Source organism: Amaranthus tricolor, chromosome 14 (genome assembly GCF_026212465.1).
Source record: "Amaranthus tricolor cultivar Red isolate AtriRed21 chromosome 14, ASM2621246v1, whole genome shotgun sequence".
NCBI lineage: Eukaryota > Viridiplantae > Streptophyta > Magnoliopsida > Caryophyllales > Amaranthaceae > Amaranthus > Amaranthus tricolor.
Window position 1 is genome coordinate 20,844,808 of NC_080060.1, and position 72,089 is coordinate 20,916,896.

General features: G+C 34.6%; 1 protein-coding gene and 2 long non-coding RNA genes across 10 annotated transcripts; 1 reads left to right on the top strand and 2 right to left on the bottom strand.

The window, feature by feature from the left end:
• Nucleotides 1-3,452: 3,452 nt before the first annotated feature.
• Nucleotides 3,453-9,737, top strand: LOC130799133 (uncharacterized). Its single transcript, XR_009039214.1, has 3 exons — nucleotides 3,453-3,591; nucleotides 8,394-8,440; nucleotides 8,632-9,737. It is a non-coding gene; the product is annotated as an uncharacterized LOC130799133 (long non-coding RNA).
• A 10,113-nt stretch (nucleotides 9,738-19,850) lies between these two features.
• Nucleotides 19,851-22,398, bottom strand: LOC130799134 (uncharacterized). The gene is made up of 3 exons (XR_009039215.1): nucleotides 22,253-22,398; nucleotides 21,993-22,090; nucleotides 19,851-20,439 (listed from the first exon to the last, which is right to left on the bottom strand). It is a non-coding gene; the product is annotated as an uncharacterized LOC130799134 (long non-coding RNA).
• Nucleotides 22,399-24,003: 1,605 nt separating this feature from the next.
• On the bottom strand, nucleotides 24,004-37,315 carry LOC130799135 (serine/threonine-protein phosphatase 7 long form homolog). Of its 8 annotated transcripts, XM_057662219.1 has the most exons (8): nucleotides 37,072-37,315; nucleotides 36,489-36,942; nucleotides 29,428-29,477; nucleotides 26,469-26,560; nucleotides 25,739-26,392; nucleotides 25,463-25,657; nucleotides 24,956-25,390; nucleotides 24,004-24,876 (listed from the first exon to the last, which is right to left on the bottom strand). In XM_057662219.1, exons 4-7 carry the CDS (start codon nucleotides 26,553-26,555, stop codon nucleotides 25,046-25,048), a joined length of 1,281 nt encoding a protein of 426 aa, XP_057518202.1. In that variant the 5' UTR covers nucleotides 26,556-26,560; nucleotides 29,428-29,477; nucleotides 36,489-36,942; nucleotides 37,072-37,315; the 3' UTR covers nucleotides 24,004-24,876; nucleotides 24,956-25,045. The 8 variants fall into 8 exon arrangements, 7 of the variants coding, with proteins under 7 accessions (XP_057518202.1, XP_057518201.1, XP_057518203.1 ...); XM_057662218.1 differs by lacking the exons at nucleotides 36,489-36,942; nucleotides 37,072-37,315 and adding an exon at nucleotides 29,556-32,175; XM_057662220.1 differs by lacking the exons at nucleotides 29,428-29,477; nucleotides 36,489-36,942; nucleotides 37,072-37,315 and adding an exon at nucleotides 26,680-26,817.
• Between the last annotated feature and the right edge of the window lie 34,774 nt (nucleotides 37,316-72,089).

Sequence of the window (72,089 nt, forward strand, 5' to 3'; positions counted from 1 at the left end):
TACACTTACCTGAAGCATTATCATCATGATCAGTGTTATTTTCCTCAATAACACTTAATATCTCCTTCGCATTTTCCTCCGGTTCAAACCCAAATAGCCAATTTCGCGTTGTCACCAAAATTTCAACATTTTTTGGTAACAAAGAAGATCTCAATTTGTTAAGGATCCGACCACCAACACTAAAAGCAGATTCAGATGCAACAGAAGTAATTGGAATGGCTAGAATATCTCTAGCCATTAGTGCGAGTGTTGGATAAGAGGTAGACTGTCCCTTCCAATATTCAAGACCTTTATAACCTCGGGTTATTTTTTATGAACTCTTTATAACCTTTACAGCCCTCAGTATGACGTTTATAATTAGTTGTACCTGCACTACCTGGTGCTGGCGCCTCATAATCGCAGTATTTACACTTTACCGTCCGTACGTCATTGGGGTACGATACATGGTACTGATCCCAAACCGGTGACGTAATTTTTTTATGTTTAACAACTCTTCTTTGTTCGGGGACAGCCACAGCAGGGTCAGCCATACCTTTAAAAAAAAAAAAATTAGAGCGCAAAAAACGACTTTAAAAACATCAAGAAGATAAACAGTACATTTGAATTTATATTAGTCAGACCAAAATTTCCTATAAACATCAAGAAGATACTTTAATCAAAATCAGTCAATACGAACAAAATTTCAGAACCACCATTTTAGAGAGATAAATAGTAATGAGTTTGGTTCAAGAATACCGAAGTCAAGTCTACTATAGAAGAAGTTTCTAATCTAAATCTTTATTGGAGAAAAAGAATGAAAGATAAATGGGTAGTTGAAGGAGATTGCCATACAAATCTCCTTTATTCAAAGGTTAAGTAAAGACAAGTGAAGAGGTTGATTTAGTATTAAGATCTTATCAAACATTCATCATACGAACAAAATTTCAGAACCACCATTTTGTATGAATCTAGCAACTGATTTAGCAAATTAACCCAAACATTCATCATACGAACAAAAAAATAGAAAACAACCCAGAAAAAAAAAATTAACAAAAACCTAGAATTGAACATGAACAAAAAATGAACAACAAAGAAAAAAAAATACAAAATACTTGGATTAGAGACGAGACGAGAGTAGAGAGAGATATCAGTGAGTGAAAGAGACGAGCCCGATATCAGTGAGTAGTAGTACTGAGTAGAGACGAGAGTAGAGAGAGAGATATCAGTGAGTGAAAGAGAGAGAGAGCCGTTATGGACAGCCGTGTGAGGAGAGAGTGGAAAATGAGGAAAATCCATGTATTGAGGTTGTGCACCAATGGGATAATCTTATGTGTTTTTTTTTTTTTTTACAACTAAATTTTTTTTTAAAATATGAGTAATTCATTGATTTAATGGTTTCTAAATAAACTTCTTAATTTTAATAAATAAACCTCTTTCTTTCTTATTTCTAAAATATATATATATATACTTCTAATTATGCAACTATTATTTTATTTGCCAAAAAAAAACAATGTTATAATGTTATTGGTATTTATATAATTCTATATTGAAATTGAAAAGTCTATAAATTACACCCAAAAAGATAATCGTTAGAATAATTCACGAGTTGATTTATCAAATAGAAATAATTAACATGATATGATCAAATATATTAATTAATTATAATCGATTTATCAAGTTGAAATAACCAGACCTATGATCAAACATATCAACGTAGATGGATTTACATGTTAACTTGTCATGATTGACTTAGTTAGGACGAAATAGAATGAAAAACCAATCAATTAACTTAGATCGCTGGCAGCTAGATTGATTAGATAGATTGATCACATTAGCTTAAAATAACACACCCATGGGCTAACAAGGGTCAATTCAGATCAATGATGAAGATAGATTATTAAGACAATCTAACAAACTCACATTGTGACTGTAATAACATGTTATGATCTATTAATTAACTTAGCTTAGACGAAGTTGATTAGTTGAATATATATATTAAACTCATAAAAACTTGATGTGAGGTTTCACCTTCTATCATTCTCAACATTGATAACAACATGATTTATCAAATTGAAAATAATTAACCTGATATGATCAAATATATATCAATTATAATCAATTTATCAAGTTGAAATAACCAGACCTATGATCAAATATATTAATTAACTTAAATAGAGTTCGTTTAAAATCAAACTTATCAGCGTAGATGATCGATTATTTAACTTAAATAGAACGAACTATAATGAAAAACAAATCGAATAACTTGGATCGACTTTATAATACATTGTTGACTTCATCCACGCAGTAAAATAAGATCTTGTATAAACTTAAACGGTTTAGATATATGAGAACAAGTCATATCATTATGACCGATCACATTAGTTGAAAATAACACACCCCATGGACAAACGAAGGTCAATTCAATCAGTGATGAAGATATATTATTAAGACAATCTAACAAACTTACATTGTGACATTAATAACATATTATTGTTGTAAATTGTAATTGTCTAATTGATATTAGATGAAGTCGATCAATTAACATGTTATGATCTATTAATTAACTTAGACGGAGTTGATTAGTTGAATTTGATGTCATAAAACTCATAACCTAACGACATCTATAAAACTTGATGTGAGGTTCCACCTTCTATATATCATTCCCATCATGGATAAACGCATGATCAATGACATTATGAGGCAACACGATGCGATTTTTTACCAAATTGGAACAGAATAATTGGAACATAATTGAACTGAATTAAATCATGGTTTAAATGAATTGAACTGAACCGATATCAACCAAATTAATCGGAATATCGGTTTAACTGAATTGAACCGAACCGATACCAACCAAAACTGAACTGAACAGAACTGAATCCCGGTTCAACTAAATTGAACTGAACCGATACCGACCAAAACCGACCGATTGTGACCGACCGATTCTGACCCGCATACCGATTGTGACCGACCGATTACCGATTTTGACCGCCCGGTTATGATCTGTATACCGATTACGACCTGCAAAAAACCGTTTTTGACCGACCGAATGTGACCTGTTTCCGGTAATGACCGGACCGATAAATACCGGACCCATACCGACCGACACCCGCCAAGGAAAAAAACCGGATTCGACCGGATACCGAATAAACCGACCGATACCGACCGGTACCGAAAGACTTATACGACCTGTTTTTGACCGACCGTTTTTTACCGAACCTGTTTTTGACCGACCTGTTTCCGACCTTTTAACCCGTTTTTACAGCCCTACCAGTAAGTTTCAAAAGAGAGATCTTGAAATTTCTTCAGCCCATAGATTGTCATTTGATAAACATTTTCCCCCTTTTCCCCTTGTGTTCTTGGCGTTCAACCCTAAACCACCAAATTTTTTCCCCCTTGTGTTCTTCAATTTCTAAAGAAATCAAATAATTAGCTCTCGTTTCGTTGATAAATTAGAATCATCTGGTTAGAAACTGAGGAAGAATGGACGCAGCAAAGGCAGTTTGCGGAAAAGAAGCATTGGATCTTCTCAATTGCGTTGTGGATTCTAATTACGATCAGGAGAAATGCCTCCATCTTTTGCAATCTCTTCGTCAATGTGTTCTCTCCAAGGTTCGTCATTTTCTTGTATAATAATAATGTTCATGGCTCGGCTAATTCCAGTATTTTGATATTATAATTCTGTTGCCGATTATTATTCGGTAACAAAGTTCGAAATTTTCCAATTTTTGGTTGAATAAATTTCTGGGTTACGCAAAATTAGGATTAAATATTAATGATTATTGACTGAAGTTGAGATAAAGTGTCTATGGGGATGGGGTATATTAGAATAGTTAATTTTCGGTTTCAATCCGAAATTAACATAAAACTCGACAAATCTGCTTATTACCTGAAAAAACCGAAATAACTAGGTATTCTTCTCGAATATACATTGGTCTGTTTGATTGATGAATAGTTATACACGAATTGCTTCCATGGTTCTTGTGTTTTTTTCTAGTTTATATTGATGGACTTAACTTGCTAGCTGCAGCCCAATTTATATGAAATGTTGTTCCGCAATGCCAGACAAGGCACTATATAAAACCCAAAACTGGACTTTCTAAAGCTCCTTACTGTAAACCTTTAGTATTGTGTACCTATCAACCTTTGAAATTTTGAGCCTGTTCATGAACAAAAATCCTTTGGGATTCTGATGCAAAATATCCATGATCAAGTTTGTTAACTATTTGGTCGAAACACCTTTAGATTTTTGGTGACTTGTGGATGTGTATTCCACTTGGTTTGATGATAGTTCTTGGCAACAACAACAAACGACAATGCCATTGCCAGATACTTAATCCCGTATGTCAAGGGGATCACAGTTCTCGGTTATGAGTATTATCTTCATTATCATGCGTATATTTTACCAACTACACTTGAGTGAAATGTGAGGACTGCGGAGATTTGGTAGAAGGAAAACCTAAATTGATAGTAGTGAAAATGTGAGCAAATACGTTATAAGTGAGCAAAAGCTGAATTGAAGTGAACTATACTAATTAATACTTCCCCCGTTCTTTTTTACTCGCACCCAAGTATAATGGCACGGTATTTTTTAGGAAGTTGTTGGATGTTATAATTACTCCCTATATTCCCTAGCTTAAGGGTAGAAAACCAGAATCAATTAAAGGGAGAAGAGTGAGAAAATGCAACTAATTTAAAGTGACCTAACCAAAAAAGGAGGGTAAAAAGCACATGTGGTAGGTCCATTTTAAAGCAAAATGACATCCATAGTTTAGTAGATCCCTAAAAAAATTCAGCTAATATCAAAATTTTTTATAGCCCAATCAAAAATGGAGGGGAATGAAAACATAAATTTCCCTCCTATACTACAATTTTCTGAAGTTCATAGACAATAATAAAGCTCGATATAAGAATTCAAGGGGCCATTCATTTCTACCAACTTTATCCTTCATTCTTTTAAAAGGCATTTACTTATACCTCTATCAAACATATGTGCAAGCAAGTAGTAAATGCAATATCTGAAGCTTTTGTTGAACCAACTTCTAAAGTAGATGTTATAAAGTTGGATTTGGGTCTTTTTTTTCAGAGCTGCTCAAAGTATTCATTTTCAAGCATTCCATAGAAAATTACAAGGCCTAATTAGTGCTATAAATAAAGCTCATTTGATCTAAATTCTTTGAATTTCATACGGATTTCATACCAAGCATGTATGCTTGAGATGTTAAAAGTCAAAGGTAGAAACATTTGCAAGAATTCTCATGGGAAAAACAAGTTGAAAAGGGTGAGATATTTATCACATACACGAATGTTTCTTTGGAACTAATTCATTTAACTCAAGCATATTGAAATGATGGAATTGATATCACTATATGTAGGCAAAATTTTAGAATATTTAGAAGATGCCAATGTAACTTTTTGTAAGGTTTATATATAGGCAAAATGTTTACAAGCCACGACAACTTTTGGAAACAATTTGGCTTCCTATTCAAAACTTTTGTAATGCAAGTTTTTGAATGGGATACAAGTATGCATATTCAAATCAAAGTTCATTGAATATCCCCATAGTTGACACCTCCTAATCTGATCATTAAGGTGGTTAGCATTCAAGAAGAGATAAAAGCAATCACCATTCAATACAAGACCCTCAGACTAAGGATAAATTTTCATATGATACATAAAATGGCAAAATATGTAAGCCTCCCAAAACAAACCAATCAAAGTCTATGGTGGGATTCACACATTCTATCTAGTAATAACATCATCAGACGAAATCCCCTTCATCACTGGGCAACAACAAATATACCCCATATCTCTACATATAACAAATAGAAGTAGCAAAATGAATCTCCTTCATCATTAGTCAACAACAAATCAAATTAGTACAAACAACATTAAATAACACACAAAGAACATATGAGTAGTAAGATAGAACACAAACAAAACCAGGAACACCCAAAAACAAAGTGATAATATATGTTTTTTAACCATTTAGCAACTTTAAACTCATTCTCAAAAGCAACAAGATCAACTTGTAATTTATCTGAATCAGTCTAAAAAACAAAGTGATAGTATATGTTCTTATCGATATGTCTTGTTAATTTCACTACAAAAAAATAATCCAAATTAAAACAATCAGCTTGAAACCCAACACCCAAAACATGATTAAAGACTCAAACTTTAGACAAAAAAAGTAAAATAAAAAACAATATAACCATTTTTGCTTACCAAAATTCGAGGGTTCTAAGCAAAAACAAGAGCTCTTCAAAGGTTTTAAGCGAAATCACATCAGAAATATGGTTCCTATTGCTCACAAACTACTTTTATTCAATTCAAAACCAATTTTGCATACCAAATTTGAAACCAATTCTGCATACCCAAATTTAAAACCAATTCAAAACCAAAACCCCAAAAAACATACCCACTATTAACTTTTGCAGTGAGATCTGCAACCAAGCATAGATGAGAGAGATGATGGAGAATACAAGGTTTTTAAAATGAGGAGCTGTCATTTAGTCCAACGTTTTAATAGGTGAGAATAGCAAGAAGATTCCAAAAAGCCATACACGTGTGAGTAGACCTGGGAAAACGGTCGGTCGATTGGGTTTTGGGTCGGATCAATTTCGGTCGGGTCATTTTCGGGTCGGGTTAGTTTCGGATCAGGTCAGTTTCAGGTCGGATCACTCTGGGTTTCGGGTAGGTTCGGATTGACCCAACGGGTTACCATAAAACATTAGAATATCCAATCGACTAATTCAACATAAAAAAAAAATCATTAAAATGTCTTTAAAAAATCATTAGAGAAATTACATGTACGATTTTCAAAAAATAGTTGGTATGTCAGGTTCATTTAAGTGCAAGAAAAATTGGGGAATTAATACTTATTTTAAAAGACTGGTAAGATATGCGCTTTATAAAAGTTATTTTGTTTATTATAATTGTAACGTTAGATTAAAATGACGTTAAAATTATCTTCACAATTTTCATGTTGGAAAGATATACAACTAACTAAGTACTTTTTTCGTCTTATAAGATACGCGTTTTATAATTTAGGGTAGCGACATTCGTTTTTTGAAAAGCTCATTCAAACGTGCGAAACGTTCGTATAAATTATATTGATTTGCTTACTGAAATGTAGAAGAATTAAAAACTCATTTGACTGATTTAACAAGATACATGTATTCAATTAAGATGATTATAACGTCCTGTTTTTAAAGAAAAATAATTACGATGGCTAAAAAGACGTTAAATACGTGTTTTTTGAGATCTATTGATGAGTTTTAGGGTTCAAGTGATATATTCAATATGTTGAGATACTTTAAAAACTAAAATTTTATTTGAAATGAATTCTAACATTGAAATTACTCTAAAAATTGATATTAAATCTGTCAAAACGGGTCGGTTTCCGGTCGGGTCATTTTCGGTCGGGTAATTATCGGGTCGGTCATGTTTCGGATTAAGTCGCTTTTGGGTCGGTCGGGTTCGGATTTTGTCGGGTCGGGTCCCCGATTCATTTTCGGGTCGGATCAAATTTTCCCAGGTCTACGTGTGAGGTTAGATGATAGTAAGAGAGCATTCATTGATGGGGTGCATCGTGGGTTATATGGGGTAATTTAATGGGTTTTTTCAAAAAGGAATATTGAATATGAAAGATGAAGTGTTTGTATGTTATATGGAAATTGGTGTAAAATTTTGGAGGGAGTAGTCAGTATAAATATGGTTGGATCAAAGTGAATCAATAACAATTTGGGAGTAATAAAGGTGAGTTAGTGGCTAGGTGAAGTATTAGTGATTGTTTTTTTGCCGAAAAGGAAAAGAGTACAAGTAACGGAAATAAGGAAAGTGGTACAAATAAAAAAGGACATAGGAAATATAAATTAGTCATGCTTGTTCTACTTCGATCATTTCATATTCTTCACAAAGCTCATTTAAATACATGATCATTTTAGAGAGGTCGTATTAGATATCGTGAACAAAAAAAAAATTTATGATTGAAGTTCATCATTATGGGAATGAGAATGACAGTAAATTTTATGAAAATTTGTACTATAAATAGTTGCTATTACACTATTATTTAGTATCAACAATCAAACGGGTTATTAAAGTCTTTGGCTCCGTTGAGAATATCATGTAGTTAATTGTTATCAACTAGTTTGTTAGTTTATGTGGTTTGGGTTTGTGGTTGCAATGTGAAAGAAAATCATTGTATGGGATTTTCTTTTGGTGGTTGCATGAAATGACTAGGACAGTGGCACTTCTTATTCAACCAAAAGGCTTATTAAATCACGTGCACTTATTTATGTAAAGTTGTATATGATGTTTGCTACCAAGGTTTAATAGAAAATAACCTCTTTATTGGTTTTATCATTAATAAGCGTAAGGTTGTATACATCTGACTTTCCCAAATCTTACCCTAGGTGGGAGCCACTTAATGGCGTTGGAGTAATGCAGTGATGATGAAAGGGTATTGCTCCCTGCTATATCTTTCTTGTAATGTTGAAAATTTCCAGTGCTATTTTGATGGGCAGTCTTTACGAATCTGAATGATCTTTCTTAGTTTCGTTTCCTTAAGGCTGAGGTTTGATTCAAAGTATCAATGTACTGCTTATTTGCTGTTGCTTCTGATCATGACTTTGCTCCCTTTTTTCTTAATAGAAAGTGAAGAAATTCTCCCTTCCTGATGAAAAGCCATCAGAAGATGGAAGCAAGAAGCAAAACTGACTTGGAAATCTAAGCTTGGCAAGATTGTGTTGTAACGACGCAATGGTAGAAGTATATCGCATTGGTAGAATATTCTCAACAATTTAGTAGATAGACTTGGTACCCAAGCTAGGCTTCTAAATTTGATATCCTTTTTCGGTTTTCCAATTGGTCGGGTAGTCTGGTCTCTCTAGTCGACAGCAGGTCCTCTTTTACAAATGTTAGCAGGTTAAAATATAGCACTTCATGTCATTTGAACTGCAATTTCCAGTTTTGATGTGTGCAACTTACAATGCCATGTTTCACGATTCTTGATTATGAGGTATAAATTTTTATTTATTTTTCTTTCTCCTTTTACAATGTTGAATCTCAGTCCAAGAAATTAGCACTACAAGATTTGCCAAGACCCTTTATAAGATTCAATCCTTAAATTTCTTTATTATTGTTCGGCTCCGATTTCTCCAAAAGTATCGCGTAGGGGAGTGCCATGATGGCAAACATCTTGAAATGATTTTAGAAATGGCTTTATTGCTAATTTTTGTCCACTCAGCATCCTCAGCTACCATTTCCCCCACAATATCAACTGGAAAACCATCCAATACACGAACCCCCCTAACCAAAACCCCTATTGGTGAGTAACGCCATCAATATTGTTTGTAAAAATTAGCTTTATTTATCCACCCATCAAAATTATCTACGTTCTTCTTTGGTCGATTAATCGCTTTCTTCCCTTAATTTTAGAGGCAAACCTAACATATCTTAAACGTCGTTAGCAGTAATCAAGTATCCTGGTTTTGTTTGAGATACATTAGACTTTGTTGACAACATCAAAATGAGCTACCAAAAACCGAATACACGTGATGGAAACTTTCCAAAATTCATCTTTAAAACCCCTGGAAAAAACACGTGCGCTTTACAATCTATGTGAATAAGTTTATCAACGCTGCAAAAAGATAAACAAAATATAATAAATATAACAACTACAATGTATATGGTAAATACCTATGATAAACACATCAAAATGAACCATCCTAACTATCTACAATATATATGATAAATACCTACAATGTATATGATAAAAACCTACGTATTATATGATAAATACCTATAGTGTATATGATAAATACATACATTGTATATGATAAATACATATTGTTTACATGATAAGTACCTATAGCTTATACGGTAAATACCCACAGTATATATAATAAAAACCTACATTTTATATGATAAATACTTACAGTATATATGATAAATACAATACAATGTATATAATAAATACCTATAGTTTACATGATAAATACCTACACTTTATATGATTAATACCTACAATGTATACATACAATATATACATATAACATTATAAATACGTGCAAGTGTATATGATAAATACCTACAGTGTAAATGCTAAAAACTACATTTTACACAGTAAATACCTACAATTAAATATCTACAATTAAATTGATTCACCCATCAATATTGATAATAACTACATTTTATATGATAAATACCTACAATATATAAGATAGAAATTACATTTTACATGATAAATACCTAAAACTTAATACTTACAGTGTATAGGATAAAAAAATACATTTTACATAATAAATACCTAGAATTAATTATGCGCCATTAAATTGACAAATACTTATGAATAAATTGATAAATATCTACAAATAACATGATAAATAGCTAAAATACACATTTTGATAAATACCTACATTTTATATGATATAAACCTAGGATGCAACTAATGAACACATAAAATGAACCATCGTAAATACCTATGGTGTGTATGAAAAATGCCTACAGTTTACATGTTAAATACCTACATTATATGTGATAAGTACCTACAATGTATACTACAATATACACGTTTAACATGATAAATACCTACGTTATATGTGATAAATACCTACATATTACTTGAAAAGTACATACAATTAATTTGATAATTAATTACAAGATAAATAACTACATGACATTTACTACTTTTCAACTACTAAACACCAACAATTGATAATTAAATTACCTACATATGATAAATATGGTGCTTAAAACACAAACACAAATTTTACCTTCCGTCTTCAGTTTCCAGTTTAATAACATTCATTTTATTTATCTTGTGCTTTGGCTTAACGACAAAAATTTCAGTTGATCTTTACTTCCTCTTCAACAATATTTTTTGGATTTATAAGGCTAAAATTTGTTAATATTTTGTTGAAGAATTTAAATGAGAGGTACAACAACAATGGTGGATTTGTATATTAGGCCATGCTTACTCATGACCTAAAAAAAAGGTCATGTTACTATTTTCTAATTTTTCTCTCTTCAAAAATTTTATCTTTCAACCTAATTTTATTAACAATAACCTCTTTCAAAAGGTGATCATCCTCTCTTTCTTACTTTTTTTCTATCCCATCATAATTTCTCTCCCTTAATTTATCTAACATTTATCTTTATTTTTTTATAATAATATTTTCATGTACAAAGTTAATATAATTTTTTATTTGATTAAAATAGATCAAATATTTTATAATTTAAAAAAATTATTCTTTTAATAAAAATAATAATTTTTAATAAATATAAATATAAATATAATTTTTAATAAATATTTTTTAATATTAAAGATAAATTCGTTAACTTCAAATAATTATGTAAAAAAAATATGTAAAAAAAAATTATGTCAAAATATATCAATATGGGTCTCATTTTATAGATCTCGAAAAAATATGACCGTTGGTATAATTTTTTTTTTTAAATTATTTTAATGCGAAAATAGCCGTTAAAGGGAAAAAACGGCTATTTTTTCATAGCCAATCAAAACAGGACAAGTGGCGTGCAGCAGGATTGACTGGGAAAGCTGATGCATTTTTCTTTTCGCGGGCCAATCATGGACTGACACGTGGCAAATGATTTGAAAAAAAATTCAGATGACCGTTCTATTGAACGGGTCATCCAAAGACACAATCATCCAACCTTTTCAATGACCCATCTTAAATTAGATTACTATAATAAGGTTTTTCCTTTTTATTGGGTCATGTGACCCAATATTGGGTCACCATTACAAATGTTCTTAGACGCAGAAATTGAAGATGAAAAATGGCAAAAATTGATGGCGATTTTGATCATCATTCAATTTACATTCATTTCATCCAGTGAATCGCGATAAATGTCCGCCATTTTTCTTCTTCAAAATCTTCATTTTCATCTTCAATTTCCACCTTTAATATACAAATCCTCCATTTTTTTATACTTCTCATTCAAATTATTCAACAAAATATTAACAAGTTCTAGTCTTTTCTTTTATACTTATCTATTAGGGTTTATTTATACAATTCAAATATATCAGTGTTATTTAACTTCACTTTTCACACGAATGTACAAATTCTTCTAGTTCTAACCGATCTTCTAGTCTTGATGATAACGACACATTTGCAATGGTTCTTGTATTTTGTAGTTTGAATGTAGTTTGAATGAACAAAGATAAGTGGCCTTCCGAGGAGGATTTATGTGTTTAGTTTTGTATCTTGTAATTTGAATCATTATTAGTTTAATGAATTGAAATCTTATTGTTAATTGAGTTGTCTTATAATACTAATCCAAATTAAAAAAATTTCACATTGAAATCCTAACATTTTTAAATTTGATCTTATTTTTTTCCACTTAGAAATCATATGTTCTGATGTGATATAGTGCAATTTTATCAGGGGCGGAGCAAGGATTTTGGAGGCCCTATTTATTTTATGATAATTTTTTAAAATGGGCCCCTTCATAAATGATTCAAGACAATTATGAAAGATTGAAAATTTCGGTGAAAAGACCACTTTTTATTGTGTAGCTAAACTAAAACATAAAACTCAAATAATAAACATGATCTTGACTAAATGAACTTCTGACAGTAATTTACAAAACAAAAACACAAAAAACCAAATGTAAATTACCCTTAAAACTAGAAATAAAAATGAGCAATGACACAAAATAAAAATCAAATAATAAACTCTACTTTCCCATTAACCAATTGTAAATTAACCTGAAAACTCAAACATTCGATTTCCTACATTGCATTAATTAAGCCATTACCAAAGAACACAAACCAAATAAGAAAGATTATACAAAGAAAAAGGATCCGAAGGATCAAATCTAACAATGAACAAAAAATTAAAACTTAATTAAATAAATAAAATACCTAGAGACTAGAGTTGAAGATCTTAAGTAATTTTCTATTTGCTAAATCAACATTAGAGTACGAGAAATTGTAAATCTTCAAAAATGTTTCTAACGGTTTAAGAATTGATTTCATAATGAAAAAAATTTTCCATCATCTTAAATGAAAGTTGATTTAAAAAATAAACTACTATAATCTAGAAATTAATGGAGTCTAGAGAAGAGCAATGGTTGGAGGAAGAAAGAAGAAAGAGGCAGGCATGAGGAATCAATTACGGAAAAGAATCTAAATGACATTAAACAAGTGGGGCCCCACTTTGATTATTTCCAAAACGAAAATATTATCTTTGTTAAGATTCGAACCCTGGTCAGCGTATTTAACAAATAGGACTCTAACTAACTGCTCCAATAATATTTTCTTTTATTAATTGCACAATAAAATATTTAAGGCCCCATATTTCTGGGGGCTCTAGGCGGCCGGCTACTCGGAATGGGCTAAAAACCGAGCTGCTTGAATCTTATTCTTTGTAATCTTATATTCTGATGTTGTATATTTTTCTTATCCTCTGAAACATTATCTTACAATCTTATTTTTTCTTCTGAAACTTTATCTTACAATCTTGTCTTAACTTTTAAAGATTTATCTTACAAGCATATCTTATTTTCTGAACTTTATCTTACTACCTTATCTTAAAGCATCAATAATTTGAAACTTATTAAGAGCTAGTTTTGCACAACATCATTCATTTTACATCAATTACCACATATCTTAACCCTTGCATTAAAAAAAACCATAATAAATTTCAATTACACTTCTTCAAATTCTTCAAGTTCTTCTAGTTCTTCAGGTGATGATGATTAGTTTAATAAAGCATTATACAATATAATGCTTACAAACCAGAGTATAAAAGAACAAGCAAATCACATAATTTAACATTTTATCCATACGCGTGTTGAATCCATGTTTAGAGCACCATGTATACCCTATTCAAAGAAAATAAAGGCAATTCATTTATTGTAAACTTGGTAAAGCTGATAAGAGAATGATGATCGACTACTTTATTAATCGTCTTATATATATGGAAGCAATGTTTTGATGTAGATTTTGCATGAGTCGACCCTTGTTCCTTCGACCCGTAGAAGGCATTACAACCACATACGCATTCTTTCAATAATGTCCAAATGCTCTAGGAGAATTAGGTGCTTCTCCGATCCAAAAATGTATTACCACACTGAGGATGCTAGCATATGGAACATGTGTGGATGCAATGGACGAGTACATAAACATTGGAGAAAGCACAACAAAAACTTGTCTACTCCATTTCACCTAAGCAATCAGACAAACATACACAAAAGTGTATTTGAGGAGGCAAATTGTCACTGATTTACATCGACTACTTCACGATGGGCAATTAAGGGGGTTTCGTGGCGTATTGGGCAGTATAATTTGCATGCATTAGAAATGGAAGAATTGTATAAGAGGATGAAAAGGGCTATATCAAGGAAGAACTAAGCACGTAACAATTATCTTAGAAGTTGTGGCTTCGGGTGACTTGTGGTTTTGGCATGTAGTTTTTGGCCGCCTGGGACTTGCAATGACATCAACGTCTGAATAAAGTCTCTAGTTTTTGATGAAATCTATAAAGGAATAGCTCTAAGGTAACTTGTAGCGTTATTGGAAACACATATAATAAGGGTTATTAGTTATTATCTCACAGATGGAATATATCCTAAATTTGCATTTTTTTACCCCACAAATCGTTTACCACTAGACCAAAAAGACGCATTGTTCACGAGACGCCAAGAGTTGATAAGGAAAGATATTGAAGGTGTCTCTAGGGTTTTACAAGCACGATTTTCAATCATACAGACCCTCATGTGTGGGATTCAAAATTTGATGTCGGAGATAATATTTGGCATGTCTCATTCTTCACAATATAATTGTTGAAGACGAATGTGATACGTACCAAAATTATATGGACAGATTGAATACAAACATGAAAATACTCAATATGTTGCAAAATCATCTTCACCACCACGTAATACAACATATAAGTTCGAATGGGTTTAATAATCTACCATCGGAGCAATATATGCATAGAAGAGAAGAAACTTGGAATAGACATGTTCATAATGCATTACAAAGAGACTTAGTAGAGCATGTATTGGAAAATTGTCAAGAATGGTACGATGATGTATAATAAAATTATATGTAGTGGAAGTGTTAATTTTATTACATTACATTTAATTTACGATTTTTTTTAAAATTACGATTATTAATTATTCAAATGTTGGAATATAGTTAACTTTAATATAATGCTTAATTTTTTTTCACAAAACTTTTTCAATATGCTCAAATTAAGCCACTTAGTTACTAATTCATAAAGTAGTAGTTTACTTAATTTTAAAATAAATTTAATTTAACTATTAAATAAATTATCGTATTCTTAACTAACAAAATTTATGTTTATCATTCAAAATAAAGGTATATAATGAATATTGTGATTATGAAAGTGAAAATAAAGGTATGTCAGTATTTAGGGAGCATTTCAGTAACGGACTATTACATAGAAGTTACTAAAATATAAAAAAGGTAAATGAAAAAATTTAGTGAAAATATGATATAGCAAAAAGATGAGAGAAAAATTTATAGACGTATATTAGTATACCTATTATTTTTGTTGCTCTTATAGTTTTGGTTATAGTTAGGCATGGCCACGGTCCGGGTTGGGCCGGTTCCAATCCGGTTCCATTTGGAACCTGTCGCGAACGGTTTCGGTTCCGGGCGGTTCCAAACGGTTCCTTGGCGGTTCATGAGGCGGTTCCGGCGATTCCAACTCGCGGGACAGGGGTCAGACCATCGGTTCCATTTTTATTTTTCCTTTAAATATTTATATAATATAAAAATACTATAATGTTGCGGACGTACCTTTGATGATTACTTGATTATTAGCAAAATTCATTGCTTATCAAGTTGTCATCGTTATTAAAATATTTACTAAAAAGAGTGAAAAAAATAAATTAATAAGAAACGAATCAACGATAATATCGATAAAGATGATTAATAAAAAAAGAGGGAGAAAATGGACTTGAACCTAGTACCCAAAGGAATACTAAGCTGCCTACGTATCCCGAAGGAATCAAAGTCCAAGTAGTTATTTGTCATACCTTTTATTTGTAGTTGTTGAATGTTGATTTATCAATGTCCGATGGATCCTATTCCTCTTTGCCATCATCATCTGGTTGGTTAGATGCTTCCGTTGACTCTCCTCCTGACGATGATGCAGATGTATCCATCATCATCCATGGATCATCATCATCGTCTTGATCATCATCATTCCTTAGTCCTTGCGTTCGAATCTCCGCTTGATCCCAATCTTTCTTGCAAACACATATTTGAATACTATGTGGAGCAAGACGAGATCTCTTTTCGTCTAAAACTCTTCTACCTGCACTAAAAGCAGACTCCGACGCAATCGTAGAAGCAGGAATTGCAAGGATATCCTTTTCAATTCTCGATAATATAGGAAATTTTATAGATTTTTCTTTCCACCACTCTAAAATATTATAGCTACCTTGGTAAATTTCAAAGTGATGTTTAAGATAATTATCTAATTCTAATTATGCAGTGGAGGGTGAAGAAGAAAATGATCCTACAAAACTATCATCTTGGCTCATTATATTAGCTATTACGGAATTATAATAAGAGGGACGTGCCGAGACGCTAGCACGCCTAGACGTATCGCGTTTTGGGTTACATACACCAGCATAGTAATCATAAAGTTCTGCTAAAAGTTTTTTACAAGTTCCAACATAATTATGTACATCACTAGGTGGGCGATCTAATGATTGGTAGTAAAATCCAATTACTTTAGTAAGGACTTCTGTCTTAAACATGGGTCTAAAATGGTTGCAATTCCATAAATAAAAGGAAAATCGGTAAAATATGTCTTCCACTTATCCATCATATCTGCAAGAATCGGCTTTAGATATGAGTTAGTATCATCATGCGTATGTTTAAGAAGATGATAAAAAATAGTAATACACTCACTTATTACTAAGTGGACGTTTGGTTCGTAAACATATGAAAAAATCTTAGTTGCGTGGTCATACGCTTCTAATATTTTATGTACACCTATAGCTAGTTCCCATGTGTCATCAGTTATATAGCTATCTGTACACTCACTATAAAGTTTTGTTATAACTGGACGATAAGCAATCGCTTTTCTTAATAAATCGTTGGTTGAGCCCCAACGTGTAGGAGTATCTAATGACCAATACACTTTTTTTAGTTGATAATGGTCACATAATTGCTTATATCGTCTCTTTATCTGTCCAATTCTAAGCCACTTCACTATGTCTCTAATTGGATCTAATAAATCACTTAATTGTTTTATACCTGCTTGGCAAGATAAGTTTACTATATGAGCACAACAACGTATGTGTAATAATCTACCCCCAATGATAAAACTAAATGCAGGTTCGTTATACAAAAGTTCCATACATTTAATGTTAGCGGTTGCATTATCGGTAGAACAACAAAATATCTTATCTAATAAGTTCCATTCTCTACATATCTCTACTAATCTGTATTTTATGTTTTCACCCGTATGTCTTTCGAGCATTACCTCAAAAGCAATTATTCTTTTTTGAATAATCCAATTTTGATCTATCCAATGTGCTGTTACACACATATAAGATTCTAAATGTGGGGGAGCAGACCAAATATCAGTTGTTATGCTAACCCTACCATTAAAAGATTTAAACATTTCTACTAATTCATAGCGCATTGATTCATATAATTTAATTGTGCGTCGTTTAAGAGTGCTCCTAGGGATTGCTCTATATTGTGGTTGCAAAGTTTTTCTAGTGTAACGCTCGTATGCCCTACTTTCACCATGGTTAAATGGCAATTCATCACAAATTACATACTTAGAAAATTCATCAATCATATCATTACGATTATATTTAAAAGGCATACCTATGCTGGGAATGTCCCACTGTCAGCTTCCACTTGTGGTCCCGCTGCCGCTTGCTGCATGAGTTTCTTTTGTGATTCCATGCTTTTTTGCCAAATGTTTGTTAAAAGATCTCTTACCACCACCTAACACGTATTCACAAAACACAATAAATATTAACATCACCTAACACGTATTCACAAAACACAATAAATAAAATTTTATAAAATATGAATATATAATGTATGTATAAAAAACTGAAAAAGTATTTACCTCTGGCGAAATTGTATAAAAATAAGGGCTTTACTCCTTGACATTCAGAAATTTGACAAGTGCATAAGAAAACATCTGGATTGTCGGTTGGTTCTTTTGTAAAATATGACCACACACGTGAAACAACTCTACCATTAGGAGGTGGCATTGCCGGAAAAGGTTGTCTTACTGGTTCATCTTCATCTAAATTTAAATATAAAGACATATTCAAATACCACAATATATAAATAAATAATAATTTAAAATTTAATCATTTTGAAGAATAACCGATAGTTTGGAAATTGACTCATTTACCACGAGCTTGTCTTTGTTGTTGTTGTTGCAGTTGTTCTTCATGTGATCTTGTTGATGACTGTCGAGAATTATATATCCCAATAAGGGTCATTGGTTCCTCTTCTTGTTCTTCTTTTCCACTTCTTCTGCATAATTGTGTAATTCTTGGTCGTACCCTTCTGGATAATTTGGTTCATAATTATAATTACTAATCGAAGGTGTTGTTGATACCGACGGAGTTGAAGTGGCCTTCCTTTTGAAGCTAGAACCTCCCAATGATTTTCCCACTTTAGTAACCTTTTTAGAGGCTTTTTTTAAAAAAGAAGACCTGATTGATAATATTGAAATAATAATAGAATTAAGAAATAAATAAATAATTAATAGACTAATTATGTAATTAACTAAATTAAGAAATAATTAAAAGACTAATTATTTAATTAAGAGAATAATTGCGTAATTAAGTAATTAAGTAGAGAGAGTAAGTAGAGAGAGTAGGAGAAGAGATGAGTTGTGAATGAAAATGATTGAAAGTGATGGGTATTTATAGAAAAATCCCCAACGGCTAGTTCAACAGTTCCGGTTCCATGGAACCGCTGGGCCGGTTCACCCGGACCGGTCCCGGTTCCGGTTCCATGGAACCGTTGGGCCGGTTCACCCGGACCGGTCCCGGTTCCGGTTCCATGGAACCGTTGGGCCGGTTCACCCGGACCGGTCCCGGTTCCGGTTACATGGAACCGTTGGACCGGTTCACCCGGACCGGTTCCGGTTCCGACCTGCGGTTCTTAGGTCCGGTTCATGCAGTTTTTTTCCACGCGGTTTAACGGTTCCAGCAACTTTTTTCCGGCGGTTTCACGGTTCCGCGGTTCGGGCCGGTTCAGAACTTGTCGCGAACGGTTTCGGTTCCGGATCCAGTTCCAAGCGGTTCGGGACCGGTTCGGTTCCGGGTAACCCGCTCCGTGGCCATTCCTAGTTAAAGTTAATCTCAATAATTGAATTTTTTTCTCTAGCTGAAATTTTATGCTATGTTTAGGAATGAAATTTGTAACATGTGTTAGCTGGATAGGTGCCAACGACTCCCATTTCAAATCTAGACGTTCAAAAAGATTTTACAGATAATAATGTTGAGTCACAAGAGGTCCATGAAGTAAATGACTGTAGGGAAGGCCAATGATGACCTTGGAGAACCTCAAAGTATGTTTTGACAAACACAAATACAAGTTGTCTAAACAATCAAAGCCTTTTACATGGATTCATTGTAAATGATCAAAAGCAAAGTTCATAGTATTTTAGTGTGTACCAATCGAATAATAGCAAGTATTTTTCAATGAATGTACTTTTTTATACTTATCAATTTAAAAATACTTATCACGTCTAATATAATACCTTTAAAGATTGATGCTCACCAAATTATAATACGTCCTCCATTCTATATTACTTGTAGCAAAATTATTTTTGCACTATTTATCATTCTATGGTAATTTACATATTTCGCTATTATACGAGAAAAGAACATAGTCATGTGGGATCTTGTTTTATTCGTCTCGTCGCATATTTTCATAATATCAAATTTTTATAATTTTTAGTTATGTATAGCTCTAGATATAAACGATTCGACAAACACATTGGATTGCGCAAAAATGGATTTGGTGCAAGTATTTTGAAACGGAGGAAGTACTTTTTGAGATTGACACCAAAATCGTGTACACCAATGAAACAGCCCAAACCAGCGTAAACAATATAAGAATATTGTCTACAAAGCACAGCGGAAGACTTATAGAAGTCTGGGCTGAATCCGACCTGTGGCTTGATAGCCACAACAACCAATATCAGAGTATTTTAAAACTTTACATAACTGTAATACAATTACTTACAAACCAGTTATAAACTAAGTTAATACATTATAAAATATCTAAATTTTTTTAAATTTTTACAATACATGATTTGTCAAAATATCATTATAATTTAACTTTCCAAAAACGATGTCCTCGCTATCGCAACACATGGCACATAAAGGAGCAGCACATCCATCCGCACTAAAGTTGGCAACCTGAAAGTGGATCTATCCCTCCTAAGCGATAGGGCCCATCAAAAACTGTCAACAATGGAATTGTTGAGTAATCCAACAAACTATTACATTTATGTACAAGTCATTAACAAACATCTCCAATCAAATTCCTTGTTCACTTGGTAACCATTTATAAACATTATTTTATCCAAATCCAAACTCTTTTAAAAGACCGTTTGGTATCGACATAAATACGGCTATGAATCTTTAGTTCATAACGAATCAAAATACGGCTATAACTTTACAAGTTAATAGCGAAATAATACGGCAAATGAAACATATGCTTTCATTGCAAAACAAACAAAACTATATATACCAAACATATTTATTCAAAACTCATTAAAAACAATAATGTAATAACAATTTAAAACGTGGGAATATAATGGACCGTCAGGAAGTAGGCTTGATCTAAATCCTGAGAACACGGGTGATCGTCATCACCGAAAATACGGTTCTTGCAAGAACGAAACGGGATCGGGGGCTCGAGACCGATCTGAATAACCATTACCTATTATCAAGCTATAGGATTTCCCAATAACCCGGATATAAATATCCTTGCCAATTCCCAAAAACGAACATTTTTATAATGTCGATTTCAATAAACAATAATTCATTAAATTTTCTTTTGAAATCAACAATCATTACTTAAATATAAATTAATTCATCATGAACCATCAACATATAAGAACTTGAGTTATTATCAATGGAGTTAAACTAATTTTTCACCAATCTTAAATCCCAATATCCAACTTATGTCCTATCCAAATAATATCAACTAATCAAATACCCAATTGATACTTATATTCCCAAATTTGATACTTGTACCAACACCCATAATAATCAATTAAGGACTATAAATCAGCAATACCAATCAATAAAGAAAGAATAATAACCGTAAATTGATCCCAATTTGAACAATTAATCTCATGATTGGTTATTCATGATTTTTATGACAGTCTGTTAGTATTTTGGTCCTAACACTCTCATACGAACTCATTTGGGGACAATTCAAGTGGCTACGCTACCCTAACTCAGAGCTCTACAATTCTTATGCAGACACTAAAACCCAGAAACAATCAAAATGGCCCCGAAAATGTCAAAACAAAAAGCTTATTGTTGATTTTCATGACAGCCTGTTGGTATTTCACTGTTTTGAACATAACTCTCTCATACAAACTCATTTTGTGGCGATTTAAGTGCCCACATGACCGTGATTCGGAGCTCTACAAATCTTATGAAGACACCAAAACCCAAAAACAATCGGAACCGCCCCAAGATAGCCAAAACAGAAAGTTCAGTTTTGAAACTGACATTTCAAAATCCAAAATACCAAGTTTTATACTAGAAATCAAATAACTCAAATAACCAATACTAATCAACACTAGCAAGAATTCAATTACCAATTGAACTCATATACTCCAATTACACTCAAGTTGATGCTTAAATTTAAACTAAATATCCAAATTAAACCATGAATACTAAACTACTACCAAAATTCAACAATGATTGTTTATACTTAAGAACATAAAACTACTTTGAACAATTCAATTTATACTTTAATAAAATAGTTTGTGGATTACCTCAATCACCATTGAAGGACCTTTCAACTTTCAATCTTGAACTTCAATTTGAGTCACAAAATCCCCAATTTAAACCCAACAGTGATCAACATGCGTAACTTTAACATTCAAACAAGTAAAATAAATCAATCTTAAATCATACTATTAAATATAGCAAAGATTAAAAAATAAAATTTTAATTAGAATAGCCCCAAATCAATTTACAAAACCTTAACATTTAAATTTGAAAACAAAACAACAAAAGAAGGAAAAGTGGTTACCAACAATAAAGGGAGGAGGTGGTGGTACTATCGGCGCTGGTGGCTAGCGTGGTGGTGGTGGTGTTGTTGGCTGAGCAAAGAGAAAGAGAAGAGGAGGGTAGCCATTGTTAGGAGTTTGAAGGTAAAAAGATGATGAGGATGATGAAAGAAATGCGGAAGGGGTGTGTCGGTTAGATTGGGGTAAGAATGGGTTTATTTTTAGCTTTGACCCATTAAATTCTATTAAAGTCGTCTCATCGTAAGACAGTCTTATATAAGACATGCTGTAAGGGTATAATAGGCGACTTATGAATAACGATTGCATTTAGAAATTTATTTTTCAATACTTTTTTTAAATTTATTTTTATAAAGATAAGATAGTAATCAATTAATAAAATATAATCAAAATACACTTCTATCGAAGTATTCTTTATATAAATTTTATACATTAAATAAAATATACCTCTTTCTTGAAAATGTTAACAAATGAAATACTTGAGTCAATATTATCAAAATAATAATATTATTACTCGAATTAACTTACTTAATAACCCCAATCAGCTTAATAAACTTATAATTAAGCTTTATTAAATTGTGTTTATTTCAACCAAGTCCATAAAAGACTTTCTCTATCTATTATGGGTTTAAAATAAGTTACTTTTATCAATATAAACTATTTTGTCTCAATAGAAATGAGACATTTTTTGTAGTTTCTTAAAAGACAAAAAAGTGAAAATAAAAATATGTGCACGAGTCATGAGATAAAGAGAAATTTGTGGGTGTCATAAAAGAAAATTGTCTCGTTAAATTTCAATGACATTGCGTATGACTGTGTATGACTTGCACTTCGAACAAAACATTGAGCTGATGACTATGATCCTGTGTATGAATAAGGAATCAAATACAATAATTTGTGCTCTTATATGTTGTATGGTGAACTTTATTTTTATATTAAGCTTATTTTTTAAAGTATTTGTAAAAATAAGTGTTACCCCAAAGTATTTGTAAAAATAAGTAGCGTTTTCCTTTGTATATTTCTTTTTTTTAATTGTTTGGCGAAACTCTATATAAGAGAAAAACGCTACCTTTAGCAGCGTTTTTTTTCCTTTAGCGTTTTTTTTTCCTTTAGCGTTTTGCAAATGGGTACAAGTGCAAGGGTTCACAATAAGCATAAATGGATAGCTGTTACATTAGGGGTAATACTGCGAAAGATTGAAATAAATAAGATTATTTAGCATTTTAATTCCAAGTATAAGATTGGGATAAACTTATGTCCCAAAATAAGCTTTCGTACGTCCAAGCCTAGCCTCGGGTAAGTCGCTGTTAGTAACAGCGAATTAAGGGAAAAAAAAATAAAAAATAAAAAGTTGTAAATCGCTGTTAGTAACAGCGACTTTCAACCTTTTTTTTTTTTTAAATTTAAAAACTAAACTAGCCGTTGTTATTTAGAAAAATAGTCGTTAGAATGTGAAAATAGCCGTTGTAATGTTGTATAAATAGGTCCATCATTTCTTATACTTCATTTTATCCATTTTACATCATTCTTATTCTTTTCCATCAATTGTTAAAGTTAACATAAGGTATTTTGTTAGTTTTATTATTGTAAATGTAAACATTATTTTTGAAAGTTCACTAACGTTAATATATTATATGTATTATGTAGATGTCAAAGGATCATTGTATTGAAAAGCTTTGTGATTGTGGTTATGAAGTTGAGATTAATACTGATTGGAGCGACTTCGATCCAGGGCGTGAATTTGTTGCTTGCCCTTTCTACTTGGCTGACGGATTAGGATGCACATACTTTCGCTGGATTGCTCCGGAGGGTACAAAATGGCAGAGAGACTTAATAATACGGCTTGAGAAGGAAAAACAAGAGCTTAAAGATGAGGTATTTAATCTAAAGAGACAAATGGATGATATGGCACATAGGAAAGAAGAGACTGAAAGAATTATGAGAAAGTTAACTAAGCCTTCTTAGTTACGGACGCTAGTTTAACTTAATGCATGAAGTATGTAATTGGATTTGGATTTGTTGAACTTGCTTGAAATTGTGTTGAATGTTGAATAGCAACATCCTTATTTGAATATGATTGTATGTTTTTGATTAAATTTATGCTGCATTGTTCGCGGAATGATTCATCGCCTAAAAGTTTGAGTAGTTAACATCAATTCACTCATAATAAACGTGTGATACTACGGTAAAAATATATACATGTACATATATGTTACAATTTACACACAAAAGAGCAACAGTTACAAATGAGTATGTACAAATGTTCAATAATTACAAAACTATTGTAATGCTAATCCTCCTCCTGTACCCTGTCTAATTGTGACGGTTTACGACGCCTCCTACGATAGTAAGATGCAGTCGCATGACGCTCGGGTAGGGGAGGGGATTGATAGTTTGATGATGTGGCACCCTGTGAGGACCCGACACCGTAGTCCGGACACGTTAAGTCAACCTCCTCAAGATGAACGTCGGGTTGATGAGCAGATGACTCGTACGCGTACGTAGTGGTGTGGGGCGCAGTTACTTGCGGAATGAAGTGTTGAAACTGCGTGCCTTGGAGTATGCCTTGCGCAATCTCCCGTACGGGCTCCTCTTGGGAGGAGCCGATGACTGATGCAATGCCCTGTGCCTGCAGTAAGACTTAATTATTAATGAAATGTTTAAAATGTAAGTTGTAAGGATAATAATTAAAGTTGAAGAATACTTACAAAGTGTGTCATCGTCGGTGCTGCGGGATTGTACTGGGATGCCGCCAAGATACCTCGTGGTGTCATCCATCGGCGAGTAATGGAGAGGAATCACGGCATGTAATCCGCCGTAGTAGGTGCGCCTGCAGCCTCGATCGGCGCACCTTGGGCAAGCAGATCTAGCCTGTGCTCCCAACGAGCGACATGCCGCCAGTTGACCTCTAGCCAGTTCTTGGGATCCTGACCCTTGCGAGAGTGGTGGAGCTCCGCTTCTGTGTCGCATGGAGGCGGGACGCCCTGTACCATCCCAAATTGGCGCAGTACGCGCTCAGGGAGATGCACTTCGACCATGTCGAAGCAGATCAGAGGTACAGATGCTCTCCACGCCCCTGACAATATGCCCGAGTGCTGAGGCAATGCAGCGTATGCCTCAGCGGGGTAAGGGTCCCATAGAAACTAAACGTGAAAATTTGATTAATAAATTACTCAATTTGATACTTATAAAACAAGTTGTGGTGAAGTTGTTACCTGGTCAGCACGTAATAGATCGAGTTGATCGCGGTAGAACCCCACGCCCGATCCAGTGTGGGTCCTTGTTCGTCTTTCAAAGGACCACCGCGATCCATATGGCACATGCGGGGGTGGAAGCAGTGGTGGCGCAAATGCACCACGACCCACACTCCTAATCGGTTGACCAATGAGAACATACTCCCATGCCCAAAGCTAAGAATTACCATTATAAGTAAGTAAAAGAGGTACAACAATATTATTACCTGTAGAATAATCATTATAACTTATTATTACCTGTAGAATAATCAGGGGACCAGCGATCTCCTTCACGTTCTTCTGTGAAGCTTCACAAAGTCTCCTGTACAGATACGCTAGGGCTGCCGAACCCCAGCTGTACCCGGAGATGACCTCCCATGGCGCATCAAGCAACGTCAAGTACAATAGTTGTACTCGGTTGCCAGTCTTGTCGGAGAACAAGACAACACCAATCAGATAAAGGAGATACGCCCTAGCGTATCTCTCAACGGTGGCGTCATCAGCACCTTCAGGGAGTTGCGAGAAGTTTTGTGCAAGCCATGTTACACGCAGGCTACTCCCTTTGGTTACCTCAGCCGGAGGTCGCACTCCTAATACTCTATGGACTTTATCTTGCCAACTTTCGAACTGGCGTGCATCGATGCACACGGCATGTCCCTCGATGGGAAGCCGTGTAAGAACAGCTACGTCAAGTAACGTGACGGTAGCCTCACTTATAGGTAGGTGGAAGGTATGAGTCTCCTGGCGCCACCGCTCGACTAAAGCCGTGAGTAGCGCCCGATCGACTCTCCCGTACGCGATCAGGTGGAAGTCATGAAATCTCGCAAGCTGAAGGTACGGGACGATCCGTGCGTCAATCGCCCATGGAGCTGAATCGGGATGCCTGGTGTATATGGTTTCCGTATCGGACACCTAAATCAAAATATTACGTTAGCTTCAATTTAAAGTATTATGAAGTAATAATTTCAAAAGGGGTAAGCTCAATGACCTGTACATCCCATAGCACACTGCTCCTGTGACTCGCCTGCATCATAAGGACACTAGGGTCCAGAGGGCCTGGAGCTGCTGGATCCATCTCTCCTGCAATTAAATAATAAGTAAGCCTTATGTAATCTACAATTAATTAAGAAGTACTGAAAATGTGTATTTGTTTGTTATATAATCCTTACTTTATATACTCAAATATATATACTATTTACCTTGACGTGCAAGTTCTAGTATTATGACCGTCAATACCACACCGTCGACAAGCGTTGCGTCTCCGCAATCCTTCGTCCATCTCGTTCGCGATCCTCCTGGACTTAGGTCTTCCTAATCCACGAATGTGATCTGGATCGTGTAACACCTCAACACCGGTGTATTGAGGCCATGCCCTCTTATCAATTAACGGCAAGAATATGCATTCATACGTGTTAACATAGCTCTGGGTCTTGTAGCAGGAGTCCACAAATCGCTCATAGGATAAGTGTCGTTTAATGCATACGGCAAGAACATGAGAACAAGGTAAATGAAATATGGACGGTTTGTTACAAGTGCATTTCATATCGCTCATATCCACACTTTGTATTTTACCACCCTTGGCCGATCCTCTATTACCACGCCCAGTCTTAACTTGGAAAATGCCTCGTCTGTAGTCAAATGCGATGATCTCATGGTAGTTTGCCTTCTCGGTGTTACGGGTGATAATTCTAGTGGCGTGTGAAGTGTACTTGTTTCCCCCAATTAACCACGCGTTTGCATTCTCGCATCTTTTTACAAAATAATCATTAACACGATAGAAGGTAAACTCCACAAGAGTGGTTATAGGCAAGAAACGCACACCCTTCATCACGTTATTGAATACTTCGGCCAAGTTCGTATTAGTAACACCGTACCTATACCCTCCATCGTGACATATTGACCATTTAGACATATCACCAACTTCATCAATCCAAAATAGTGCTTCACGATTAACAACACCAATGGCCTTCAATCCCTCGACGACTTTATTGGGTTGTCTTTGCTCTGCAGTCCTACCAAACATTTTCTTCAACTTCACATTACCCATTTGACGATTGAAGTTGCTTAACAAATGCCGCAAGCAAAACCTATGATGGGCGTTTGGAGGTTGCCATTCCGGCTCCTCCATAGTTGCTAGAATGCCCGCATGCCTATCGGAAATAACGCATAACCCTGGACTATGCATCACATGCTTACGAACACAGCCCATAAACCAAGACCACGCGGCTATGCATTCTTTTTCGACCAAAGCAAAGGCAAGCGGGAATATTCCCTTGTTCCCATCTTGGGCAATCGCAGTCAACAACGTATGGCGATACTTACCATACAAATGTGTTCCGTCAATGGCAATAACGGGTTTGCAATACTTAAATCCCTCAATACTAGGTTGGAAAGCCCAAAACACGCGTTGGAAAGTTCTAATACTAGGACGGACATACACACCGACATCATTATCTTCCTTAAAGAACCACTCAACTACAGTACCGGGGTTTGAAATTTGCAGTGCCTTCAGGAAGCGTGGAAGAAGAGGATAAGAATTTTCCCACGTACCATAGATAGAGAGAAGGGCTTGCTGTTTAGCACACCAAGCGCGCTTATAGGTCACTTCCACACCGAATTGGTCTTTGACCATTTGCCGGACAACAGAAACCTTAATTGATGGGTCTTGAGCAACACAATTTCTAATACGATTGTTAATCACGGAAGATGTCAAATGAATGTGCCCAGCTGACACGTTTTCAGTACTTAAAATACAACCCCCGTGCTTCCCTTTATAAGTAATTATCTCCCATGACGGTGAATAGGAGGTCTTCCTAGCCCTAAGCCTCCAACCACACCCTCTTTTACACTTCAACGTGAGCACGGTTTGATTTGAAGTCTCAGTTCTGTACTCAACGTTCCTACGAATATGATACAATCTAACAGCGTCTAACAAGACATCCTTGTTGTCAAACATCATACCCTTTTGAAACTCTCCTTCGTCGGTGTAGGTTGTATCACAATCCCAAGACCTCCAAGAGTTGTCCTCAAAGTGTTCATCTAGAGGGGGAACCAGTGCATAGGGTGTAGGAGCGACGATTGTGGGAATGTTTCCTAAGGTCATGTCATTAGCTAGAGCCTCCTCGTCAACACCCACATCGTCCTCAGAAGGAGCCTCAAGGAATTCATTACTCTCACTATTAACATCATCCCAAGGCTCATTTGTATCTTGTAAGTTAAAAGTAACATCATTTGAGACTTGAAATTGAACTTGATTGGGTTCATTACAAGGATAAGAGGAAGATGGAATAAATAGATTTTCGGTTTCTTGGGTGGGGAAGGGCGTATGAGAAGGGGCAGAAGAAGTTATATTCATAAATGCATTTGTTTCCACTACGTTCACATCTTCGTTCCCTAGGGGTACCTCTTCTAGATATAACTCTAAAGAAGGACTAGGGGTAGACCTTGAATACTCCCACATTGCATCTATAGCCTCCTCATCCTCAACCGGAAAAGCTAACAAATCTCCACTCAGATTGTATTTAAAACTTAAATTAACAGTACTTCTTGTAGTGTCAATGCCAATCCTAGAGCATATAAAATGTTTAAATTCATTCAAATCCATGTATGAGTTGCATGCAAACAGTTTACGTTTTCCCCCAACATACTTAACATTATTACTAGTTGATCGAATTGAACCATTCCAAAAGCATACAACGGTGACACGAAATGAAGCCATTTCTATAACAACACATAAAAAATCAACATCACCATCAACTTCATAAATATATGACCACTATACATTTTACATTCAACTAATAATTCTGGAACAAACTTTTAAAAGTGAGGATCAATGTAAATAACAACTACATTTGACATAATCGTAGAGCTCAAGTGTAAATGCCCACTACACATGACATACATTTTAAATTCACCACCAAATGAAAAAATTTATAATAAAAACGAACCTCAATTAGCTGTAGATCAAGAAGAATTACGTAATTGGAAGCTTGTCAACCTACATAATGTGAAAATTGATTAAAACACAACAAACCCTAATTTTTCGAATATTGAAAAAAAAAACAAAAAAAATTACCTTACGTCGATCTAAGAAGACTACAGCACTAATTACTGGTACAAACTTGAAACTTGATGACCTTAGTTGAAGGAATGAAGATCCTTACAAGGTTGGAATGAAGAAGGAGAAAGTAGAGATTTGCGGGTGAAAAATAAAATCGCGAAATGAAGTGAGGAAGAAGAAGGTTTCTGGAAAATTATAAACCTAAAAGTCGCTGTTACTAACAGCGACTTACAACTTTTTATTTTTTTTTCCCTTAATTCGCTGTTACTAATAGCGACTTACCCGAGGCTAGGCTTGGACGTACGGAAGCTTATTTTGGGACATAAGTTTATCCTAATCTTATACTTGGAATTAAAATGCTAAATAATCTTATTCATTTCAATCTTTCTAATACTGCATTATCGGATGCTGACCCAGTTGCAATTGAATATGAAGAAAGCGTTTTCTCATTTACTGCCCAAAATTCACTTTACAGCCCATTAGGGTTCAAAAAGCTATCGTCGACAACGTCTTCCCTAGAAGCTTATTTTTACAAAATAGTTTGGATGACACTTATTTCTCCAAATACATAAAAAAAAATAAGCTTAAATAAAAAAATTTCCTATATGGGTGTATTCTCACTTTATCGGATAAAGCTTACTTACAATTTAGCAAGGAAAAATTGTTTTCTAAAAAAGAATTATAGTTGTATTCAGTTTTCTACAAGGATTAATAACATATTCACTTGGCCTTACAACTGGAAACAAAAATTTTCAACATCTTGTAGAATGTCAACATTATTTTATTATTTTAATGTCATTAAGGGTGTATTTGGGTGAAAAGATATGGAGGGAAAGGACAGGGAGGGATTTGCAGGGATAAGGGATTCCTTATTTGGATAACAAAATAGAAGAAAAGGGATTTGGAGAGAAGGAATTTGGAGGGATTGAATAGAGGATTTTTGTTAAGATATCAAGCTTTCCAAGTTGAAAAATTTTAAAGAGAAAACTCTATCTCTCTTTTTTTCCCTGCCCCCCTCCTAAACAAACAAGTGCTACTTTCCTTTTATTTCTCTTCCCTTCCTTTCTCTTCCCTCCCTTCCTTTTCCTTTCCTTTCTTTTCTCTCCAAAATCATTATCCAAACTTACCGCAAGTGGTTCTGCACCATGTTTGACATGACGCAGGTTTCTTAGGCATTCAAGACCATAAACTTGGGAGTAGTTTTCATCAATAGTGTGTGCAAGCAAACAAGTGGATGTGGCATGGTGTGTGTTTGAGTGTGAAGTAGATCAGCAGATAGGAAGAATACAGAAGAGGAAGAACTACAGAAGCTACAGAAGGCACATTCTGAAACAAGAACAGAAAACAGAAGCCAGCCCCTGAAAACTACTGACCAGCCTACCTTGCAAGGGTTATCCAGAGCTAACCCGTGTACCTTGGGAGACATAGAGGGTAAAAATGGAATTTCAATACATGGACCTTTCCATCAAGACCTTAAGCGCCTCACAACGAACACAGTAGGACACCAAGAAAGGGAGTTGAAGGTCACCTAGTCGCAAGTGTGTCCTGACAGCATTGTCTAGTTGTTAGGCTAATTGTTTTGCTTATTTTATTGTGCACATGTTTTGCACGTGTTTGTTTTTAGCCGTTATTTCTAGTTTTATAAATTCCTAAGAGCCCTAAGGCTTTTTCTCCTTATTCATAAGTCTATAAGTAGGAGTCTAAGCCATGTAAAGATTTCAGATTTCAGTTTTGATCATTAATATCATTGGATGCATTTCCTTTGTCTTCCTTGAATATGTATGAACATTTATCAATCTTGAGTAGTGCAAGATTATCACCTTTTATAACTGAGAGTAGTCCTTGGTTGTAATAAGGGAATTTGGTGGCCTTGGAGAGTCAAAACTCCTAGTCTTTCAATTCAAGAAACACCCCCACTGCTGTAGTTTTTAGAGGGTCAAATTTAATTCCGCAAACAAGCCAATTTGACCTCATCATCGGGTCCAAATTTGGTTCAATTGGTATCAGAGCCTCAAAGTCCTTGTGGGGTTCATAATGCATTTGGTTTTGATGAGAAACAACAGCCAAAAGTCGCAAAAACAAGAAGAAACAGAAGCTGTCAGAAACTGACTGCATTTGGGGTCGAAAACAGTAGCGTTTTGGGGATCGTATTGTGATTGTTTTTCAAAACTTTTTTTACAAGGTTTTTCTAATTGAGTTGGGAAACGTTTGGCTTTGGAATCATTGGATTTGGTTTTGTGGTTAAGGAGATATGAATTTTTCTTTACAGACTGCCCAAAACTGATCAAATCAGGGTGCCTTGGTAAGTTGTCTTCGAAAACCTATCAAGATTCCTTTCTTTGGCCTTCATTTTTCATCACATTATCAATCACTATCCTATATTCATCAAACCACGTCATTTGTGCACTTTTACATACGTTTTATAGGTTTCTTGAATGACCCATTCATTGTGGTTTGCAAAGATACAGAATAGTTGAAGTTTCTTGTGTCTTTTGTATTTTTTTTTTCTTTTCATCCTTCATTTTTGAGTCTTTTTCATTGTTTCTTTTTTCACATTGATTCATTTTGAGTCTAGTTTTGGTTGGTCCTTTTGTGTAGTCATTGGAGTTGTGGAAAAAAAGATACGCAAGTGTTTTTGACCAAAGGTCACTTAAACAGTTCAGACTGTATGTGTGTAGTAAAATTTGATTTGTGATTAAACCACACAATATTTTTGAGTGATTTCAATTTGGGGTGTTTTTAGACATCTTGGGGTGTGTTTTCACCAAGTTTCATCAAAAGTAAAGGTGGTTTGGTTGGGTTCACAGTAGTAAAGGTCGAGCACACAGATTCTGAATTTGTGGTGTTTGTTCTGCTGTTTTCTGTTTTGTGCACAACAAAATTCCCAAACTCCGTTTTTCAGTCTTTGTTTCTTTTTCACCCTTTCCTTACTCTCACACTTCTTTTTGAGAGATTCTTGAGTCTTAGAATATGGAGTCACCAAACGTACACATGAGCATAAATGAAAGAAAGGAGGTCATAGCTTATGCTGTTGATAAATTTTCTTCTAAAAACATTGGAGGATGAAGAAGCAAAACTCAAAAGGTTAATAAGGCCTCGTGGATTTGATTTGGATGATTCGCTATCAATCTAGCATTGTATGAACGTTTGGAGGAGCTTTGGAGTCATCAAAAACACTTGAGGAAGTGCATCCTCCTTCAGGAAGATCGTTGGAAATTGCAGGATGATGCAAGCCATGTTGCTGCACAATCAAACAGCACGCCGTTGAATTTTTCTCTTGATATCAAACAAGAACCATCAAGAGACAGCAATAATGATATTAGCCTTGAGAGAATTGTGGAGACAAAAGGTGATGAAATTGCTTATAAACAAGAGGAACTTGACTTGTATTCAAGAGTGGCTCCCATCTATGATGAATATCCAGAACCATACAATGAGGAGAGTAGTGAAGAGGTTGTTGAAGCACCTTTTGTGGATATGATTGATGATCTTAAAGGAGATATTGAAGCACCTTGTGTTGAGACTGTTGAAGATCTTAAAGGAGATGTTGAAACACCTTGTGTTGAAATTGTTGAGAGTCTTAAAGACCTTGAAGAAGTTTTTGAGACAATTGGTATGGAGAATGTTGGGTCAAAAATAGAGTGCTTAGAAGTGATTGATTCTCATTCAAGATATGAGATTGGTTTACAAGTTGTGCAAACTAGGAAGCATGAGTTTGTCAAGGTGGATTTTGTGCCTGAAAAATCACCTTTAGCGGATTACGTTCATGTGGAAAGATTTGTTGAGCTTAATCCTACAAAACTTCGAGGTAGAATTTTTACTCAAAAGGGTAAAGTGCAACAAGTTAGTTGGAGTTGTGGCAACACTAGCAATCTAATCAATTTGGTGAGCTTGTTTAACATATGGGTTGGGATAATCATGCAAGTAAGAGCAAGAAACGTGATTCTTACATGCAGGTGGACATTGGGATACATAGTTTCTAATTTACTTTGATCCAAATGCGAGCCACATTCTGAACTCAGCAAAAGAATACCAAGTGTGCTCAATGTACAGAGGAGCAGCTCAAGAGTACAGCAGCAACAGATGAATCATTATGCAAGCAACAACAGAAGACTTAGAATGTAATTGAGGTTGTTGGGAAGAATACAGCAGCAATAGATGAATCATTATCCAAGCAACAAAATATTAGAATTTGTGTAAGCAGCAGCAGCAGGGCCACAGAACATCGGGCCATCACAGCAGGCCAGCAATAGGTTTCCTGATTTAGATCACAAGCAAGAGGATCAATACAGTAGTCCAGCACGCAGAATGTGTGCACTGGTATCAGCAAATAGTAGCAGATGCATTGATCAGCAAACAGTAGTTCAAAACAAGTTGTGTTCAGATGTAGAACAACAGCAGCCAACAAAATCAATAGTACAGCAGTAGCAGATGCATTAGATCAGTGTGCACACTGTGTTCAAGTTAGCATTCAGATCAATAGCAACCAACAGGCAGCATGTGTGTATTAAAAGTTAGAAAGGCAGCAGGTCAGCAGCTGTGCAAAAGCTGAACAACAGCAGCAACATGAATGCAGATTAGTGTGCAAGGTTTAGGAGCAGTTAAACAAGGTGGTGTTGATCAGTGAGCATTTGGTCTGTACAGATGAGTACTTGTAATACGTATTCAGTAGCAACAGCAGGTCTATTGGGCATTAGTTTCAGCAAGGTGAACAAGGTCTGGGATGATTATTTGCAGCAGCTGAGTATTTGCAGCACAGCGTATAAGGTGATCAATATTAGTTAAAAAATAATCGTAGCAGCTGATTATTTGCAAGTGGAGTAAATACTTGATGGTTAGGGCAACAACCAATCATGGGGAGTTAAGAATTGAGGATAATTCTTTTCTAAGAAGGGGAGTTTGCACCATGTTTGACATGGCGCAGGTTTCTTACGCATTCAAGACCATAAACTTGGGAGTAGTTTTGATCAACAATAGCGTCTGCAAGCAAACAAGTGGCTGTGGCATGGTGTGTGTTTGAGTGTGAAGTAGATCAGCAGATAGGAAGAATACAGAAGAGGAAGAACTACAGAAGCTACAGAAGGCACATTCTGAAACAAGAACAGAAAACAGAAGCCAGCCCCTGGAAACTGCTGACCAGCCTACCTTGCAAGGGTTGTCCAGAACTAACTCATGTACCTTGGGAGACATAGAGAGTAAAAATGGAATCTCTATACATGGACCTTTCCAATAAGACCTTAAGCGCCTCATAACGAGCACAGCAGAACACCAAGAAAGGGAGCTGAAGGTCACCTGGTCGAAAGTTTGTCCTGACAGCATTGTTTAGTTGTTAGGCTAATTGTTTTGCTTCTTCTATTGTGCACATGTTTTGCATGTGTTTGTTTTTAGCCGTTATTTCTAGTTGTCTAAATTCCTAAGAGTCCTAAGGCTTGTTCTCCTCATTCATAAGTCTATAAATAGGAGTCTAAGCCATGTAAAGATTTCAGATTTCAGGTTTGATCATTAATATTTGGATGCACTTCTTTTGTCTTCCTTGAATGTGTATGAACATTCATCAATCTTGATTAGTGCAAGATTATCACCTTTTATAACTGAGAGTAGTCCTTGGTTGTAATAAGGGAATTGGTGGCCTTGGAGAGTCAAAACTCCTAGTCTTTTAATTCAAGAAACACCCCCACTGCTGTAGTTTTTAGAGGGTCCAATTTATTTCCGCAAACAACCCAATTTGGCCTCATCATCGGGTTCAAATTTTGGTTTAGGTTCCCACCTAGGTTAGGTTTTGGGGTTGAATGTAGGAAACCTTACCATTATTGATGAAAATACGTGAAAACATTAACAAAATGATTGTTTTCGATTGACGCTTGATAGAAAACATCATTACAACTTCACATAAACAAGAAGTGCACATGGTATGATGCGTCATTTTAATATAGTCCTTTGTAATCTAAATAAAAGAACTATAAATCTTTGATCCTGTTGAAATAATGGACAAATATATCTAGAATATAAACTAGCTGATTTTCCTTGCAGAGCCCTTACCTAGGCAGCACTGTCGATTCTCAGAACAATTAGAAATCGACACCATGGAGAGCATAAAAAACCACTTTCGTTTCTAACTATGATTAAAAGTGCCGAAGCAGCTAAGCATATTCTCAGGCAAAAATGAGGTCAAGAATTCATCCTTTCAATAGCAACTTCTTTCAGATTCTCATTCTCCGATTTTGCTGTCACAGGTAAATCGACAAGCGAATTTGGAGGAGCGAAATACATGCGTACTGACATTATGCAAATAATGATGCCCAAGAAGAGCTGCAACACTAAGGGATTCTCATAATTTCTAGAAATGAAATCCAGAAAGAGCAAGCAAATACTTGTTTAGGATAACCCTGAAAGTCCAATATGTTTTCATTCCAGAAGCACATGAAGACACAATTCAATAAGAAAACACATCACAACTCAGTCAAAAGAACGAAGCAACAAGAAACTACCCAAATTCTTAAATGAGATGGTCTTATGGTGAGACTCTCTATTGGGCTGACCCATGTACATTTAATCTATTAAAGTGATCATTTATAATTTTAAAAGTGATCAATTAGAGAAATGAACTAATTATATGTGCCCGTTTTATGGTGAGACAGACTCGTACAAGATGACTTGAAGAATTTTGGTGGATAGGAGGGATGAGGCCTAGTATTGTGCAAAAAATAAAAGTATAAGGGCATGCAGTGACAAACCTATAAGGTTGGCTTGAAACTGAACAGATAAACAAACAAAATCATCGTCAGGAGCACTGCGATTGAAGTGGAATAAACCTCAAAGTTTATTTCATATTTATTAAAACAAAAACATTAAATTTGGTATTGCAATTACGCAAGTTATCTGATTCCATGTATTTGTTGAAAGAAACTATAACGATGCATTTTCGGTTCGAAGAGTATATTTAGTTACCTTCACAATGTTATCTGCGTACTTCATTAGCCAAGAAATTAGCAGCCGTGAAGAGCCTAAATTGAGAACGACCATCCAGGTTGTCAAGCTATATCCATCGAATAGGCATTGCCACGATGGTCCCTTTTCAAACCCACTCGTAAAATCATCTAAAACTAGGCGTGCCATATTGAATATAGAGCCAAATCTGGGGAAGAAAAACGATTTGGTGAATCATGGCCTGACATATAACATTGTTCAAATAAAAACTCGAATGAGTGCTACTGTTTCTAGATAAGGTACATAAGCTAAACTTGTGCAATAGCAAAAAGTAATAAGTAGAATAGGAAGTTAAAACAAGAAAAGGGCTCTAAAATTAAATATGTTTATCAGTACAAATAATCAGGGAGATGTCATAATTGAGCATGGTAAGATCCTCCATGTACTCTCAACAGAAGGTGAAGCCCGGACCTCCCTACAGAGAATTATGCTAGATATCACCAAGTAATTTTACAAACACAAAGGACAATACTGAACAATAAAGTTGCTGAAGGTGCATGAAATCAATTTTCCAAGCAAGAAGAAGATGAAGAATGGAAATTACCTTGAAAACCTCAGCGAGAAAGGGAACAGTTGCGTAATCATACTTGTAACTACCATTACTCTGTGACAATGTAGTTAAAATGCCCTGCCACACAAAATGCAGCGACTTTAAATCTAAAACAAGTAAATCGGTCGTTTCCTAATATACAATGTTCAAATGATAATCAAGACATATGTCAAAAAACAATATCAATGACACTAATTTTAAAAGTGCGCCTTAAGTTCATCACATTTGCCCGAAAGGTTGTCACCTCTTAGCAAGAAAAACTGATGAGAAAGTACCCTCTTCTCTCAACAGTAGATTCTATTAGGATTTGCGACTTTTCCTATGGCAGAGTCCCAGCCCTAAGGGGGACAAATGAATGTTGATAGGGCTATTAGGACCTTGTTGTGAATGGGCTATGGTAATGGTGAAGAAACAAAAACAAAACAAAGTGCAAAGAAAACAAGAAAAATAAAACACAACAATGGAAGAAGCAAAACACACTATATGAAGTATCTAAGGATACCTTCCCTCAAACAAAGTATCTTATCATTAATATACTCATTTATACATTAATGACTCACTCTCCCAAAGCAAAGACCTCACCTTTAGTGGCGGTCTCTCTCAAAATCACTAATACAATGAAGAACTCTCTTAGATAAAACCCTAGTTGCTTCTAGTGTATTAGCTTTACTCACAGAAACCTAATGATGCTCTAAGACTTCTTAATATAGACATAAAACACATTAGACAAACCTAACACAAAAGGCTTAAATGCCCAAACAAAAAAGTGACTCAAACAGAAAGCCATTGATTGCTCGCGCTGCATATTGCTCGATCGAGCGTGCCCAGCTCGACCGGTCGAGCGCCTGTCTAGTGCTCAATGGATCTTCACTGCTGCTTTGCTCGATCCATTACTCGACTTATTCCTCTCCGCTCGACCGGTCAGGCAGCCCTCAAGGCTTCCCAAACTTCGTGCCTTCCCATCATTGAGGCACATCAACTCATCATCATTTTTCACTTGATCAAGTGACCCAAAACATATGTGTCCATACCCATTAACACTCTCATCTTCACTCTCAAAATTGCAAGATAGAGCATGCATGATCAAGTGATCGAACCCATCACTAACCTAATGAGAATTGGGTCTTGACTCAACAATCTCCCCCTCAAGATTAATTCCCTTACCATCATCAAATGTCACCATCTTGGGTGACTTGTAACCATCATCAATGTGGCCTAGGCTACCACCATCAAATTGCAACACATACAAGTTGCTTTCACTCCTGCTCCCTCTCATGAGCACCGTGCTTCCCTTAATGACCTTCAACAGTCCACCACTAGCTTTGAAGGTTCATCCCTTGGACTCTAACCTACCAAGTGATATGAGATTCCTCTCGATCTTAAGAATGTATCTCACACCACCTAGCCTTCTCTTGGCACGATCATGTGTCACAATATCAACCTCACTTATACCTTCCATCTTCACCCTCTCATCATTAGGTAAGGTGACAAGGCTACCATCACAATGGCTAAGCGTAGCAAACCTTTCCTTCTCACAACATATATGGAATGAGCAACCGGAGTCAATCACTCATTCTTTACTATGAGTCACTCCTCGATCCACAAGAAGCGCACCACCATAGTCATCATCATCCACAACGCCTAGAACGGCACTCCCGCTACTTTCACCATCTCTTCTTCCAACCTTCAAGTCTTTCATTTTCTTAAGGTCTTCCTTCATCTACTTGCACATTATTTGAATGTGCCCCTTTGTCTTGCAATAGTAACACTCCTTGTTACTATAGTCATTCCTGCCTTGAGACTTCCCCCTTGCTTGATCACCCTTCTCTTTTGCTCTCGCACCAAATAGTGCCTCACTACTCCTCTTCTTATCTTCCCCATTATGTCTCTCCATAAACCTATCATTCTCCCTCAACACTGCCAATGTTTGATCGTGTGTGATAGATTCCCTCGCATAGAGAAACATTTAAACTATATTCTTATAGCTCTTAGGAAGTGAATCCAAGAGTAGTAGGGCTTTCTCTTCATCGGAAAGCTTCTCATCGGCATTCAATAATTGGCACACCAATTGATTGAATGTGTTGATATGATCTTGCATACTTGTATCATCCTCCTTTATGAGTTGATACAACTCCCCTCTCAAGCATAACTTGTTGGTATGAGACTTCAAAGCATACACCTTTTGAAGTTTCTCCAACAACACACCGGGGTCGGTCTCCATCAGTCGTTGTACTTGATTTCAAATGCAATGGCAAGCCTAATAGTGCTCACTGCCTTCTTCTTCATGGCCACCCACTTCCCTTCATCCATTGTTGTGGGCTTGCTCTTCTCAAGAGAATCATCAATCCCTTGTTGCACTAACAAGTCCTCTATGGTGCTCCTCCACACCGAAAAATTCATTTTTCCATCAAACAATGGAATATAAAACTTTGCACCATCACCCATATTGATTGTACACCAAAGACTCTAACTTTTACCCACCAAACAACCCACAAATCTAACCTAAAGCTTTGATACCAATTGTTTTAAATAGGCTATGGCAATGGTGGTGAAGAAACGAACACAAAACAAAGTGTAAATAAAACAAGAAAAATAGAGCACAACAATGGAAGAAGCAAAACATATAATATATGAGGTATCTAAGGATACCTCCCCCTCAAAAAATTTATCTTATCATTAATATACTCAATAATACATTAATGAGTCACTTTACAAGCTTCAAGAACAATCTCCCAAAGCAAAGACCTCACCTTTAATGGTGGTCTCTCTCAAAATCACTAATACAATGAAGAACTCTCTTGGATAAAACCCTAGTTGCTTCTAGTGTATTAGCTTTACTCACACAACCCTAATGATGCTCTAAGACTCCTTAATATAGTCATAAAGCACATTAGACAAACCTAGGACAAAAGGCTTAAAAGCCCAAACAAAAAAGTGACTTAAACAGAAAGCCATTGATTGCTCGCGCTGCATATTTCTCGATCGAGCATGCCCAGCTCGACTAGTCGAGCGCCTGTCTAGTTGTAACGGTCCGGTTTAAGTGACCCGGAAATCCATATGAAAATACAAATTCCGATTCACTTTTTGGACTCCAGAGAAGACTTTTCTCTAGGACCGTCAACGTTTCTTCGATAAAGAAATATAGATAAACAGAAAACAAAACCAATGTGAAAGGTAATAAGTCAGCAGAAGCTCTAACGTACAACTCGAGAGCCTAGAGGCCTCTAAACAAACTAATCGAAATAGCGGAAGCGAACAGAAAACTATCTCTTTTGTTACATTTATTCAGAGTTTCTTTCTACTCATAATCTAATACCAAAGGTAAAACATAGTCTTGATTATTACGGTTTCTACGTCGAGATCGCACACCCGACCCCACCTGCAATCAACCTACCAGTCGTCGTAAGACAACACCAGTAGGTTCCAAAGAAACAACCAATACACGTCAGAGACTTCATACAAATATCAATCAGGTTGAATACAAGCAGAAAGTTCTTCCTAGCATGCATAGGCTCTACACATTTTTATTAATTAATCTCAACTTGTAACGTTGCCCATCCTGTTCGGGTCATTCAAGTATAAACCATTTATTATTAAGTAATTTCAAACTTGTAACATTGCCCGTCCTGTTCGGATCGTTCAAGTATAAAACCAATCCATTTGGTGGAATACACTTGGGAGAGCTAATCCCAAGGCAACCACCGACCTAAGACGTTGCCCGTCTTGTTCGGGTCGCAAAAGGCTAAAGTATGCATACCCCCATGGTGACCATAATGATCCAAAACTGCCATGGGAACAATAATTATAATAATCCAAACCAATACGTTAACTCTTTTGGGTAACATAACCAAACGTCAACCCCTTTGGGTGACAAACACATAAATTCACAATTTTCAATTAATTATTTCATATTATTTAAGAAGTCTAATCCTTATGTGACTTACAATGCCTTGATTGGAAATGAAACAACACTACTTGCACAACCACATAAACAGTATGGTCTAAGCGTGTACCTTTACGCGCTACAAATAACACTGCTCAAGCACAACCGAAATTTCGCCCTCTTATAAATCGAGGTCCTAAATAACACACACAAAACGACCGCGTATTAGAACGTGTTTACACATTTAATCCACTTCATACTCTAAAATATCACTAAGAATTGATAACTTTTAATTGTTTACATCCAAATCCCAATAGTTCCAAATTAAAAATTCTGACCAGAAACTTTAAGGGCCATTTCGGACAGATTAGAAAATTCAAATGAAAAATCCGACTTCGCCATTGCGTTTGGAACGTGTCAATTACCATGGGTACCAAATTTCATAATTTCTAACATGCATTTACTATTTTTAATTATTTTAAGCGTTTAACGAGTTTTTAACGCAACGGTGCTTAAAACAACGGAAAACAACTCACGTTTCCGAGTCGGTACCTCTAACGAGGCGGAACAGCTGCTGCCGCCAACATTTATATATTATTATTATTATTATTATTTTATTCATTATTATTATTAGTTTATATATACATTATCAACCCTTTTTAAATCTCATGACCAAAATAACTCTTGCAAGGTCACATTCACAAAATCCTTCAAGAATCTTGAAATTTCATAAATTATGATAACTAAATTAAATACTAAATTCTCTTAACAAATTAAATTTTGTAGAGAATCACAAAACTATATCACCCTTTTAAATCAAGACACACATATATATAAATATAACACAATCCTTCAAGTAAATCAAATTTTGCTAAAGGATTATTAAACCCTTGGATGACTACATAACTTAATCCATACCAACTTAATTTCTACTAACAAATTGAAATTTTGTTAGAGAAATTTAAACCATAAAAGTAATTTATTAGAATATCAACAAAACTCAATTCTTATAAAAAATTTAAACTTTGTTAAAGAAGATAAATCAGGAACATAACTTAATCCTTTTAACAAAATTAAGGTTTATTAAAGAATTGTTAAAGAAAATTACATAAAAATATACTGAATCCTCCTCAAAGTCATAGGATATCATCATACATAAAATGTAATTCATCTTAGAAAACCTTGTATATAAAATCTATAACTAGCAATTCAATTAAACTTACCTCTTTGATCAAAAGATTGAATGGAAGAACAAGAGAACAATTTTTTTTTTTGAAATGCCGAATCACAAGCCCAAAGGAGAGAATTTTTCTGATTTTTTTTGTTCAATTGAAAGCTTAGAAGGGTGAAGAACTCAAATGGTTTTCAAAAGGATTAATAGGCAATTAAGGGATGAGCTTAATGTGCCTTAATACACACTTACGAGAGGAGTTACAAGACCCCTCCCATTCCTTCACACAACCGGTCACCCTTCCCCTTCCCTAATCTTTTATTTTTTTTAATTAATTAATTAATTAATTAATTAATTATATAATTGTCTATTTTTTTTTTGTTAAAAGCAAAAAAGAAATATTGCGCAATAACAACGTATGCGATAAAACGCGTTACCGTTAAATAAACTTACTTCGTTTCTTATAATTAACCATGTAATATAATATAATTTAATATTACTTATTTATTTTATTTTGTTATACTTTATTTTATTATATTTTATTTATTTTTAAACCCGATAATTTCCGGGGTGTTACAGACTACCCCCCTTAAAAGAAGTTACGTCCTCATAACTTGCATGGCAACAGAAAATGCTGAACACACATGTTATCATAACACAACACTTGCAAAAAGGCAAAACTACCAACCAAAAGATTTATCATTATTCGCGCGAAATTCCTATCGCCCTCTAACCCCCTTAAGAAGTTACGTCCCCGTAATGCTACTAACCTGAAAGAGGTGAGGGTACTTTTCTCGCATAGAGTCTTCCGTTTCCCATGTTGCCGCTTTATGCTCGTGATTTGACCACAGGACCTTTACCATAGTTATATTCTTTTGTCGCGTACTACGGACCTTCGTGTCCAAGATTCTAACCGGTTACTCAGAGTAAGACAAGGATGTATCCAAATCTAAAGGTTCGGGATCTAAGACATGAGAGGCTGCGGCATGATATCGCTTAAGCTGTGACACATGGATACGTCATGTACCTTTTTTCAAGGAGTTTGGAAGGGCTAACCGATAAGCCACCTTACCCACACGTTCCAAAATTTCATATGGTCCTATGAATCGAGGGCTCAACTTTCCACGAGTACCAAAACGTATTACTCCGCGCATGGGTGACACGCGAAGTAATACGCGTTCGCCCCCGGTGAACTCTTTTGGTCGTTGCTTCAAATCAGCATAAGACTTTTGACGATCTTGTGCCGCTTTCAAACGATCCTTTATCAACTTCACTTTTGCAGCCATCTGAAATAACAACTCAGGTCCCAAGGTCACCGCTTCGGTGAAATCATCCCAATAAACCGGACTACGACAACGACGCCCATACAAAGCCTTAAATGGAGCCATCTGTATAGATGCCTGATAACTGTTGTTGCAAGAAAATTTGACCAGGTCCAAATGTTCATCCCACGACCCTTGTCATTCCATGGCAATAGCGCGCAACATATCTTCTAGAATCTGATTTATCTGTTCCGTCTGCGGATGGGAAGACGTACTATAAAGTAACGTAGTGCCCATTGCCTGATGCAAGGTTTGCCAAAATTGTGACAAATACCGTGTATCTCTATCGGACACAATAGTACGGGGCACACCATGAAATTGCACGACATACTTAATGTAAGCTCGAGCTAACTGTTCCATCTCCCAACGACAATTGATAGGGATGAAACGAGCTGACTTAGTCAAACGGTCCACTATGACCCATAATGCATCATTTCCCGCCTTCGTCCGGGGTAAACCCACAATAAAATCCATAGAGATATCATCCCATTTCCATACTGGTATGTCCAAAGGTTGTAGTAAACCTCCTGGTCTTTTATGCTCACTTTTAATCTTTTGACAAGTCAAACAGTGCGAGACATAATCCGCAATATCCTTCTTCATCCCAGACCACCAAAACATTAACTTAAGGTCTTGATACATTTTATCACCGTCCGGATGAACTGAAAATTTCGTACAATGGGCCTCATGCAAGATACGTTCCTTCAAAGATTTCTCCCCTGTTGGTAAACACCAACGACCCTTGAACCTCAAGCTTCCATCTTCCTGAACAAAGAATCCTTCCGCTTTTCCTTCCCGTGCCTGTTCCTTTAACTTCAAGAGTTTTGGGTCTTTATCCTGGGAAATCAAAATTTCTTCAAAGAACGAAGGTCGAATAGCCAAGGCACTCAGACACCCCTGTAACTCACCTTTACGTACTACTTTCAAATTTAATCTGGCAAAATCCCGATGCAACTCCTCAACTCCATTTAAGGCGAAAAACGAGGGATTAGACTTCCTACTCAATGCATCGGCTACCAAGTTCGCTCGTCCCTCATGATATATGAACTCCAAATCATAATCTGTCATCAACTCTAGCCACCTATGTTGCGGCATGTTCAAATCGGGCTGAGTGTAGAGATACTTCAGACTCTGATGATCAGTGTACGTCTTACATTTGACGCCATACAAGTAATGTCGCCATATTTTGAGAGCAAACACTATAGCAGCCAACTCCAGAACATGGGTAGGATAATTAACTTTATGTACTTTCAATTGTCGTGATGGGTAAGCAATCACCTTACGGTCCTGCATCAATACACAACCCAATCCTTTCTTCGATGCGTCACTGTAAACAGTATAATCCAACTTTGGGTCAGGCAAAGTAAGAACAGGGGCCGTAGTTAACTTTTCCTTCAAAGTCATGAAGGCCTGTTCACACTCGTCAGTCCACACAAACTTCTTCTCTTTCTTCATCAACGAAGTCATAGGCCGAGCAATTCGTGAGAAATCTTTGACAAAACGACGGTAATACCAAGCCAAGCCTAAGAAACTTCGTACTTTAGTGACATTCTTCGGTGGCGACAAGCTTCGAACTGCCTCTACTTTCGCCGGATCCACCGAAATACCCTCCTTAGAAACAAAATGACCCAAAAATGAGACCTTTTCCAACCAAAAGTCACACTTTGAAAACTTCGTGTACAACTTATTTTCTCGCAGAGTTTGCAGGACTAAACGTAGATGTTTCTCATGATCATCCTGGTCCCTCAAATATACTAATATGTCATCAATAAAGACAACCACAAACTTATCCAAGTACGCACTAAACACTTGGTTCATTAAACACATGAACGCAGCTGGAGCATTTGTCAACCCAAAAGGCATCACGGTGAACTCATAATGTCCATAACGTGTTCTAAAAGTTGTTTTATGTATATCCCCTTCAGCTATTCTTAGCTGATGATAACTCGATCTTAAGTCAATTTTAGAAAAGATCCCGGCTCCTCTCAAATGATCAAATAAGTCATCTAATCAGGGTAACGGGTATTTATTCTTAACGGTTACCTTGTTTAACTCTCTGTAGTCGATGCATAATCTCAAACTACCATCTTTCTTTCTCACAAACAAAACTGGAGCGCCCCAAGGTGAAACACTAGGTCGAACATAACCCTTATCCAACAATTCTTCAAGCTGAGACTTTGATTCCTCCATCTCCTTCGGAGCCATACGATAAGGGGCCTTAGAAATCGGCTCAGTCCCAGGTATCAAGTCTATCGTGAAGTCAATTTATCGTTGAGGTGGCATACCGGGATTCTCGTCAGGAAAAACATCGAAAAATTCATTCACTACAGCAATATCCTTGGGGTCCTCCTCCTTCTTTCCCCCTTGGCTGATATGGCGTAAGTACAAAGGGTGTCCTTGCCTCACGAGTCTTTGCAATTCTAATGTCGACACCAAAATCGTCCTGGGCCCCTTGGGAAACTTCGTATATCTAACGTTTTCCCCTCGAGGTCCTTCCAACAATACTCTCTGCTCTCTACATTCAATAGTGGCTTTATATTTTCCCAACCAGTCCATCCCCAAAATTACCTCTAAGCCTTCCATATCTAACACATACAAGTCACTAGGAAAGACAACTTTTTCTATCTTCAAGGGTACATCCTTATACAGTCTATCACAACTGTACAATTTTCCCGATGGGACAGCTGCCGTATAAGAAACTTTTTCAAAAGTTCCTAAATTCAATTCTTCTACTTTACTCTTTGCAAGAAAAGAACATGTAGCTCCCGAATCAAATAATACATTCACAGCTATAGAATGAATGGCGAACGTACCTGTAACCACATCCGTCGCCTGGTCAACTTCTCTTGTACTGACCGCAGATACCCTTCAACTAGTCGTTTGTGCATTAACTCCTCCCACGGGATTGCCCCCACGATGCATTTCTGACCCTTCAGCCCGATTTCCATCTACCCGGCCTTGTCCCCCATTAAAAGGTCGCTGAAACCTTTTACCAGCATTACCACGATTTCCATTCCCGTACTGTCGGCTGACTTGACTGCCGGCGTTGTTTGAATTATATTGCCGGTGCTGCCCACCCGGCTGTTGACTTCTACCCCCTTCCTTTATGTAGCATTCAAACTCCCTATGTCCTCTTTTGTGACAAAAGTTACACTCGATCAAATTCCCATCACAATCTTTTCCCGGGTGATTTCTCTTGCATCTTCTACAGAACTACTTCCTTTCATTGCCATCTCCGTCCAGTAATGGCTTAGCAGGCTTCGCGTCTCCTCTAAACCCAGGATTTGTACCAGACCTGCCTCCCTAAAAGTTTTCGATATTTCTTGCTTTCTTATGATAAAAACCCGACAAGTTCTCCGATGTCTGACCCGAAACCTTTTTCCTCTTCTCAGGGACATTACCCTTCTCTTTTTCCTTCTCTTTCCTCAAAATATTTCCTATTTGAGACGCTCGCTTGTACATCTGCTCCAGGTTGCTGTAACGATCACTTTCAATATGTTTTTAAATATCATACGACAATCCCAGCTCAAATCGCTGCATTTTCTTCTCTTCAGTGGGAACATCATCAGGACAGTACTTAAGATATTCCATAAATTTGTGGTAATACTCATCAACAGTCATACCACCCATCTCTAACCGCGCAAACTCGTTCGACTTATCTTTCCTTACGTGCAGCGGATAGAATTTCTCCCGCATGGCCCTCTTCAGCCTGCTCCAACAGCCCCGATTTACTGTTTGCCCACCAGTAGTCGGCTTCTCCAACCAAATAAAATGCAGCCTGATTGACCTTCAATTCTTTTGGACATTCTACTACATCAAAAAGTTTGTCAAATTCTCTTAACCAGAGTTCAAGCTCAGATGGCTCCCCTTTTCCATCGAAAGTCGAGGGTTTGCTCTAACTAATTCGTTTGCTCATTTCAGATGCTAATTCCGACATAGACCTCTCTCGTGGTGCGCTTACACTTGATAATGCTTTAACCAGATCTCTTAGCGTACGGTTAGCATCATTTCTAGACAGTCTCTTTTTTGACAAAGGAGGCATCTTATTTTAACGCCAAGCATCCCAAGTGTCAGCATTCTCATCATAGCTTGCTATGTCAAAGTTCTCATCATTTGCATCTTCCCCAGAATCAGAGCTGCAGTTCAAGTGCACATCTTCTGATTCACTATCACTATTTCTAGGGTGGTCTATTGGTACTTCCTCCACGTCTTCTTCGGGATCCTCTTCATCTGAGCAACCCCTATCAAACCCAGTCCCATATCCATACAGATCATAGTGCGACCCCCAATTTCCACTCTCATCTTCGTTGGAAATCTCTACATAATTAGGTGGTTCCCGTTTAGGCTCCCACATTTCGACATCACTCTCCGATTGAACCTCGGTTTCCACTAGTGAAGGGTCGGGTAGGTTCCGCTCCTTCAAGGGCTCGCCCTCCTCCTCGGGTTCTACATTTTTCCTAGATTCGGACAAACGACGTAACTCATTTAGGTCTAAATCTAAATCATAACATACCCTATCAGCCTTTACCTTAACCATACGCATCCTCTCCCTATAATCTCGGATACTTTCACCATCCCTTATTTTCCAAATATCAGCATTGGAGACTTCTCTCCAGGCAGTCTCTAGGTCAAACATCAGTATCTTACTAGACTTCCCGAGGGTGAGTGAGTCCAAGGGTGTTTTTCCCTTATCCATAAATCCTGATTCTACACGGAAGTACAAAGAAAGAATTACTATCACAAACAACCTACAACGCAAACACATTCCAAAAATTTACGTGCCAAAGACTACTTTCCAACTCTCTATTAAGGTTGTTTATTCCTTTATCATCTGAGGAACGTTGGCTCTGATACCAATTGTAACGCTCCGGTTTAAGTGACCCGGAAATCCATATGAAAATACAAATTCTGATTCACTTTTTGGTCTCCAGAGAAGACTTTTCTCTAGGACCGTCAACGTTTCTTCGATAAAGAAATATAGAGAAACTGAAAACAAAACCAATGTGAAAGGTAATAAGCCAGCGGAACCTCTAACGTACAACTCGAGAGCCTAGAGGCCTTTAAACAAACTAATCGAAATAGCGGAAGTGAAAAGAAAACTATCTCTTTTGTTACATTAATTCAGAGTTTGTTTCTACTCATAATCTAATACCAAAGGTAAAACATAGTCTTGATTATTACGGTTTCTACGTCGAGATCGCACACCCGACCCCACCTGCAATCAACCTACCAGTCGTCGTAAGACAACACCAGTAGGTTCCAAAGAAACCACCAATACACGTCAGAGACTTCATATAAATATCAATCAGGTTGAATACAAGCAGAAAGTTCATCCTAGCATGCATAGGCTCTACACATTTTTAGTAATTAATCTCAACTTGTAACGTTGCCCGTCCTGTTCGGGTAGTTCAGGTATAAACCATTCATTATTAAGTAATTTCAAACTTGTAACGTTGCCCGTCCTGTTCGGGTCGTTCAAGTATAAAACCAATCCATTTGGTGGAATACACTTGGAAGAGCTAATCCCAAGGCAACCACCGACCTAAGACGTTGCCCGTCCTGTTCGGGTCGCCAAAGGTTAAAGTATGCATACCCCCACGGTGACCGTAATGATCCAAAACTGCCATGGGAACAATAATTATAATAATCCAAACCAATACGTTAACTCTTTTGGGTAACATAACCAAACGTCAACCCCTTTGGGTGACAAACACATAAATTCACAATTTTCAATTAATTATTTCATATTATTTGAGAAGTCTAATCCTTATGTGACTTAACATGCCTTGATTAGAAATGAAACAACACTACTTGCACAACCACATAAACAGTATGGTCTAAGCGTGTACCTTTACGCGCTGCAAATAACACTGCTCAAGCACAACCGAAATTTCGCCCTTTATAAATCGAGGTCCTAAATAACACACACAAAACGACCGCGTATTAGAACGTGTTTACACATTTAATCCACTCCATACTCTAAAATATCACTAAGACTTGATAACTTTTAATTGTTTACATCCAAATCCCAATAGTTCCAAATTTCAAATTCTGACCAGAAACTTTAAGGGCCATTTCGGACAGATTAGAAAATTCAAATGAAAAATCCGAATTTGCCATTGCGTTCGGAACGCGTCAATTACCTTGGGCTACCAAATTTCATAATTTCTAACATCCATTTACTATTTTTAATTATTTTAAGCGTTTAACGAGTTTTTAATGCAACGGTGCTTAAAACACCGGAAAACGACTAACGTTTCCGAGTCGGTACCTCTAACGAGGCGGAACAGCGGCTGCCGCCTACATTTATATATTATTATTATTATTATTATTATTATTATTATTATTATTATTATTATTATTATTATTATATTCATTATTATTATTAGTTTATATATACATTATCAACCCTTTTTAAATCTCATGACCAAAATAACTCTTGCAAGGTCACATTCACAAAATCCTTCAAGAGACTTGAAATTTCATAAATTATGATTAAATTAAATACTTAATTCTCTTAACAAATTAAATTTTTTAGAGAATTACAAAACTATATCACCCTTTTAAATCAAGACACACATATATATAAATATAACACAATCCTTCAAGTAAATCAAATTTTGTTAAAGGATTATTAAACCCTTGAATGACTACATAACTTTATCCATACCAACTTAATTTCTACTAACAAATTGAAATTCAGTTAGAGAAATTTAAACCATAAAAGAAATTTATTTGAATATCAACAAAACTCAATTCTTATAAAAAATTTAAACTTTGTTAAAGAATATAAATCAAGAACATAACTTAATCCTTTTAACAAAATTAAGGTTTATTAAAGAATTGTTAAAGAAAATTACATAAAAACATACTCAATCCTCCTCAAAGTCATAGGATATCATCATACATAAAATGTAATTCATCTTCGAAAACCTTGTATATAAAATCTATAACTAGCAATTCAATTAAACTTACCTCTTTGATCAAAAGATTGAATGGAAGAACAAGAGAAGAATTTTTTTTTTCTGAAATGCCGTATCACAAGCCCAAAGGAGAGAATTTTTCTGATTTTTTTGTTCAATTGGAAGCTTAGAAGGGTGAAGAACTCAAATGGTTTTCAAAAGGATTAATAGGCAATTAAGGGATGAGCTTAATGTGCCTTAATACACACTTATGAGAGGAGTTACAAGACTCCTCCCATTCCTTCACACAACCGGTCACCCTTCCCCTTCCCTAATCTTTTATTTTTTTAATTAATTAATTAATTAATTAATTAATTATATAATTGTATATTTTTTTTGTTAAAAGCAGAAAAGAAATATTACGCAATAACAACGTATGCGATAAAACGCGTTACCGTTAAATAAACTTACTTCGTTTCTTATAATTAACCATGTAAAATAATATAATTCAATATTACTTATTTATTTTATTTTGTTATACTTTATTTTATTATATTTTATTTATTTTTAAACCCGATAATTTACGGGGTGTTACACTAGTGCTCACTGGATCTTCACTGCTACTTTGCTCGAGCCATTGATCAACTTATTCCTCTCCGCTCGGCTGGTCGAGCAGCCCTCAAGGCTTCCCAAACTTCGTGCCTTCCCATCATTAAGGCACATCAACTCATCATGATTTATCCCTTGATCAAGTGACCCAAAACATATGTGTCCATACCCATTAACACTCTCATCTTTTCTCTCAAAATTGCAAGATAGAGCATGCTTGATCAAGTGATCGAACCCATCACTAACCTCATGGGAATTTGTTCTTGACTCAACAAAACCTAAAGTGGCCAACAATACTAAATAAATTTGGTTCAAAAGTGCAAGATAATGCAATTTTAAAACATCCATTGTGCTTTTCTAGTAACTTCCTTAAATGGGACAACATCCTAGTCTAGCTTGTATAATAAGAGTCCTTTATACAATACATTGATAGTCATCTATATGAAAGCAAACTGCATAGGCAAACATGTACTATAATAGGTGAAGGCTCGTCTCTTCCAACATTACAATGCTATTTTATTGTAAAGTCGACACGTGTCGACTTAATCGTTTCTTTATTAGTATATTGTATAAATGTTACTGTATCTTTAAGTACAACATTACAATGCTATTTTATGGAAATATTTTTTAAGATCTCCTGTTACTAGCGTTTCATAAAAATATGTTATTACCATATAGAATATCCCTTAATTTTAATTATTAACATTTTCAAAACTTAACGTAAAAATTATTATTTAAAAATTAATGTATGAAACTAGATATCAAAAATTATTTAATAAAAACTTAGTTGACAATATCTTCTTATGAATTGTAATCATTGGTAATAATGGTGTTTTATCAATCTCTATAAACTAATAATACCAATTTTACTTTATTTAAATATTTTAATTAAGTTTAGGAAAAATTACAGTGAATAATACAATCTTATACTTAATTTTTACAACAATAAAATTTTTTTTCTAATCATGAATATTACAAGTTTAGAGGTGTTTTCTTATAGTATTCAAAATCACCAATTACCTGTAAATCGACTCATTTGACCAAAAAAAAAAAAATTTAACGAAGTCCCTTCCCACCCTAACCTTGTTCCCCATAACTAAATTAGAACAATAAATCAACTCAACGAAATTATGTTGCCCAACATAACTAAACCACTTGATACAAATTAATCGAATAAGGAACTGTTCACTTGAACTTCTCGATTCGGTTAATTTGAAATATTTAACTAGTTGGAGTTAAAAAATTAGTTGTTATATTTGGACAATGATGAAATTTTGCATCATTCGAATGGCTAAAGAGATTTATGAGAATTAGATGATAATTTCGTGGTAAAGAAGGATACAATATGGTGGAATGAAAATGCAATACAATTATCAAGGAAAAAACATATATCAAGGTCAAGACAAAGAGGTGTTTGACAAATTAGATTCCAACGAAGAATATACATATATATATATAATATATATATATATATATATATATATATATATATATATATATATATATATATATATATATATATATATATATATATATATATATATATATATATATATATATATATATATATATATATATAAAAGATCAAATGAGAAGGGGTCTTAAAATGAGAAGGGTAAGAAGTAATCTAAGCCTCCATTTTATTTATCGACGGACAGATTTAATTTGTTTGCTTTGCTTGTTGTACGCGGGTGTTTTCTTTGTTCATTTAATATAAACCGCTTTTTAATGCTAAATCTGTTCAATATATAAAGAACGTTTTTTTATTTCTCTCTCTTGCTTCAATTTCTTCCTCTTGTGTAAACCCACTTTCTGCTTCTCCATCCTCAAAACATCGCCATATTTTCGGTTGAATCTCCCCATTTCTTCGTCTTGTTTTTGAAATCTAAAAAATTTCGGCTGGATCTCGACATTTTTGCTATTCTTCAACCATTCTTCGAAATTATTTTCAGGTATTTCTTCAATAAAACTCAAAAATGTCAATATTTTTGCATTTTGTTGATCGAATTTCTTCAGGTTTTTGTTCTTGATCGAATGGTTTACTGTTCTTGGTCGAATTGTTCATTGTTCTTGAATTTGTTTTGTTAGAGCTTTCATTTTCTCTTCGAGGTTGTTAGGGTTTTTTAATTTTCCGATTAGGTTGGGATCTATTTGCCGATTTTCATTGTTTATAGAATTCGATTGATGGTGTTTGCTTATTTTTATATATTTTTCTTACTTCATTGTCAAGGAACCAACTCAACCAAAAGCTTAAGCTGATGGTTGAGGCCCCAGGATATGTTATATACTCTAACACGCCCCCTCACACGAGACCCCATTGGGGTAGAAGTGTGGATGCGCATAGGCGCTGAATATTCCACTTGAAATGAGGGGTGGTTGAGATTCGAACCCGTGACCTCTCACGTTGGCTCTGATACCATGTCAAGGAACCAACTCAACCAAAAGCTTAAGCTGATGGTTGAGGCCCCAGGATATGTTATATACTCTAACATTCATACTTGCATTTTGTAGTTTATCTTTACTTTTCTTGTTTAGGTTTTTACTAATTTTTTTATAATTTCAATTTTCTTGTTCTTGTTGATTTTATTCTTTTAAATGGTTTTAGAAACTTTGATCATTGTCATAACTCTACTATTAGAAAGTAAACCTCATTTTATTGAATTTGTGTCAATATGTCTGTGATAAACCTTCATTTTGTGTGTAGTAAAGTGCAAATTTTAATGAGATTTGATAATAGTCTTTCATTTTTTTGTTTTTATTTTGTTGTCTTGATAATAGTCTTTTTATTGTTCTTTTGTTGATAATAGTCATTTTACAGTATAGCAAGAACAAGGGGTGGTTGTCTTGGGAGCTCAAGAAAGAGAAGGGGACACGATAATGCAATTGGACAACAAGAGGCTAAAAGATTATTTAATGCTCATAGTATTTTTTATTTGTATCATAATATCTTTTTATTCACTAATATTGTTGTTTTAATTTCTTATTGAATTTTTTTAGTAACTCTAAATGATTAGTATCCTCTAGTTAGAACAAAGTAATTTTTTAGTTTGTTATTTATATGTTTTATCGTACCTTGATTCTTGAATATATTTTAATTTTTGGACTTGGTATAATTATGTTTTGTTTATATGTGTAGTTTTGAACATTGTATAATTTTCTTATTGTTGATAGATTGATATCTACATTTCAAACGAAAAGTAGACCTCTTCAATTGATCAAATTGATGAAGGGGTTCACTGAGAAACAAAAAAAATTCAGTGAGAGAAATTGGTTTTGGGGGCCTTCTTAGTTTGAAGTTATGTAGAAATCCAACTTCCATGCTTGGTTGGCTTGTTGATAGTTTTGATCCAGGTAGTTGCATGTTCTCCATGGACTCTTTGAAGTGCTTTCCAATTTCTGAACACGATGTATATGATGTGTTTTGCCTACCTTTGAACCCAAATAAAAATGTAGAAATAGTTTCAAGGTGTACCAACGAACATAATCCTGATTTCCCCTTGAAAGAACAATTTAGATTTTTTTGTGGTTTTGAAGATAAGAATGCGACAATTCCTTTAGCATTGCTTGAGCGTATGATCCCTAGGATGACTGATGGTGGGTATGAGTCCAAGCAGCTTTTTCTTTTGCATGCTATTTCTTCTTTTTTAGCCCTTACCCAAAATAGAACGCTTGATCTTAAGATTGTGAAGTCTATAGTTGATCCGGATAATATTAGTACATTTAAATGGTGTAAGTATGTTCTGGATCATTTTATTGATTGTGTAGTTAGATATCGGAAAGGAAAGTTGCAATTCTTTTGTAGATGCATTGTTTTGCTAGAAATTATTTTATTTCCATCGTTAAAGTTAAAGAATATTTCCCTACCATCCTCTTTACCTCTTATCTCTCACTGGACTGATAAGGATGTATCCAAGAGAATTAAGGAGGAAATATCTGATAATCATTTTGGTAATGGTATAATTTTGAGCACATATCCTATTAGTGAGTCGATGGTTTTCGAGAGTGGCCAAGCTGTGGGGGTAAAGGTGAACCACATTCATATTGGACATCCAAGTCTAAATGAAGAACCCTTCAGAGATCAATCACCTCAAAATGAAGAGCACGATGAGAAAATTGAGTTTCAGTTGCCTTTGAATGCAATGCGAAATTCTGATATACGTCGATTTAGTTGTGGATGTAAGTATAATCTTACTTTTTATGTTGCCTTCTTATTTTTATCGTTTATAATTTTTTCTAATAATCACATAATATATCATAGTTACTTCTTTTTCAACATAGTTACCTTTCTTTTTTGATATTGTTCCTTATGTCAATGATTCTATCTTTTTTGTTCGTTTATCTCTAATATCATATCGTTTTTCATAGTTACCTTCCTTTTAATTATAGTAACTTTACTTTTTATATTGCCTTCTTATTTTTTTTAATTTTTCTCATAATATCACATTATATATCATAGTTACTTTCTTTTTCAACATAGTTACTTTCTTTTGAACAACAATGTAATTTATATTGACTTATTTCTGTTTGTAGGCAATATATGAACTGCTTTTGCTCATGAGGAGGGACACTTAACTTGTGTCTGGGTTTTACACGGAGAAAATTAAATTTTTGTTAGAACAAAAATGTTCCCTGTCTTCTCCTGTCCCTCAAACTGATGTTCCTTTAACCTCATCTATACCTTTTTCACAAACCCGAAGTTTTTTTATGAATCCTATTGTGTTGAATACAATTGATTAGATTGTTAACACAGTTAAATGGGTCACCTTTATTTAAAGAATGGTGAATGAGGGTATTGTTGCCGACGAGGATAATGTACAAGTGAATAAGGGTGTTGACTTTATGGCTGATGTACTGGGGGATGTTTTTTTGGACGAGGTATTTGAAGATGATGTTCTTGGAGATGTTGAATTGGATAAAGTAGTAGATGAGGTTGTTAATGATGTGGAAAATAATGTAACTGTTTTGAAAGCCATGGTTTTAAGGATGTGTTGATACACAGTAGGGCAAAGTGTTCAATTCATTTTAGAGGTGTGATTGATAAATTTACCTATGTTTCACATTTGATGAAATCGGACAAAAAATACACGAGAACTCTTGGTTCGTTGCTTTAAGGATTGGTTGACTATTTTTTTGTTTTTGATGAATGTTTCGACAATAGGTGAGTTTTTTATTTTTTTTTTGTTTTTCTAATTTATGGTTTCTTTATTCTTTATTTATTTTATTTTTTATTTGATAGTGAATTGCTTGTAAATTATGAAGACTATTTGAGAATTTTAACGAAAGAGTTTTATACTCTAGGAGATCCCTCAAAGTTAACTCATGTTAGTGTTGTGGAATGTTGGTGTCTATTACTAAATGAAAATGAAAAAAAAAACAAAGAATCTTCCAAAAAGTTCTTTTTTAATGCTAGTTCTAGTGTAAGTTTTTTGTCATTTTTATTCTAAATTAATTTTTTATTGCCATTGTTGATTGATTTTGAACTATTTTTACTTATTCATAGTTTATGTTTACAGTTTGCTTTGTTGGAATTTGATAATAATAAAGGTTCTCAACAAATAGATGTAGTTTATAAATCTTGGTCGAATGGGTGAATTTCAATAGAGTTGATTTGTCTAAGTTTGATCTGGTAAGCTATTTTTTTATGATTGACTTATATAGTCACTATTTTAGTTATTATAGTAATTAAAAGGTAGTTATTTTTATTTATTTTATTGATTCAGTGATATATAATATACAGATTATTATTACGATACTCAAGGATAGTCAGTACTTCTTACTTCTTTTGAATATGAAGTTATGAAGAGTTTAATGGATTGATAATGTGAACCATACTGCTATTTCGGAACAACAAATTAGTAAGCTAGGTAACACTATGGTATGTGTAACATTTTATTTTCTTAAAAACCTTTGCATATGCTACTAAGAATATGAAAATTTTATTAATAAATATTTAAATGAATCTTTTGTAGAAATGGAACGATTTTTGATGATAAGATGCAAGCTACTAATGTTATTCCTCTATGGAAAATGGAACGAGTTTCCACTGATTGGAAAATGACTGCTAGGACTAACATTGAAAGTTATGTATTTATGATGATGAGCATGCTGTTTTTTAAGGGAACAGTTGATTTTCAGTGTCCAATATTGAATGCAGTTATGATTTTCTTTTTAATATTATTTTTAAATGTATTTAAGTGGCGTTCTAATTAAAACATTCTAGTATAAATGTATTTTCTTCTTATGCAGGCTCCATTGAGATATGTTGCGAGAGTTAAGATTGCTGGATCTTTGGTGTTATCTGATTTTAACAAATAAAGATCTAAAGTTTTAAATGATATGTCCAATTTTAAGGATAAAAGACGCTCTATTTCCAAATAAGTTTCTATTAGAAGAACAAAGATTCACTAATGTGAAGTTCATAGTTGTAGAAAGATGAAGTTGTGAAGTTTTTACTCGGTATGAAAAATGGGTCTGATTTTAGTTGGTATGAAACATTTGGTAAAGTTTATATCTTTTGATTTCTCTTGTATGGTGTTTGATGGGAAAGGTTGAAAAAACATTACTAAATAATCTAATTACTGTAATTACTTTTGTTATGTAAATTGTGTCTATATTAAGAACATATTCATGAAGAACCATGTGAATGGTGTTTTTAGACAACTTTTTACTTGATCTGGTTTTTCAAAAGAGTGAAAAAATTAGAGAAGAGTTATGCTGCTATTAACAACTTTTATGACTTAGAATCTTGATCAGTAACTTTATTTTCATAGCATTTTTTAAGAACATAGTAACATTTTTTAAGAACATAGTATGTCAAAAACTTTTTACAAGATTATAATATATTTTTATAAGATAATAGTCATTTTAACCATAAAATGAGCATCTTAGAGCATCTTAAAATGAACATAATATCTTTTACTCAGAAACGTCTAATTATAACTATAAATAATCATAGTAACCCTTAGTCAAAACCTAGTATCTTTTTTTAAGAACATAATAGCATTAACTTTTACAGCAAAGTTTTTTCTAAATTACAAAAGACAAGACAGTAACTATATATAGTCATTGTAACCTTTCGTGATAACATAGTATCTTGTTTTTGAAGAACATAATAGCATAAAATTTTACAGCAAAGTTTCAAAATTACAAAAGAGAAGACAGTAACTATACATAATCATAGTAACCTTTAGTCATAACATAGTATCTTTTCCTAAGAACACAGTAGTATTAACATTTACATCAAAGTTTTTTCAAAGTTACAAAAGAGAAGACAGTAATTATACATAATAATAGTAACCTTTAATAATAACATAATATCTTTTTCGAAGAACATTACTAACTTTTACAGTATAGTTTTTTCAAAATTACAAAAGAGAAGACAGTGACTATATATAATCATATTAACCTTTAATCATCACATAGTATCAAATTATAACAAAATAGTATGTTCAAAACTTTCAAACTACTAAATATATAGTCATCTTAACAATGTCTTCATCTTCAGCATTTGATCTTCAGTATCAAAACTTTTACATAAATCAAATTTTCTGTATTAAATCATAATCAAATTATAAAGTTGAATTAGTTTTTTCACAATTATTAATGAGGATACATTAATATATAAGCAAATTATATTTTATATACATCTTTTGTTGATAGGCAATTTCGACTACGATAATCAAATTTACCACAACTTTTGCACTTTCTTTAGGCTTTTTGCTTTGCTCAATGTTTTGTTCTTTTTCCCCAATTATTCTTTGCCTTTTTCCTTTGTTCTTTGAATGGATTGGGTTTTGGATTTCCATTGTCGAAGATGAACTTGGGCCTACTATAATTTGATTTGTTGCTCTTTAGTAATTTCCACCCTCACATCATCACTTTCTTCCAATTTTCTACTAATTTCCTTTAGGTTTTGTAAAAGTGATTGTAAATCACTCTCACTCCTTTGAGCTAAACCTACACAATTGAAAATTTCACACCAAAATTCCCCCAACAACTTCCCCATGTTGTCACACTTTTTGCTCTCTTCAATTAGATTCCCATGCAAATCAAAAATAGACCTTTTCAATTGCTTTGGTATTTGTGTTATTTGTCTTGCACTCATAACACAAATCGCATGGGAAAATAATATTCCTATCCGTTTAAATAACTTGCAATCACAATCTACCTTCAACTCGTCAATTGAACTTCCCAGAATAAATTTCACCTTGTACATCTTACTTACTATTGAGTCCAATATAGTTATACTTTTATTACTTTCAATCTTTTCAATAGTTTGAATATATGTTTTGAAACAAGACTTATAAACTTCATATTATTGGTTTACTATAGACTTCATCGGCATGTTTTTCAATCGACCTTAGTGTTTTACATTGTGGATTTGTGTGAAGTGATTCAGCGTTGAGCTTATCTTGTTTGTACCTCTGTGCATCCATTGCACTTTCATAACTCATATAAAATTCAACAAGTGTCATGTGAAGGTTTGAAAAATGGTTGAAGAAACTATTAACACTTTTCGATCGAGATATAATTCTCAAAATCCCCCCAATGTAATATCCCTAAAATATGCGGGTATCCGTTGATCTCGTATACTAAATATACTACTAAACCATTTATCTATCTGAAAGTTATATTTGGTCATAAATCCCTCCCATTTTCCCTCAAATTCACTTTCTTCTTGATCAATATTCCACACACACCCATTTAATTTCTTTCAAAAAATCCTCTTTTTTGTTCAATTTCGGTCCAACTTTATCAGTAACTTTACTCATGATGTGCCACATGCAAAGTTTGTGTATTGTGTTTGGAAATACATTTTTAATTGCAATTTTCATTGCAGAGTCTTGATCAGTTATCAAATATGTTGGCATACACTCCCCCATACAATGTAAAAAAGTCCTAAATAACCACTCAAGGGATTCACTATTTTCCTTAGCTAAGAAACCTATACCAAATGTAATACATGACTTATAATGATCTACACCAGCAACAAGGGCTAAAACCATGCTATACTTATTGGTGTTATATGTATAATCGATTATATGTATAATCAAAAGTAACCATTTCCCCAAATAAGTAATAATTCTTCCTACTTATCGCATTGGCCCAAAATAAACGTGAAATGTGGTCCTCCTCATCTAAAGCATAATCAAAATAAAACCCCGTGTCTCTTTTTTTGATAAAATTATCGATTAACATCTTCCCATCATCTCCTTTAATATGTGTTTTCAAATCTCTATGAAAATTCTTGAAATCTAGCACTGTTACTCCCACATTCTCATAACCCCCAACATTTTCCTTAAACGATCTAAAGAATTTCTCCGGTCCTATATTAACTCGTGCATTCTTAGATGCGAAACTTTTGTGTGACAGAGTCATTTTCCTATTACCCAATAAATATTGACGCGATGTACGGCTAACTAGACAATGATTGTGCGCCTCTTTGAATTTTAAAACATGGTATCTTCTCTTCACTATGTCATATTTCAAAATCAATTTAGCTTTACAACCAATTCTTTTTGTTGATCTCGTATAACATGCAACCACATCTTCACTTTTCTTAGGTTTAGGTTTTATGATACCCTCCCTACTACTAAAAAAATATTTTAAAACACCAACACCTTTTTTTTTGTAGGTAGTAGATGAGCATACATCAAAACCGCAAATTTCAGCATATATACTATAAAAATCTAAGGCTTTTTCTAAATTTTCAAAAGGCATACAAAAAAATGGCTTTTTATATTGCTTACATTGAGGAATCCACATTTAGAACCATTTGGAGTAACTCGTGTAATAGTTCTTGGAGATTGAGTCCCTGTTTAACAAACTAGAAATTTTCAAAGTTACAAAAGAGAAGACAGTGACTATACATAATCATAGTAACCTTTAATCGTAAAATATTATCTTTTTCTAAGAACATAGTAGCATTAACTTTTACAGCAAAGTTTTTTCAAAACTACAAAAGAGAAGACAGTGACTGTACATAATTATAGTAACCTTTAATCATAACATAGTATTTTTTTTAGAACATAGTAGCATTAACTTTTACAGCAAAGTTTTCTCAAAGTTACAAAAGAGAAGACAGTAACTATACATAGTCATAGTAACCTTTAATCTTAATATAATATCTTTTTCTAAGAACATAGTAGCATTAACATTTATAGCAAAGTTTTTTCAAAATTACAAAAGAGAAGACAATAACTATACATAGTCATAGTAACCTTTAATCATAACATAGTATCTTTTAATAAGAACATAGTAGCATTAACTTTTACAGCGAAGTTTTTTCCAAATTAGAAAAGAGAAGACAGTAACTATACATAGTCATAGTAACCTTTAGTGATAACATAATATCTTTTTTTTGAAGAACATAGTAGCATTAACATTTACGGCAAAGTTTTTTAAAAGATTCAAAAGAGAAGACAGTAACTTTACATAATCATAGTAACCTTTAATCATAACATAGTATCTTTTTTTTGAAGAACATAATAGCATTACCTTCTGAGAATTCTTTTTCATTGTTGGATGTTTTTCATTGTGACACAAGTGGTTTTTCTTCGAATTGTAGCCTCGATATTTTTGACTTTAACGGCTCTTTCCCTACCACGACAACGGCTTCTTCCCTCTCCCTACCACCACCTTTAACGGTTCTTGCGTCCACCACCATCAGACGAAGGAAAAGTACCACAACCATTGCAACCCAAGTAAGATAAAGGTAATAAAGGCCTCGTTGCGCATCGTCTCTTTCTCTCTACCTCTTAGTTTCACCATGGTATTTCTGACGGCAGAGGATACCGCCATCTGAAATTGGCCAATTTCCCAATCCTTTTGTATTTTCTGTATCTTCCTTTGCTATTCAATAATTTAGGATTTATTTGTTGGTAATTTATGGTATATTATAATTTTAGTTTGGTTAGTGCTTTAGGTATTTCCCAACGTTAATTTTTTTGAACAAATTGTGTTGTGATCTTAGATTATTTATGTTTTTCATTCGGTTCTTTGTGGTTTCTCAATTGGGTGCTTAGCTATCCTTTTGCTCGTATTTATTTGGTACTTTTTGTTTTATTGTTTTCAATTAAGTAATTAGGTTTTTGTTGTTAGTTATCTTTTTAGTGTTGTTTCTCTGTGCTAACCTTTGTAAGGGCTTAGCATGTATGTGTTTGAGTTAGTGGTGTCACCGTCCTTTAACATCTGGTCTGGTTCATGGGTAGTCGAGTATAGAGTTAAGATAGACTAATGGTAACCTAAGGTCAGGTCCAAGGAGGGGGTGACAAAGAAAGCAATGTAACCAAGATGTTGAACATAGGCATGCTACAAGCCAAGCTGTTGGAGTTGGCGACTGAACTTTCTAAAAACAAGATTCAAGTGGCTTGCGTTCAGGAAACTAGGTGGAAGGGGCAAAAAGTATGCGTTTTAAAGGGTAATAAGCTACGGTATATAGGTTTGGATGGAAAGCGAAGTGGAGTCGGTATTCTTGTAGCTAATGATATCCTAAAGCAAGTAGTAGAAGTTAGGAGGTGCAATGATAGGATTATGTAAGTTAGAATAGTAGTGGGAGAAGAGGTCATATCGATCATTAGTACGTATGGGCCGCAAGTTGGGCTAGATAAGGAAGTCAAACGTGAGTTTTAAGATAACCTTGGTGACCTTATAAATACCATCCCTGCCGATGAAAAATTTTTTATAGGTGGAGACTTCAATGGACACATAGGTAAGGAGGCAGTTAATTATAACTCAGTTCATGGCGGATTTAGTTATGGTGTAAGGAACAAGAGTGGAGAGATCTTGCTTGAGTTTGCATTAGCAAAGGAGTTCTTTATAGCAAACTCAATCTTTAGAAAGAAGGATGAGCACTTGATTACGTACAAAAGTGACAGGCATGCAACCCAAATTGACTACTGTTTAGTACGAAAGGTTGATTGGAGCTCGTGTCTGGATTGTAAGGTCAGTTGGGTACATAGATGCCCACCCAACATAACTTATTAGTACTAGTGTTTCGCATGAAGAGAAAGATTGTCGAGAAGAAGATAAAGGTCAGGCAAACGATCATGTGGGGTAGACTTAAAGGGGATATGGTTGCAACCTTGTTAAACAAGATCAAGACGTCGGGCTACCCAAGTATATCAGACGATGCAAATCAAATGTGGCCGATCATGGCGGAGACCATTCGAAAGGTGGTAAAGGAGACATTAGGGGTGTCGACGGGGAAACCAAAGGTGTACAAAGAGTCATGGTGGTGGAACGAAGAAGTGCAAAAGAAGATAAAGGACAAAAATAGGAGATTCAAGGAGCTTTTGGCTTGCACAGAGGAGGAGGATATGACACATAAGAAGGAGAGGTAAAAAGCAAAACGGGCGGCAAAGAAAGCAGTAGCGGAGGCAAAGGATCGCGTGTTTGAAGCCTTTTGTCAAAAGCTTAATACCAAAGAGGAGGAGAAGTATATTTTTAAGTTGGCAAAAGAAAGATCTAGGCATAAGAAGTACTTAGGGACAGTGAAGTTCATTAAGGATGAAGGTGGACGAGTACTCCTTAGACAAGAGGACATCAAGATGAGATGACATTAATATTTTTCTGAACTGCTCAATAAGACTAGGGGTCTAAAGGAGAAAATTCGACAAACTTCAAATATCCAAAGAACACAGGATCATGGGTCGATTATTGATATTACCACGGCGGAAGTAGGAGAAGCTCTCAAAAAATGGGGGGGGATCAAAGGCAGTTGGACTTGATAACATTTTGATTGAGGTGTGGATGGGTTTGAGAGAGGAGGGTATTCATTGGCTTACTAACCTCTTTAATGTCATCTTGAGGTCTAGTAAGATGCCAGAAGAATGGAGGGTGTAACACCCTGTTAAAATATCAAAAAAATATAATTATTTAATTTAATTAGTTATTTGATTGTTTAGTTATTTAACTTAAATTAATTATTAAGTGGTACGCGCGTGTTATTGCGTAACAAGTTTATCGCATAATGGCTTTTCGTGTAACAATTAAGATTTTGTTAAAGAATTAGGATTTTATAAAAAAAACTTTATCAATCTAAATGTACAAACACAACCCTTCTAATAATTAAATTTTGTTAAAAGGTTATGAAGTCATGGAAAACTAAACATGAATATGAATCATAATAAACCATATAAAGGTAACACATGAATATAATTCTTCCAACAAATTAAATTTTGTTAAAGAATTATAAATCATAAAAAAAATATATAAACTTAACACATGAATATAATTCTTCTAACAAATTAAATTTTGTTAAAGAATTATAAATCTTAAAAAAAATATAAACTTAACACATGAATATAATTCTTCTAACAAATTAAATTTTGTTAAAGAATTATAAATCATAAAAAAAAAACTATATAAACTTAACACATGAATATAATTCTTCTAACAAATTAAATTTTGTTAAAGAATTAAATCATGAACAACATTTTTTTTAACAAGTTTAAATTTTGTATAATAATCAAGGACTTACAACACTCAAGATTTTTTTCTCACTTTTCTCTCTTTTTCTTTAAAATGGTCAAAAAAAAGTGGATCTAAAATGCTGAAGAAAATTTCTGGATTTTTTTTAGTGAATTTCAAATGTCTTTTGACCCTTCAAAGCCTAATTAAGCACACTTAAATCTCCCCTTAATTAGTTAGCCTTAATGCCACTTAACTGGGCATTTAGGGAGGAGTTACAAAGCCGCCCAATTCTCCCAAGCAATCGACCACTTTTTTGATTTTTCCTTTTTTTTTAAATTTTTTATTTAATTACTTTATTGCTCGGTTTAGATGTTATCGTTACGCGATAAAATTTTTACGCAAAACACGTGCGCAACAAAGGTATACTCAAATAATTATTTATTATATTTAATCGACTAATTATTTATTAATATTTAAAAATGTTTTTAATCGATAATTTAACGAGGTGTTACAATGGAAGCTAAGGAGCTGCTGTAAAGTCCCGGCTTAAGTGACTTGGAAAATCATATGAAAACATGGTCTCGGTTTCACATAGCGAACACTAAAGAAACATCTTCTCTAGGATCGTCAACGTTCCATCGATAAAGGAGTATGCATAAACAAAAACAAAACATATGATGGTGAACCTACGAAAAATCCTATCTTACATCTCGAGAGCCTATTGGCCTCTAATTAGAGTTAAGCAGAAAATAAGGAAATGAGAACGAAACCGAACTAAAATTTTGTTACATAATTGAAATTGCTACTACTCATTATTTTATTACATAAGAAAACGTTGCCTTGATGATAACGGGTCCTAGGTTGAGTCCTCACTCCAGTCCCCACCTGCAATCCACTTGCTAGTCGTCGTATGACATCAAGTAGCAAGTTCCAAAGAACAATTCCAATATACGTCAGAGACTACATATAATTGTCAAACAGGTTGAATACAAGCAATGTGTTCATCCTAGCATGCAAAGGCTCTAATATATTCATTACTACATAATCCCAACTTGTAACGTAGCCCGTCCTGTTCGGGTCGTTCAATAAAAAAATTTAATCCTTTTGGAGGAATACACTTGGGAGAGCAAATCCCAAGGTAACCACCGACCTAAGACGTTGCCCGTTTTGTGTGGGTCGTCAGAGGTAAAGTATGCATACCCCCATGGTGACCGTAATGATCCAAAATTGCCATGGGAACAATAATTGTAATAATCCAAACCAAAACGTTAACCCCTTTGGGTAAAAAACACATAAATCCTCAAATTCCAAGTAACTTCTTTCAAATTATTTGAGATGTCTAATCCTTATGTGATTTACAATGCCTCGATTAGAAATGAATCAACACTACTTGCACAACCACATAAACAGTATGGTCTAAGCGTGTACCTTTAAGCGCTGCAAACAAACGATGTTCAAGCACGACAGAAATTTCACCCTCTTATGAATCGAGGTCCTAAATAACACACACACAAAACGATCACGTATTAGAACACGTTTACACATTTAATCCACTCCATACTACTAAGATATTACTAAGACTTGATAATTTTAAATGTCTTCATCCAATTTCCAATAGTTCCAAACTTTAAATTTTAACCAGAAAATTAAATGGCAATTTTGGATAGTTTAGAAAATTCAAATGAAAAATCCGACTTCACCACTGCGTCCAGAACGCATCAATTACCTTGGGTACCAAATTTCATAATTTCTAACATCCAATTACTATTTTTAATTATTTTAAACGTTGAATGAGTTCTTAACACATCGAGTACATAAAACAACAACGAAACACGCCCAACATTTTCGGATTGGGCGCCAATGTTGAGGCAGCAGCTGCTCTCCGAAAATTCCTATTATTTTATCATTGATATAATTTTTTTTATATATACATTATTCAAATTATTAAACCTTTTTAATCTCATGACCAAAATAAATCTAACAAGACCAAATTCACAACTACTAAGATAAAACAAAGAAGATAAATTATTCTATCACACAACCACTTGATATTTCCACACATATATTAATACACAAAACCCCATCATCAAGGCATAAAAGCCTTCAAATTTAAAAAAAACATGCCCATCCATAGGCATGGCCACGGTCCGGGTTGGGCCGGTTTTGTTCCGGTACCACCCGGTTCCGGTTTCATTTGGAACCTGTCGCGAACGGTTCCGGTTCCTGTTCCGGTTTTAGGCGATTCCAAACGGTTCCTTGGCAGTTCATGAGGCGGTTCTGGCAATTCCAACTCGCGGGACGGGCGGGTCGGACCATCGGTTCCTTTTTTATTTTTCCTTTAAATATTTATATAATATAAAAATACTATAATATTGCGGACGTACCTTTGATGATTACTTGATTATTAGCGAAATTCATTGCTTGTCAAGTTGTCATCGTTATTAAAATATTTACTAAAAAGAATAAAAAAAATAAATTAATAAGAAACGAATCAACGATAATGTCGATAAAGATGATTAATAAAAAAAGAGGGAGAAAATGGACTTGAACCTAGTACCCAAAGGAATACTAAGCTGCCTACGTATCCCGAAGGAATCAAAGCCCACGTAGTTCTTTGTCATACCTTTTATTTGTAGTTGTTGAATGTTAATTTATCGTTGTCCGATGGATCCTATTCGTCTTCGTCATCATCATCTGGTTGGTTAGATGCTTCCACTGACTCTCCTACTGACGATGATGCAGATGTATCCATCATCATCCATGGATCATCATCATCATCTTGATCATCATCATTCCTTAGTCCTTGTATTCGAATCTCCGCTTGATCCCAATCTTTCTTGCAAACACATATTTGAATACTATGTGGAGCAAGAGACGAGATCTCTTTTCGTCTAAAACTCTTCTACCTGCACTAAAAGCAGACTCCGACGCAATCGTAGAAGCAGGAATTGCAAGGATATCCTTTGCAATTCTCGATAATATGGAAAATTTTATAGATTTTTCTTTCCACCACTCTAAAATATTATAGCTACATTGGTCAATTTCAAAGTGATGTTTAAGATAATTATCTAATTCTAAATATGCAGTGGAGGGTGAAGAAGAAAATGATCCTACAAAACTATCATCTTGGCTCATTATATTAGCTATTACGGAGTTATAATAAGAGGGACGTGCCGAGACACTAGCACACCTAGACGTATCGCGTTTTGGGTTATATACACCAGCATAGTAATCATGAAGTTCTGCTAAAAGTTTTTTACAAGTTCCAACATAATTATGTACATCACTAGGCGGGCGATCTAATGATTGGTAGTAAAATCCAATTACTTTAGTAAGGACTTCTGTCTTAAAACATGGGTCTAAAATGGTTGCAATTCCATAAATAAAAGAAAAATCGGTAAAATATGTCTTCCACTTATCCATCATATCTGCAAGAATCGGCTTTAAATATGGGTTAGTATCATCATGCGTATGTTTAAGAAGATGATAAAAAATAATAATACACTCACTTATTACTAAGTGGACGTTCGGTTCGTAAACATATAAAAAAATTTTAGTTGCGTGGTCATACGCTTCTAATATTTTATGTACACCTATAGGTAGCTCCCATGTGTCATCAGTTATATAGCTATCTGTACACTTACTATAAAGTTGTGTTATAACTGGACGATAAGCAATCGCTTTTCTTAATAAATTGTTGGTTGAGCCCCAACGTGTAGGAGTATCTAATGATCAATACACTTTTTTTAGTTGATAATGGTCACATAATTGCTTATATTGTCTCTTTATCTGTCCAATTCTAAGCCACTTCACTATGTCTCTAATTGGATCTAAAAAATCACTTAATTGTTTTATACCTGCTTGTCAAGATAAGTTTACTATATGAGCACAATAACGTATGTGCAATAATCTACCCCCAAGGATAAAACTAAATGCAGGTTCGTTATACAAAAGTTCCATACATTTAATGTTAGCGGTTGCATTATCGGTAGAAAAACAAAATATCTTATCTAATAAGTTCCATTCTCTACATATCTCTACTAATCTGTATTGTATGTTTTCACCCGTATGTCTTTCGAGCATTGCCTCAAAAGCAATTATTCTTTTTTGAATAATCCAATTTTGATCTATCCAATGTGCTGTTACACACATATAAGATTCTAAATGTGGGGGAGCAGACCAAATATTAGTTGTTATGCTAACCCTACCATTAAAAGATTTAAACATTTCTACTAGTTCATAGCGCATTGTTTCATATAATTCAATTGTGCGTTGTTTAAGAGTGCTCCTAGAGATTGCTCTATATTGTGGTTGCAAAGTTTTTCTAGTGTAACGCTCGTATGTCCTACTTTCACCATGGTTAAATGGCAATTCATCACATATTATATACTTAGAAAATTCATCAATCATATCATTACGATTATATTTAAAAGGCATACCTATGCTGGGAATGTCCCACTGTTGGCTTCCACTTGTGGTCCCGCTGCCGCTTGCTGCATGAGTTTCTTTTGTGATTTCATGCTTCTTTGCCAAATGTTTGTTAACAGATCCTGTACCACCACCTAACACGTATTCACAAAACACAATAAATAAATTTTTATAAAATATGAATATATAATGTATGTATAAAAAACTGAAAAAGTATTTACCTCTGGCGAAATTTTATGAAACTAAGGGCTTTACTCCTTGACTTTCACAAATTTGACAAGTGCATAAGAAAACATCTGGATTGTCGGTTGGTTCTTTTGTAAAATACGACCACACGTGTGAAACAACCCTACCACTAGGAGGTGGCATTGCCGGAAAAGATTGTCTTACTGGTTCATCTTCATCTAAATTTAAATATAAAGATATACTCAAATACCGCAATATAAAATAAATAATAATTTAAAATTTAATCAATTTGAAGAATAAAATTGTAAAATTAACCGATACTTTGGAAATTGACTCGTTTACCACGAGCTTGTCTTTGTTGTTGTTGTTATTGCAGTTGTTCTTCATGTGATCTTGTTGATGACTGTCGAGAATTATGTATCCCAATAGACTAATTATGTAATTAACTAAATTAAGAAATAATTAAAAGACTAATTATGTAATTAAGAGAATAATTGCGTAATTAAGTAATTAAGTAGAGAGAGTAAGTAGAGAGAGTAGGAGAAGAGATGAGTTGTGAATGAAAATGATTAAAATAGGAAAATTTGCAACGGCTAGTTTCACGGTCCGGTTCCATGGAACCGCTGGGCCGGTTCACCCGGACCGGTTCCGGTTCCGGTTCCAGTTTCGGTTCCATGGAACCGTTGGACCGGTTAACCCGGACCGGTTTCGGTTTCAACCCGCGGTTCTTAGGTCCGGTTCATGCATTTTTTTCCGGCGGTTTTATGGTTCCGGCAACTTTTTTCAGGCGGTTTCACGGTTCTGCGGTTCGGAACCTGTCGCGAACGGTTCTGGTTCTGGATCCGGTTCTAAGCGGTTCAGGACCTGTTCGTTTCCGGGTAACCCGCTCCGTGGCAATCCCTACCCATCCACAAGATCCTTGAAGAAAACTTAAATTTTCATAAATTATGATAATTAAATTAAATACTTAATTCTCTTAACAAATTAAAATTTTGTAGAGAATTATAAACCAAATCACCCTTTTGAATCAAGACATATATATAAACACAATCCCTCAAGCAAATCAAATTTTGCTTAAGGATTTATAAACTCTTAGATGACTACATTACTTGATCCATACCATATAAATTTCTTCTAACAAATTGAAATTTAGTTAGAGAAATGTAGATCGTAAAAGAAATTTATTTAAATATCAATATAAACTTAATTCTTATAACAAATTTAAACTTTGTTAAAGAATATAAATCAAGAGAGGTTTTTTTTTTTTTTAATAAAAGAAACATAACTTAATCCTTTGATCAAAAGATTGGATGGAACAACAAAAACAAATAAATTTCATCATAGAAAATTTTATGAATAAATTTATAAATAACAACCCAACTTTATAAATAGAATCTTTGTTTTAATCTCACTTACCCTTTGATTAAAAGGTTGGATTGAACACCCACTCAAACAACAAAAGAACCTTAAAATTTTATTTTTTTTTGGGATATTATCAATGTATTATAGCAATTTATCAATGGTACCCACGTTAATTCTAATGGTACCCCCCCAACTATATGCTAATTACAACCGTGACACTATTGTACTTTTTTCTGTTAAATGCCCGTTAAATCTCGAATTTGACGTAACCATGGTTAGTTTCTTCTTCTTCCCTTTTCCCATTCCTCTTCCTGCTCTCCTTCCATGGCTGCTTCATCTCAAGCCCGACAATGATCAACCCGAATATGCAGAAAAGAGCGAACAAACTTATTCCCAAAAAACGAAAACAATGGCCGCAAATTTAGTATTAATTTTGAGCACATCAGAATCTACTATTGAATCCTCCATATTTGATCCAGAACATTATTCTTTTGCGAAAGGTTGTTAACTGTTGATTAATAACCTGTAAATCCGTGCATTTCTTTCATCATCTGTGTAATTTTTGGTGAAAAGGGTAAAAAGGTGTTGGATTTCAAAGATTGGATTTTTCTAATAATGCCCATTACTGGGTTCATCTCAAAGAACCCTATAACCATATTGTTTACTATTTCAAGTAAGTTGGTGAATTACTCTTTCTGTTCATCTTGGTGGGTATTTTTAATTCATCCAAGAAAATGGGTTCTTACCAATTGGTAAGAAAAAGATTTTTAGAGAAAAATATTTCATTTTAGTGTTTAAAGTTTATGATAAAGCATTTTTTACATGAGAAAGCCATTGACTTGTTTAATCGAATGGATGATGAATTCAATTGTAAAACCGACTATTCGATCGTTTAACTCGATTTTGAATGTTAGTGTTCAAGTGGGTCAGTTTGAGAAGGCCTTGAACTTTTATGAAAGTGCTGTTGAATATTGGAATATGATGTCTAATGTTCTTACTTTCAATTTGATGAACTGGATTTCGTTGTCGAGCAACAAATTGATTGGAGTTATACCATCTTGGATTGGTAAATTGAGTAAAATCTTGTCATTCTCAAGCTCTCGAACAACTTGCTTTATGGTGAAATCTCACCTGAGATGAACCAGCCATGGAAGGAGAGCGGGAAGAGGGGAGGGAAAAGGGAAGAAGAAGAAACTAACCATGGTTAGGTCAAATTCGAGATTTAACGGGCATTTGACGGAAAAAAGTACAATAGTGTCACGGTTGTAATTAGCATATGGTTGGGGGGTACCATTGGATTTAACGTGGGTACCATTAATAAATTGGTATAATACAAGGGTACCATTGATAATATCCCTGTTTTTTAATGTAGCCGAATGAAAGAGCAAGAAGAGAAAAATTTTCTGATTTTTTTCTCACTTGCAAATGATAGGAATGGTGAAAGAAATTGAATAAAGAGGCAATTAAAAGAAAATTAATTAATTGTGCCATAATGCACACTTATAAGAGGAGTTATAAAACTCCTCCCTTACTCCCTTCAACCGGCCACCCTTCCCCATTCCCACTAATTTTTATTTTTTATTTTTTATTTTATTATTATTATTATTATTATTATTATTATTATTATTATTATTATTATTATTATTATTATTAGTATTATTATTATTATTATTATTATTATTATTATTATTATTATTATTATTATTATTATTATTATTATTATTATTATTATTATA

What these genes read in the sequence shown, in the direction of transcription:
- LOC130799135 (XM_057662216.1), bottom strand. Translation starts at nt 29,198, where the DNA reads ATGGCTTCATTTCGTGTCACCGTTGTATGCTTTTGGAATGGTTCAATT. An exon ending in ACTAGAACTTGCACGTCAAG is followed by an intron (nt 26,561 to 26,679) that starts GTAAATAGTATA and finishes ATTTAATTGCAG; the next exon opens with GAGAGATGGATCCAGCAGCT.